At 44.2% G+C, this 72,089-nt stretch overlaps 1 protein-coding gene across 1 annotated transcript; it reads left to right on the forward strand.

Moving 5' to 3' along the window:
* Positions 1-5,423: 5,423 nt before the first annotated feature.
* On the forward strand, positions 5,424-55,873 carry LOC140186979 (protein tyrosine phosphatase domain-containing protein 1). Its single transcript, XM_072241844.1, has 10 exons — positions 5,424-5,602; positions 8,234-8,314; positions 8,679-8,797; positions 13,466-13,603; positions 19,874-20,487; positions 30,999-31,142; positions 36,904-37,005; positions 37,821-37,901; positions 38,849-38,959; positions 55,835-55,873. Exons 1-10 carry the CDS (start codon positions 5,424-5,426, stop codon positions 55,871-55,873), a joined length of 1,608 nt encoding a protein of 535 aa, XP_072097945.1.
* Positions 55,874-72,089: the final 16,216 nt, after the last annotated feature.

Below are 72,089 nucleotides of genomic sequence, written 5' to 3' on the forward strand. Positions count from 1 at the left end.
AGTGGATAGGGGAGAACCAGTGGATGTGGTATATTTGGATTTTCAAAAGGCTTTTGACAAGGTCCCAGACAGGAGATTAGTGTGCAAACTTAAAGCACACGGTTTTGGGGGTAAGGTATTGATGTGGATAGAGAATTGGTTGCCAGACAGGAAGCAAAGAGTGGGAATAAACGGGACCTTTTCAGAATGGCAGGCAGTGACTAGTGGGGTACCGCAAGGCTCAGTGCTGGGACCCCAGTTGTTTACAATATATATTAATGACTTAGATGAGGGAATTAAATGCAGCATCTCCAAGTTTGCGGATGACACGAAGCTGGGCGGCAGTGTTAGCTGTGAGGAGGATGCTAAGAGGATGCAGGGTGACTTGGATAGGTTAGGTGAGTGGGCAAATTCATGGCAGATGCAATTTAATGTGGATAAATGTGAGGTTATCCACTTTGGTGGCAAGAACAGGAGAACAGATTATTATCTGAATGGTGGCCGATTAGGAAAAGGGGAGGTGCAACGAGACCTGGGTGTCATTATACACCAGTCATTGAAAGTGGGCATGCAGGTACAGCAGGTGGTGAAAAAGGCGAATGGTATGCTGGCATTCATAACAAGAGGATTCGAGTACAGGAGCAGGGAGGTACTACTGCAGTTGTACAAGGCCTTAGTGAGACCACACCTGGGGTATTGTGTGCAGTTTTGGTCCCCTAATCTGAGGAAAGACATCCTTGCCATAGAGGGAGTACAAAGAAGGTTCACCAGATTGATTCCTGGGATGGCAGGACTTTCATATGATGAAAGAGTGGATGAACTAGGCTTATACTCGTTGGAATTTAGAAGATTGAGGGGGGATCTGATTGAAACGTATAAAATCCTAAAGGGACTGGACAGGCTAGATGCAGGAAGATTGTTCCCGATGTTGGGGAAGTCCAGAACGAGGGGTCACAGTTTGAGGATAAGGGGAAGCCTTTTAGGACTGAGATGAGGAAAGACTTCTTTACACAGAGAGTGGTGAATCTGTGGAATTCTCTGCCACAGGAAACAGTTGAGGCCAGTTCATTGGCTATATTTAAAAGGGAGTTAGATATGGCCCTTGTGTCTAAAGGGATCAGGGGGTATGGAGGGAAGGCTGGTACAGGGTTCTGAGTTGGATGATCAGCCATGATCATACTGAATGGCGGTGCAGGCTCAAAGGGCCGAATGACCTACTCCTGCACCTATTTTCTATATTGTTGGCTCCAGATACATTCACGTCTGTGTGAGAGCACTTGATATGTAGTCTCCAAGGACACAAGTACAGAGTGATGTGGAAACCTCTTGGCGACGTCCCAATAGCCACACAACTACTCTGCAATGAAATGGATGTGTTTTATCATCCTACCAAAGTGTGAGCCCAGATGTGTTTGGCATTGAACCAGCTTCTTTCAGCATCAATTCGAATTAGTATTTGGGCAAGATTTTTGTTAACTATCACTTGAATACTGAATTTCTTGGAGGATCACAATATGATCAAGCAACACACATCAAAGTTGCTGGTGAACACAGCAGGCCAGGCAGCATCTCTAGGAAGAGGTACAGTCGACGTTTCGGGCCAAGACCCTTCGTCAGGACTAACTGAAGGAAGAGTGAGTAAGAGATTTGAAAGTTGGAGGGGGAGGGGGAGATCCAAAATGATAGGAGAAGACAGGAGGGGGAGGGATGGAGGCAAGAGCTTGACAGGTGATTGGCAAAGGGGATATGAAAGGATCATGGGACGGGAGGCCTGGGGAGAAAGACAAGCGGGGGGGGGGGGTAACCCAGAGGATGGGCAAGGGGTATAGTCAGAGGGACAGGGAGAAAAAAGAGAGTGAGAGAAAGAATGTGTTAATGGATTTGGGGTTAAATTTGCCGTTGATTGATTCCTGGGATGGCAGGACTTTTACATGATGAAATTTTGGATCGACTAGGCTTATACTCTCTGGAATTTCGAAGATTGAGGGGGGATCTGATTGAAACGTATAAAATTCTAAAGGGATTGGACGGGCTAGATGCAGGAAGATTGTTCCTGATGTTGGGGAAGTCCAGAATGAGGGGTCACAGTTTGAGGATAAAGGAGAAGCCTTTTGGGACTGAGATGAGGAAAAACTTCTTCACACAGGGAGTGGTGAATCTGTGGAATTCTCTGCCACAGGAAACAGTTGAGGCCAGTTCATTGGCTATATTTAAGAGGGAGTTAGATATGGCCCTTGTGGCTAAAGGGATCGGGGGTATGGAGGGAAGGCTGGTATAGGGTTCTGAGTTGGATGATCAGCCATGATCGTACTGAATGGCGGTGCAGGCTTGAAGGGCCAAATGGCCTACTGCTGCACCTATTTTCTATGTTTCTGTGTTTCTATGATACAAAGATAGGTGGAGGAGTGGGTAGTGTTGAGGAAACAAACAGCCTGCAGAGAGAGTTTAGGTGAATGGACAAAGAAGTGGCAAATGGAATACAATGTTGGAAATTGTATGATCATGCACTTTGTTGGAAGAAATAAATGGGCAGACTATTATTTAGATGGGGAGAGAATTCAAAATGCAGAGATGCAAAGGGACTTGGGAGTCCTTGTGCAGGAAACCCTAAAGGTTGACCTCCAGGTTGAGTTGGTGGTGAACAAGGGGAATGCAATGTTGGCATCCATTTCTAGAGGTATAGAATATAAGAACAAGAAAATGAGAGGGGATCTCATAGAAACATTCAGAATGTTAAAAGGCCTGAACAGATTTGATATGGCAAAGTTATTTCCCATGGTAGGGGATTCTAAGACGAGGGCATGACTTCAGGATTGAAGGACATCCATTTAGAACTGAGATGCGGAGAAATGACTTTAGTCAGAGGGTGGTAAATCTGTGGAATTTGTTGCCATGAGCAGCTGTGGAGGCCAAGTCATTGGTTGCATTTAAGGCAGATAGAGATAGATTCTTGATTAGCCAGAGCATCAAAGGGTATGGGGAGAAGGCAAGGGAGTGGGGCTGACTGGAAGAATTGGATCAGCCCATGACTGAATGGCGAAGCACACTTGATGGGCCAAATGGCCTATTTCTGCTCCTATATCTTATAGTCTTATGGATTATTTCAACCAACTAATCCTGACTGATGGCTTTTTGCCACAATCAGTGCTCCGCCTGACTAATCAGCTTCTGCTATTATTTGACAGTAATCAAGCAGATATTTTGTACAGTAACAAAGCTAACAGTGTAAAATATGAATCTTGGCTCATTCTACTTTTGTGCTTCTCTCTGCCTTTCCTCCCCTATTTTTTCTACCCTTCCTTGAGGCTTATCATCTCCTCTCTTTTCCCATGGCTAATTTTAGATTGCAAACCTATGGAGTGTAGCTCATAGAATATTACAGCTCAGTTCAGACCCTTTGACCACAATATTGTGCCAACCTTATAAACCTACTCTAAGATCAATTTAACCTTTTCTTTCTTCATAGCCTTTAATTTTTCTTTCATCCATGGTAGATGCAATTTAATGTGGATAAATGTGAGGTTATCCACTTCGGTGGCAAAAACAGGAAAACAGATTATTATCTGAATGGTGGCTGATTAGGAAAAGGGGAGGTGCAACGAGACCTGGGTGTCATTATACACCAGTCATTGAAAGTGGGCATGCAGGTACAGCAGGTGGTGAAAAAGGCAAATGGTAAGCTGGCATTCATAGCAAGAGGATTCCACCACACCTGGAGTATTGTGTGAAGTATTGGTCCCCTAATCTGAGGAAAAACATTCTTGTCATAGAGGGAGTACAAAAAAGGTTCACCAGATTGATTCCTGGGATGGCAGGACTTTCATATGATGAAAGAATGGATTGACTAGGCTTATACTCTCTGGAATTTAGAAGATTCGGGGGGGGGGGATCTTATTGAAATGTATAAAATTCTAAAGGGATTGGACAGGCTAGATGCAGGAAGATTGTTCCCGATGTTGGGGAAGTCCAGAACCAGGGGTCACAGTTTAAGGATAAAAGGGAAGCCTTTTAGGACCAAGATGAGGAAAAACTTCTTTACACAGAGAGAGGTGAATCTGTGGAATTCTCTGCCACAGGAAACAGTTGAGGCCAGTTCATTGGCTATACTTAAGAGGGAGTTAGATATGGCTTGTGGCTAAAGGGATCAGGGGGTATGGAGGGAAGGCTGGTACAGGGTTCTGAGTTGGATGATCAGCCATGATCATACTGAATGGTGGTGCAGGCTCGAAGGGCCGAATGGCCTACTCCTGCACCTATTTTCTATGTTTCTGTGTTTCTATCTAAGAGTTTTTAAAATATCCCTAATACATCTGCCTCAATCACCACCGCCTGGCTGGAGTGATGGGTTCTGAGCACCTACCGCCATCTTTTTAATAACCTTACCTCCGGCATGATCCCATGCTTTCCTCTAATCACCTGAAAATTATGCTGCCTGGTATTAGCCATTTCGGCCCTGGGGAAAAGTGTTTTTGGCTGTCCACTCAATCTATGCCTCTTATCATCTTGTACACCTCAGTCAAGTCATGTTTATTGTAGTTTAACTATACATATGTATACTGTCAAATGAAGCCATGTTTCTCCAAACCAGGGTGTAAAGCACAGCAGCACCCAGAAACACAATAACTCAAGAAAGTAAGAATTAAATCTACAAATGGATTACACATAGATGAATAAAGTGCCTAAATTAAATATTGTGGAGTACAGTACAATATTTGGTGACACTTTGAATGTGATGCGACAGGGAATTCAGGAGCCGAAAGGCCTGAGGGTAGAAACTATTTCCCATCTTGACCTTCCTAGTTTTTATGCGTTGGAGTCTCCTGCCTGATGGTGGAAAGCTAAAGAGGATGCTGGATGGACGGGTGGGATCCACGATAATGTGAAGGGCCCTGCGTATGTAGTGCTCCTGATAAATGTCCCTGATGGATGGTAAGGAGGTTTCCATGATCCTCCCAGCTGTTCTCACGGTACTCTGTCAGAACTTCCATTCTGATGCTCTGCTGCTCCCGTACCAGGTGGAGATGCAGCTTGTCAGGATGCTTCCAAGGGTGGTCCTATAAAATTCAGTTAAAATGGGGAGGTGCAGGAAGCCTCACGCCTCAGTCTCCTCAGGAAGTGGAAGATGCTGTGGCTTCTCATTCAGGGAGGAGGTATTGAAAGACCAGGTGAGGTCATCTGTGATGTGAACTCCCAGCAACTTGCACAGAAGGAGGTTGCTCATCTCCACCTTCCTAAAGTCCACAATCATTTCCTTAGTCTCCTCCATGTTCATACTTGGGTTGTTGGAAGTAAATCTTGTCTACTTACACTTTTTGGGTTTCAAGCTGTTGCCAGACATCACTTGGTATCCCATCGTCCACCTGTGCATTTCTTATTCTGAACCTTTTCCTTCTTCTGCTCATTCTAGTTGGGAGTTGTTCAGAACTTGTCACTCTCAGCCGAGCATGACCCTGCAGATCCCCATGCCACGTCCCACTTACTCCACAGCTCGAGAGAACCTCATCAAGGCAGTACCACCCCACCTGATCTGCTCTCTGGTGTGCGGAGGAAAGCAGTGTCGCTACGAGGGACCCGATGATTGGACCCTGCAGCAGCAAGCGATCCGGGGCGTGTTCTCAGCATGGTAGGTTGACCCCTGCAAGTATTGGTTGGTTTGCAAGGCAGCTGAAAGTAGGAAGTGGCCAAAGGCATCCCTGTTTGGCATTAGCTTCCCAGAGAAAGATTCCAAGCATAAATATGTATTGAAAATGACCTCTTAGAATGTGAAGGTGATTGGTAAGTGCTGAAAATGATCAGTGTGTGGGAGCGGAGGAAGAAGAAACAAAGAAAGGTTGCACTTTGGGAGGACCAACCAGGGTAGGTCATACAAGGTGAATGATAGGGTTCTGAGGAGTGCAGTAAGACAAAAGGATCTGGAAATACACATCTATAATTCCCTGAAAGTGGTGTCATAGGTAGATAGGATCCGAAAGAAAGCTTTCGACACATTGGCCTTCATAGATCAATTTACTGACTACCGGAGTTGGGATGTTATGTTGAGATTGCTTAAAACATTGCTAGTCATAGTCATACTTTATTGATCCCGGGGGAAATTGGTTTTCATTACAGTTGCACCATAAATAATAAATAGTAATAAAACCATAAATAGTTAAATAGTAATATGTAAATTATGCCAGGAAATAAGTCCAGGACCAGCCTATTGGCTCAGGGTGTCTGACCCTCCAAGGGAGGAGTTGTAAAGTTTGATGGCCACAGGCAGGAATGACTTCCTATGTCTCTCTGTGTTGCATCTCAGTGGAATGAGTCTCTGGCTGAATGTACTCCTGTGCCCAACCAGTCCATTATGTAGTGGATGGGAGACATTGTCCAAGATGGCATGCAACTTGGACAGCATCCTCTTTTCAGACACCACCGTCAGAGAGTCCAGTTCCATCCCCACAACATCACTGGCCTTACGAATGAGTTTGTTGATTCTGTTGGTGTCTGCTACCCTCAGCCTGCTGCCCCAGCACACAACAGCAAACATGCTGAGGCCTAATTTGAAGTACTGCGTGCAATTTTGGTCGTCTACCTACAGGAAAGGTGCAAATAAGATTGGAAAAAGCACAGAGGAAAATGTACAAGGATATTGCCGGGACTTGAGGACCTGAGTTATAGGGAGAGGTTGAGTAAGTTTGGACTTTATGCCCTGGAATGTAGAAGATTTGGGGAAGGTTTTATAGAGATGTACAAAACTGTGAGGGGTAAATGCAAGCAGGCTTTTTCCACTGAGGTTGGGAGAGACCACAACTAGAGGTCATGGGTTAAGGGTGAAAGGTGAAATATTTAAGGGGAACATGAGGGGAAACCTCTTCGCTCAGAGGGTGGTGTGAGTGTGGGAAAAAGCTGTAAGTGCAAGTGGTGGATATGGAGTCAGTTTCCACATTGAAGAGAGATCTGCATGGGTATATGGGACAGTATAGAAGGCTATGGTCTGAGTGCAGGTTGTTGGGACTAGACAGTTTAATGGTTCAGCATGGGCAAGATGGGCTGAATGGCCCATTTCTGTACTGTTGTATGAGTCTATTACAGAGATGGGTTCCTTGCCAATATGCTCACAGAGTTATTGAATGATCTACGAGAAGAAGAAGACATTTTGCATGCTGTGGCCCTTCCAGCTCTTTGAAAAACCATCCAATTACACTTTCCTTGTAGCCCCACAAATAATTGAACTCGAGCATCCAATTCCATTCTGAAAGTTGCTCTGAATCTGCTTCAGTCAAAGAATACATTCCAGATTCCAACAAGCTGTTTCCTCAGATCACCTTTGGTTTTTGTGCCAATAAATTTAAGTCTATGTCCTCAGTTCTGACCCTCCTACCTGTGGAAGCAGGCTGTCCTTTATCAAAATCATTCATCTATTATACCTGCGTTAAGGAGAATATCCCTAGCTTATCCAGTATGGCAATGTAATTTGTCCCCATCAATTGAACCATTCCTGTGAATCTCCCCCGGACTCATTCAATTCCATATCAATGCCTTGTCATCATCATTCAATTCTATGGTCCCAACTTAACCACAGTTACTCAATGGGAGCCTAAACCATGTTTTATAAAGGTCTTTCAAGCTCTTACTTTTATAAGTTCTTAATTTGTTTGTGGAGTAAAGAGAACACCTGTACTTTTTCTAGTTTGTTTTGCAGTAATTGGTATGATAAAATGCAGGAACTCTCCAAGGTTGCTTCAGTAGCAGCTACCACATCCAACAGCACTACCACCCAGAAGGACAATAACAAATAGACCAGATTTAACTTGCACACATGGACATATTGTTCACTACGAAGAACTCAAATCCTGGAACACCCTGTTGAATAGGACAGTGGGAGTAGGTGGCTCATTTTCACTTTCTCAATGGCAATTAATGCTTTTTTCGTCAGTCACATTTTGAGAATGGATGATAATAAAAGAAATATTAGCTTTATTTGTCACCTGTACATCAAAGCATTGAAACGTACAGTGAAATCCCTCATTTGCATCAACAACACAGCCCAGGGATGAGCTAGGGGCTCAAGTGTTGCCATAATTTCAGCACCAATGTAGCATGCCCACAATTTACAAAACCAATCTGTATGTCTTTTGGAATGAGAGAGGAAACTAGAGTGTGTAGAGGAAACCCACGAGGTCACAGAAGAATGTATAAACTCCTTAAAGACAGCAGCGAGACCTGAACCCCGATTTTCCAACCTAACTTGATATGTGTCCCTCTCACTCTCCAGGGTTACTGACAACATCCTGGCCATGGCAAGACCATCCACACAACTTATTAAGAAGTTCAGCATCATCAAACAGTTCAAAGGGTAGGTGTTGATAGGTAGAGGGAGATGGCATCTTGTCACCAGAGTGCCTGTTAATTCTCCTCACCCTCTGACAGTTATTCCTTCCCCAGTTTCCTGCTCCTCTTCAGTTTACCCATCGAATTACCCTCCTCAAAATTCTGATAATACCTTCTCTTTAATTGACTCCCATTCTTGACATTCTTCATAACATAATATAGTGTTCCAGTCCTTGGGGCTGTGAATAACTCTTCTAGTTCTTGTTGTTGGTACTGAGATTACTGGATTACCTTCTTCCTAATTTAAAGGGTCTGGGGTGAATTGTGGCCCCTCTGTCACAGAGATCGAATTCAGATTAACTTCCATTTTTTTTCCTTTCTTCCCACAGGTTGAATATCAAATCTGTAATAAATCTGCAGGTACCTGGTGAGCATTGTCATTGTGGAGACCCCCTGGAGTTAAAGAGTGGGTTTTCATATATACCTGAAATCTTCATGGAGAATGATAGTAAGTTTTCAAGTTCAAAGTTCAAAGTAAATTTATTATCGAAGTACATATACAACCCTGAGATTAATTTTCTTGCGGGCATTCACAGTAAATACAAAGAGACATCATAGAATCAATGAAAGCGCATCACACAATAAAACGGGCAAACAACCGGTGTGCCAATACAAACATAATTAATAATAATAGATAAATAATAAATATTGAGAACATGAGATGAAGAGTCCTTGAATGTGAGTCCACAGTTTGTGGGAACAGTTCAGTGGTGGGGTGAGTGAAGTTGAGTGACATTATCCGCTCAGGTTCAAGAGCCTGATGGTTGAAGAGTAATAAATGTTTCCGAAGTTCAGGTTTGTTATCATCTGATTGTACATATCTACAACCAAATGAAGCAACGTTCCTCTGGACCATAGTGCACCCACACAACAAATATCACACACAGCACATAAACCAAAATATCACCGTAAATAACATAATAAAATATAATTCAAAATACATGTGTGCAGCGCAGGTCAACAGTGAACAGCTTGCTGTCTTGGTGATGAGACCTTGATGGTGACTTGATTAGTCAAACTTCTGCCTTAGGCTCAGGCCAGTATGAACCTTCAGCAGAAGTCAAACCTCTGCCTTGGGTTCAGACCAGTATGAAACTTCGGCTAATGTCAAACCTCTGCCTTAGGTTCAGGTTGGTGTGAACCCTCAGCAGATATCAAACCTCTGCCTTAGGTTCAGGTTGATGTGAACCCTCAGCAGATGTCAAACCTCTGCCTTAGGTTCAGGCCAGTATGGACCTTCAGCAGGTGTAACTGCAACAAATTGAATGGTCATCCAACTCGCACTTTGCAACCAATTGGTTACAATAATTTCCAAATGATAACAGTGACTGGCAGGCACCAGTAACTGGCTCTGAATCAGTGTCCTGAGGAGGTAGAAGCCACCATATACTGTTAATTATTATCAGTGCTAAATTATCAACATCCTGCAGTTTAGTTGTTGAACACTAACAGAGACGTCGTATATCGAAATGGAATCCATGATGCTGCCTGGCTGGCTGAGCTTTTAGCTGCATTTTCTGTTTTTATTTCAGATTAACAGTATCTACAACCGTTTGATTTTTATCTATTAAACTGGTTCAGTTTTGCATGAAGAGAGGATTATTATTAAATGGCCTGGAAATTTGCACAAAAGCACATACTGTGTACAGATATCAGTCTCTGACATTGTCCAGTTAGTGGGGTCGCTTCAAGCCCTGCTCTTCATATAGTCCATGAATTGACGGGGTTTCTGGAATGTGCCAAGTCTTGCACTGGCTGCCTGGAGGGAACCTATTGTGTTAAAGGGAAAATCAAACTGGCCTTGGGCTCTGTATTTACTGTACAAGAAACAACATTTAATACCTCGTTTACGTATGGACCTTGGACACCCCTTTGATGACAAATCTAAAGTGGCAACGTCACACTCCCAGTTCAAAGTCATATCGAGGTCCCAGTAAAACTGGGACGATGTTGTTGAATTTCCAGACCATTGTTACCAACCTATGCAGTAACTGTCCTGGGTGAAACACACACAAAATGCTGGAGGAACTCAGCAGGTCAGGCAGCATCTATGGGAATAGAGAGTCGATGCTTCAGGCTGAGGCCCTTCTTGGAACTGGAAAGGAAGGGGGAAAACACCAGAATAAAAGGTGAGGGAGGGGAGGGGAAGGATGACAAGCTAGAAGGTGACAGGTGAAGTCAGGTGGGTGTGAATGGTCAAGGCTTGGAGAGGAAGAAATCTGTTGGAGGGGAGAGTGGACCATAGGAGACAGAGGAGGAGGATGATCAAGGAGATGTAGTAGGCAATTGAGGAGAAGAGGGAAGAGGTAAAGAGGCCCAAGTGGGAAATAGAAGAAGAGGGAAGGGGAGGGAAAAAATTAAAAGGAAGGAGAAATCAATGTTCATGCTATCAGCTTGGAGGCTACTTAGATGGAATATGAGGCGTTGCTCCTCCACCCTGAGAGTGGCCTCATCGTGGCAAAACAGGAGACCATAGATCAACATGTCGGAATGGAAATGAGGATAGAAATTGCAATAGTTGGCCACCAGGAAACTACGGTTTGGCAGATGGAGTGGAGGTGTTCAAACAAGTGAACCCCCAGTTTATGTCAATGCACCAACGTAGGGCTGGTCACCCTGGGAGCTGGATGCCTGAAATTGGAAGTGTTTAACTTGCTGAGTGTAGCCTTTCCATGCTCATCTTCACATGTAAATAGGTTCCACGGCTACAGGGAATGGCTGACACTGTGCAGTCTCCCTGCCTGTTAATAAAAACCCCTGTTTCTATTTCCACTGGGCTCAGCAGAATGGCTCTGAGTTGGAGGGATTGAATACACAAAGCTGGCAATCACTTTGCCACATCTGGGATTTGGGGACTGAGGTGAGACTAGTGTCTGGGGACTCTTGCTGACACTAATTATGAGAACCGTAAAACTCCTGCTTTATAAATGATTATTTTGAGGCCTGTATAAAATAACATGACAAACCAGAAATTTAACAGAGGTGGCCTCCTGGATTAAATTACATTGAATTTGCTTCTTTATTGCTGCTCTACAGTTTTCATTCTGTCCAGTTCAGTCTGAGATGTGAGAGTTTACAGTCTGTCCAGTTCAATGTGAGATGTGAGTTTACAGTCTGTCCAGTCCAGTTTGAGATGGAGAGATTACAGTCTGTCCAGTCCAGTTTGAGATGGAGAGATTACAGTCTGTCCAGTCCAGTTTGAGTTGGATAGTTTTCAATCTGTCCAGTTCAGTATGAGATGTGAGAGTTTACAGTCTGTCCAGATCAGTATAAAATGGAGATTTTACCGTCCGTCCAGTTCAGATTGAGATGTGAGAATTTAGTCTGTAAATTTCAGTTTGAGGTGGAGAGATTACAGTCTGTCCAGTTCCATTTGAGATGTGAGAGTTTATAGTCTGTCCAGTTCAGTTTCAGATGGAGATTTTATCATCTGTCCAGTTCAGTATGAGATGTGAGTTTACAGTCTATCCAGTTCAGTGTGAGATGTGAGAATTTACAGTCTGTCTGGTTCAATTTGAGATATGAGAGTTTACAGTCTGTCTGGTTCAGTCTGAGATGTGAGAGTTCACAGTCTATTCAGTTCAGTGTGAGAGTTTTCAGTCTGTTCAGTTTGTGATGTGAGAGTTTACACTCTGTTCGGGACAGTTTGAGATGGAAAGTTTACAATCTGTCCAGTTCACTGTGAGAGCTTACAGCCTGTCCAGTTCAGTTTGAAATGGAAAGTTTACAATCTGTCCAGTTCAGTGTGAGAGTTTACAGTCTGTTCAGTTCAGTCTGAGATGTGAGAGTTTACGGTCTGTCCAGTTCTGTTTCAGATGGAGATTTTACCATCTGTCCAGTTCAGTTTGAGTTGGAGAGTTTTCATTATGTCCAGTTCAGTGTGAGATTTGAAAGTTTACAGTCTGTCCAGTTCAGTTTAAGATGGAGAGTTTACAGACATTCCAGTTGAGTTTGAGATGTGAGAGTTTATAGTCTGTCCAGTTTAGTTTGAGATGTGAGAGTTTATAGTCTGTCCAGTCAGTGTGAGATGGAGAGTTTACACTCTGTCCAGTTCAGTCTGAGATGTGAGAGTTTACAGTCTGCCCACTTCATTTTAAGATGGGGATTTTATCGTCTGTCCAGTTCTGTTTGAGGTGGAGAGTTGTCAATCTGTCCAGTTGCGTTTGAGATGAGAGAGTAGTAGAGAGGGAATGAAAGGTGAAAGTAATGGAGAGTGCATTATTTGGGATCTTATCAAATCTGTAAGAAATCCTTAAAATATTAGAAATTATATAAATGTGATGCACTGCAAATCATCACAAGCAGTGAAATGAGATGAACAGTGGTTGATTAGTGTATTTTGGAAAAAAATCTCCCTTCATTGTACTGTATCTGCCAACCATCATAATTCCATTTCTATTATTTCTTCAGCAATACACAAAGAGGAACTCTACAGGTCCTGCAGCATTTGTGGAAATAATGAACAGTCAATGTTTCACTCGAGACCCTTCTTCAGGACTGGAAAAGATTGGGGATAGGGAAATTCCAGTGTCTGCAGGTCCGGTTGTGTTTATATTAATTCTAGATTAATCAAATAAGTGATCAGTTCATTAACATTTAGTGATATTAGTTTTGGGTGTGAATATGTGTTTGTGAACATATTAACACCAAAATGTGACACGGTATAAGGCAACTGAAATACTTAGTTTGCCTGTCTGTGAAGTGTTGGCCGGGTGTCTGTCTATCAGATTGGCTCCTGAGTGATTTTGGCTGATGCTGGAGTGCGTTACTCTGAACACCTGTGCGGTCAGACCTGAAGGAGGATCTTGTCCCAAAATGTTGACTGTTTATTCCTCTGCAGAGATGCTGCCTGACCTGCTGTGTTCCTGCAGCATTTTCTGTGTGTTACCGCAGAATGCCAGGCTGCATTTCTTTATGGTGGCTGAGGGGCAGCGAACTGGGTTACTGCATTTTAAGCAGCTACTCTGTCACTATGCTTCTGACAAACCCCACATCATTAACTGACTGCAGCAAGAGTACCAATTACGGTATTAGGACCCAAGCGTGTTAATTTTGTCGTCAAAAGGAACATCCTTTCCCTGGCGTTTAATTTCTCTCCTCCTTTTCCCCTTCGCAGTTTACTTTTTTAACTTTGGAATGACAGATTTTGGAGTCTCTTCGCTGGTGCGTATACTGGATGCAGTGAAGGTGACATCCTTTGCCGTGCAGGAGGGAAAGGTGGCAGTGCATTGCCACGCAGGGCTCGGAAGGACAGGTCTGTCAAAGTTAACGTCTGGTTTATTGTCACCTGCACAGGTTCAGTGACAACTTACTTGCGGCCGCATCACAGACAGGGAGCATCACATTGGCAGCATTCACAAGAAAAACATCAATTAAATATAAATTTTACTAGAAGGAACACATTTACAATGAAGAGAAACAGTAGCCAGTTTAGTGCAAAATGTTGCTAAACTGAGGTACTGAGTAGGGATGTGCCAGTTAATTCAAAAACTTAAATCACTGTTTTGAACCTGGTGTGTGGGACTTCGGGCTTCCGTATCTCCTGCTCGATGGTAGCCGGAGAAGATGGCTTGGCCTTGATGGTGAAATTTTTCTGTCAGCAGAAAAATCATTCTATTAACTCAGCCATGGACTGCTGTGAAAAGAGATAGGTTGGGCATGGGGATAACAACCCTTCCCTATAAAAACCCAGAGCCACAAACACTCCAAAGATCTCATCCCTGGGAGGGGAAAGACAGACCCTGGACAGAGGTCTGTTGGTAGTCAATGCCCCAGTAGTGGCGATGAGCTGAAGTAATTAAGCAAGACCATGACAGACACAGAGCTGTTTAATCAGCTCCTTAAGCTTTTCATTTCAAAATTCTGTGTGTGTTGGACGTGGGACATGGGTGATGGCTAATTGGGCAAGTAGATTCCTACAGAGTAGGATTATAGTGAGATGTGCAGCAAGGGTGGCTGGAATGATTTGTGATACAACTGGGGAATTGATAATTGATTCAAAGGCTGAATGGCTGTCTCCTGTGTATCTGTGACCTGTATCAATCCTAGTTTGGTAGTTAACATTCTCATGTGAGAGTTAAAAGTACTTTCACTGAGACTGTTGAATCTAGGACACTGCTCCACTGCAGTACACGAGAGTGCAAAACTGTTGGAGGTGGAAGAGACTGAACTCAGGCCTATTGTCCCCAGTCACGAGGAAATCTGCAGATGCTGGAATTTCAAAAGTTGCTGGTGAATGCAGCAGGCCGCACATTTTAATTCCACGTCCCATTCCCATTCTGATAAGTCTATCCATTGCCTCCTCTATTGTCAAGATGAAGCCATACTCGGGTTGAAGGAACATCACCTTATATTCTGTCTGGGTAGCCTCCAACTTGATGGCATGAACGTTGACTTCTCTAACTTCCGCTAATGCCCCACCTCCCCCTCGTACCCCATCCGTTATTTATTTATTTAAATACACACATTCTTTTTCTCTCTCTCCTTTTTCTCCCTCTGTCCCTCTCACTATACCCCTTGCCCATCCTCTGGGCTCACCCCCTCACCTTTTTCTTTCTCCCCAGGCCTCCCGTCCCATGATCCTCTCATATCCCTTTTGCCAATCACCTGTCCAGCTCTTGGCTCCATCCCTCCCCCTCCTGTCTTCTCCTATCATTTTGGATCTCCCCCTCCCCCTCCCACTTTCAAATCTCTTACTCACTCTTCCTTCAGTTAGTCCTGACGAAGGGTCTCGGACTGAAACGTCAACTGCACCTCTTCCTAGAGATGCTGCTCGGCCTGCTGCATTCACCAGCAACTTTGATGTGTGTTGCTATTGCCCCCAGTGCTGGCTACCTGTTCAAGAATTATCCAGAAAGTCGCAGTCAATGTTTGTTCTTTAACATTACATGCGTGGCTGATATGGATATCATCTGCGCAACCGTGCTGTACTCAAACTGGCAAACCTCAAAAGAAGTTGCTGCTTTGGGACACTCAGGATGTAACAGTCAAGCAGAAATGTTCACAGCTAATCAAGCCGGCCAGTTCTGATTGGTGCTGTTAGCAGACGTTACAGCTTCATGTGCTTCGTAAGACAGAGACAGCAGGGTTACTCATGTCACTTCTGTGGTTACTGAAAATACAAATTCATCAAACATTTTGCTGCAGGTCAGCACTACAGTTTGTGTCGCAAGCTCCCTGCTCTATCCACTGCTGCCATGTGTTAACAAGCACATCTGCTTGTATCCGACTTCTCGATTCCACACACCGCCCCCATCCCACTCCCCACTCCCCACTCCAGCACCAGCTCAGAGATCAAAGGTCAAAGTAAAATTTACTATCACAGTACATTATCAGATGCTTTTTCTGCGGCCATACTTGGCAAATCTTTAGAACAGTAACTGCAAACAAGTTCTGTAAACTGTAAAGAAACCGTGCTAATGCAGATAATAAATAATGAGCATGAAATAACAAAAGACCCATGATGTGCTGGACTGAGTCAACTACATTTGTAGAATCTTCCATTCAAAGATGTTGGTGTTCCCATACCATGCCTTAATGCAGCCCGTCAGCACACTTTCCACCACACATCTATTGAAGCTTGTCAAGATTTTCGATGACATGCCAAATATTTGCAAATTCCTGAGGAAGTAGTGGTGTTGTCGTGCTTTCTGCACAATTATATTTATATGATGGGTCCAGTAGAGGTCCTCTGAGATAGTGACATCCAGGAATTCAAAGTTACTAACACTTTCTACCTCTAATCCTTCAATGATTACTGGCTCATGGACCTCTGATTTCCCTCTCCTGAAGTTATTGACAAGGAGAGAGAGGTTGTTGTTATTACACCACTCAGCCAAGTTTTCAATCTCCCTCCTGAGTGCTGGTTCATCACCCACTTTGATTCAGCCCACAACAGTGGTGTCATCAGCAAACTTGTATATGGTGTTGGAGCTGTAATTAGCCGCACAGTCATGGGTGTAAACGAGTAGAGCAGGGGGCTAAGTACCCATCCCTGCAGCGCTCCTGTGTGGATGGAGATTGTGGAGGAGATGTTTTCGCCAGTCTGAACTGACTGGGGTCTACAAGTAAGGAAATCCAGGATCCAATTGCACAAGGGGGTATTGAGACCCAGGTCTTGGAGTTTACTGATTAGTTTTGAGGGGATGATGGTATTAAATGGTGAGCTATGATTGATAAAGACCATCCCGATGTCTTCATCTTTGCTGTCCGGATATTCCAGGTTTGTGTGAAATGAGATTGCATCTGCTGTGGACCTGTTGCTTCGGTAGGTGAATTAGAGCAGATCTAAGTCACCGTTCAGGCAGATGCTTCAACACCAGCATCTCAAAACACTTCATCACCGTGGATGTAAGTGCCACCGGGTGATGGTCATTCAGACAGGAACCATCCTGTTCTTGGGCATCGGTGTGATTGAAGCCTGGTTGAAACAGGTGGGTACCACACACTGCTGGAGTGAGAGATTGAAGATAACCGTGAACACACTAGCCAGCTGGTCAGCACAGGTCTTCAGTATTCAGCCAGGTACTCTGTCTGGACCGGATGCTTTCCTTGGATTCACTCTCTTGAAGGCATCCCACATGTCATCTTCAGATAGTGAGACCAAAGGATCACCAAGAGATATGGGGGGTACGATGGTTCCTCCTTGTTCAAGTGGTCACAGCGAGCACTGAAGGCATCAAGCTCAGATGGAAATCATCAGTACCTGGGAGTACCCTGCCAGGACTTCGCAGTTACTAACTTCACAGCCTTGCAAATCTCTGTTTAAAATGAAAACAATTCTCTTGATTTTCATCCTGCAATTAATACCCTATTTTTCTTCATTCTTCATTTGAATAATTTTATCTCAATTGCTCCCCCCCCCCCCCCACGATGTGGCCACCTTAACAGAAACATCTCCAATCCTTTAAACCATTTCTTTTGCTCTTCCTGCCATGTTGTGAAATTTGTTAACCAGCATGTGTCATGAAATTTGTTAACCCATGCTGGTGATGATAAATCTGATTCTGAGGTTCTGTGTGTCAGCATGCTCCCCTTTGCCTTAACATCCCTCCTATGGTCCAGGCACCAAAACTACACTGTGATCCTTCCTACACTGATTCACCTGTGGTTTAATGTTAATCATCTCTCCTGTAGTCCAGAAACCAAAACCACACTGTGCTTTATCCTACTCTGATTCCCCTGAGGTTTCATATTGATTCAGCATTCAATCAGAATTCAGAGTAACATTACTGAGGTCAGCCAAACAGGTTTGTAAAACACGAGTTTGTGTTTATCTCTTTTGAAATATGAGCAACTGGATAATTATCAGATGACCTTACCTTCAGAGCAGTTTCCACCCAAAACCCTTCCCGTGCACAAAGAGAGCATTTAACCCAGCACTGGTGCAGAGTGCAGTCAAGTGGTTAAGGGAATGGACATGAAATCCATTGGGTTTTCCACAGGTCTGAATCCTGCAGGATACACGTTTCCATTAATTGGAGCTGGCACAGTAGCTTAGTGGTTAGTGTCAAATATCGCTGTGATGATTGTACGCTCTAGTATCAATTGTTTGGCGACAGTAAAGTGTAACGTTATTGCAGCACCAGCAAGCCAAGTTCAGTCTTGTCACTGTAGGGAGTTTGTACATTCTCCCTGTGATCTCCCACTGTAGGGAGTTTGTACGTTCTCCCTGTGATCTCCCACTGTAGGGAGTTTGTACGTTCTCCCTGTGATCTCCCACTGTAGGGAGTTCGTACGTTCTCCTTGTGATCTTCCCACTGTAGGGAGTTCGTACATTCTCTCTGTGATCTTCCCACTGTAGAGAGTTTGTACGTTCTCCCTGTGATCTCCCACTGTAGGGAGTTTGTACGTTCTCCCTGTGATCTCCCACTGTAAAGAGTTTGTACGTTCTCCCTGTGATCTCCCACTGTAAAGAGTTTGTACGTTCTCCCTGTGATCTTCCCACTGTAGGGAGTTTGTACGTTCTCCCTGTGATCTTCCCACTGTAGGGAGTTTGTACGTTCTCCCTGTGATCTTCCCACTGTAGGGAGTTTGTACGTTCTCCCTGTGATCTCCCACTGTAGGGAGTTTGTACGTTCTCCCTGTGATCTTCCCACTGTAGGGAGTTTGTACATTCTCCCTGTGATCTTCCCACTGTAGGGAGTTTGTACGTTCTCTCTGATCTTCCCACTGTAGGGAGATTGTACGTTCTCCCTGTGATCTTCCCACTGTAGGGAGTTTGGACGTTCTCCCTGTGATCTTCCCGCTGTAAGGAGTTTGTACGTTCTCCCTGTGATCTTCCCACTGTAGGGAGTTTGTACGTTCTCCCTGTGATCTCCGACTGTAGAGAGTTTGTACGTTCTCCCTGTGAGCTTCCCACTGTAGGGAGTTTGTACGTTCTCCCTGTGAGCTTCCCACTGTAGGGAGTTTGTATGTTCTCCCTGTGATCTTCCCACTGTAGGGAGTTTGTACGTTCTCCCTGTGATCTTCCCACTGTAGGGAGTTTGTACGTTCTCTCTGATCTTCCCACTGTAGGGAGATTGTACGTTCTCCCTGTGATCTTCCCACTGTAGGGAGTTTGTACGTTCTCTCTGATCTTCCCACTGTAGGGAGCTTGTACGTTCTCCCTGTGATTCCCCCCACACCCCAGACATACCAGTTGGTAGGTTAGTTGAACACACAGGTGCAATTGGACAGAGTAGGCCTATTGGCATGCTAGATCTCTAAATTAAGATAAAAATAAATTTGTGGAAGTAATTTACAGGAATGTTTTGTGGCATTTTACTAGTTGTGAAGAACATCTTTACCCCAGGTTCCACTCTTCATGCCTAATTATTATTTCACCACTGCAGGTTGCCAAGACATAGAAATAAAAGACATAGCTTTTGGAGGACGACTTCCCTAAAACTAACTGGTGGTGGTGCTCTCTTTTACTTACCCCATCTCAAACCTCAGACCAACCACCTTTATCAGTGGCTTGGTCTTGATATTCCTTGAATAGATCTCCTTTGAAATGGTGTGATCATTTTGTTCAGTAAAAGGCTCTAGACAAATGTTATTCAGTCAGCTGCATCATAGGCTCTGGCCTCCACAGCATCCAGGCCAGGACACCTTTAAAAGGTCACGTCTCAAGAAGGTGGCATGCATCATTAAGGACCTCTCCATCCAGGACGTTTCCTCGTCTCAATGCTACGATCAAGGAACAGGTACAGGAGCCTGAAGACATGCACTCAATGCTTCAGGAATAACTTCTTCCTCTCTGCCATCACGTGAACCCAGGGACACCATCTCACTATTTTTGCCTCTTTTTGCACTACGTACTTAGTTATATATTTCTTACTGTGATTTGTAGATGTTTTATTATTATGTCTTGCAGTGTATTGCTGCCATAAAGCAACAAATTTCATGCTATGTGCCAATGAAATTAAACCTGATTCTGACTGAAGTTCTAGCAGCACTAAACATGGGAAGTTGTGAAGCACTGTAATTGATACTTTCCCACAAACAAGCGAAGCTCACTGTGTGTTTCCTTCTTCTCTGGCAGGGGTGCTGATTGCCTGTTACCTGGTCTATGCCACCCGGGTGAGCCCCTGCGAAGCTGTCCAGTATGTCCGGATCAAGCGCCCCTTCTCTATCCAGACACGCACCCAGATTGACCTGGTCTTTGACTTTGCCCAGTTTGTGGACTCTCAGAGAACGGTGTTCACCGGCGTAAACCCGCACGCCCACCCCGTCACCCTACAGCAGCACCTTTATCGCCAGCAATATCTCCTGCATGGCTACGAAGCACGGCGTCTCAAGCACGTGCCCAAAATGGTTGACTATGCCTGCAAGAGGCTCCTGCAGCTGGCATTCGACAGAGCAGACTGTGTCGCAGTGCAGGTGGAGAAGCAAAGGGAGATGAGTGACCGTTTCATGACCCTGCGCATCAGGGAGACCATCGCTTCCTTCCTCCCCTTGTTAGAGTCTTGCCAGACAAACAAGGATCCCGTGGACCCAGACAATGTGCTGAGACCTCCCATGGACATGAACGGCTTCCTTAAACTGGGCATTTCCTCAGGGGGATGCACAGGGGTCTATTCGGGCAGATTTGCCAGGTTGTCACGATCCCTCAGTGACTCCAGTCTCTACAGATCCACACGCAAATATCAAGCACAGGTAATGGGGACGTGTCAGAGGTGGGTCAGTGTTAGGAGCCAGGACCTGTGCTGAGCAGCAAAGAAAATATCAGGGAGCAAGCGAGACAGTATTTTATAAGCTGGGACTTGCTTCCTGGGTTCAGACGTGTGCAAACATTTGATAGAGGGCTAAAATTTCATACGTGGCTACTACAAAGGGGCAGGTTGGGAAGAAAGTGTAGTGGAAATTGGAGGGAGGATTTTTACAAAGAGTGTGGTAGGTGTGTAGAATGCACAGCAGGGATGGTGGGAAAGGTAGATACATTACAGACATTTAAGGGGCTCTTAGATAAGCACATGGATGAAAGTAAACTGGAGGTCTACATGGGAGGGAAGACTCAGATTGATCTTGGAGTTGGTTAAGGGGTCAGCACAACATGATGGGCTGAAGGTCCTGTGTTATACTGTACCATGTTCCTAAGTTCGTTCATATTGGGAACAAGTCCAAGCTGGGATTGGATTGAAGGGATCACTGACTATAGTCCAGTTAGGGTACCCAAGGTAAAATAGGAGATTAATTGAGTGAGTATTGGATTGAAACTGTGTGTGTGTATATGAGCTTTGAATGAAAATATAATGCTTGTGTGATCAGGTTACATGTATGCAGGCAGTCTGTGCAAACAGATCAACAGGAAGATACAGTTCTGGATAAGGTCTGAAAGGACACTGAGGTTCTGGGCTAAAGTCACAAAATCGTTAAACTACTCAACAGATGGGACAATGCCTGTGGACAGAGGACCAGGGTTAACAGCTTTTTCAAGAGAACTTCTCTCACAACAGATGCTGTCTGACCTGCTGAGTATTTTCTGCTTTTATTTACATTTCCAGCATCTTTTGCATTTTGTTTTTCCTAAACATAGAGCACAGAGCAACACAGGAGAGTCCATTCAAACTGTAATGTTGTACCGATCTCGATGCCAGTTTACACTACTCCTGGTTATTGTCCATATCCCTCCGTATTCCAGTGTCTACCTGAAATCCTCATTAACCCACAAGCAACCCACTTTCACCATTGCCCTGGCTAACCGATGCCTGGCACCTACCACTCTCTACATAAATAAACTTGCTCCTCATGTCACCTTTAAATTTCCCCCTCTGACATTAAACGCATGTCCTCTGGTGTTTGCTGTTTCTTCGCTGTGTACTGAGCGTGACACCATTATAGTTCGCGGTGTCAGAGTTCAGTCCCGGCACCCTCTTTAAGGAGTCTGTACATCTTCCCAGTGGAATGTATGGGTTTTCCTTGGATCGTCCAGTTTCTTCCCACAGTCCAAAGACAGAGAGGGTGGGTGAATTGGTCATTGTAAATTGTCCTGTGATTAGGTCAGGGTTAAATTGTGGTGGCTGGGGGATGTGACTCAAAGGACTGGAAGAGCCAATTCTGACCATAAGACAAAGGAGCAGAAGTTGGCCATTTGGCCCATCGAGTCTGCTCCGCCATTTTATCATGAGCTGATCCACTGGCCATGTGGCCAAGTGGTTAAGGCATTGGACTAGCGACCTGAAGGTTGTGAGTTCGAGCCCCAGCCAAGGGAACATGTTGTGTCCTTGAGCAAGGCACGTAATCACACATTGCTCTGCGATGGCACTGGTGCCAAGCTGTATGGGTCATAATGCCCTTCCCTTGGACAACATTGGTGTCGTGGAGAGGGGAGACTTGCAGCATGGGCAACTGCCAGTCTTCCATACAACCTTGCCCAGGCCTGCGCCCTGGAGAGTGAAGACTTTCCAGGCGCAGATCCATGGTCTCGCAAGACTAACGGATCCCTTAAAGATCCATTCTCCGATTTAGTCCCACTCCCCCGCCTTCTCACCATAACCTTTGATGCCCTGGCTACTCAGATACCTATCAATCTCTGCCTTAAATACACCCAATGACTTGGCCTCTGCACCGTATCTGTAAATAAACTAATAGATTGATTTGACTCTCTATCCTACCCATGTCTCTTATAATTTTTAAGACCTGCATCAGGTCTCCCTTCAGTCTCCAACGATCTAGGGAGAAGAAACCGAATTTGTCCAACCTTTCCTTACAGCTGATATGCTGGAAACCAGGCGGTATCCTGGTAAACCTGTTTTGCACGATCTCCACATAATTGTCCAAGTGCAGTTTTACTGAAGACTTGTATACCTGCAGCATGACTGCCTTACTTCTATACTCAGTAATGAAAACAAGCATACCATTCACCTTTACCAACTCATCCACTTGTGCAGCCACTTTCAGTGAACTGTGGAGTTGGGTCTCTATAGGTCAATGTGACTCTACCATTAACTGTACGTATTAGTGAGTCTATCATTAACTGTATACTTTCCCCTTTCATCTGACGTTCCAAAGTGTAACACTTCCCACTTTCTCAGAATAATAGTTCACAAGGTGCAGATTAGATACGTGCCGCAGAGGAAGAAGTTCTCAAATGGCAGGGGTAGCCAACCATGGCTGACAAAGGAAGTTAAGGACTGCATAGAAGCCAAGGAGAGGGCTTACAAGGTAACAAAGAGAGTGGTGAGTTGGATGAATAGGAAGCTTTTAAAATCTACAAAAGGCATCTAAAAAAGCTATAGGAAAGGAAAAGGCAAAATATGAGGGCGGACTAGCCAATAATATAAAGCAGGATACCAGAAGTTTTTTCAGTTATATATAAAGAGTAAAAAGGAGGTGACAGTTGATTAGATTCAACTTTTGTCATTGTGCCCAGTACAGATACAAAGCTAATGAAATGCAATTAGCATCTGGCCAGAAATGCAAAGAATAGTGTTATTTAAAAGTGAATAAAAAGTAAGTGCTACAGCACACAAATATAAAAGTACTGAGACAGTACAATATGGGTGCAATACTGCTTAGCGCTGTGATGTGAGATTCAGCAGGGTCACAGCCTCAGGGAAGAAGCTCTTCCTGTGCCTGCTGGGGCAGAGGCTCCTGTAGCGCCTACCGGATGGGAGGAGAGTAAAACGTCCATGGTTAGGGTGAGATGCATCCTTGATAATGCTTTTCGCCCTGCCCAGGCAGCGTTTATGGTAGATGTTCTCAGTAGTGGGCAATTGGGTGCCGATAATCCGCTGGGAAGTTTTCACCATGCTGGAGTGCTTTGCGGTCCGATACGGGACAATTGCCAAACCACACTGAGGTGCAGTTGGTGAGTATGCTCTCAATGGTACAGTGGTAAAAGACCGTCAGTATCCTGGGACAGAGGTGAGCTTTCTTGATGCTCTGCAGGAAATAAAGGCACTGTTGCGCCTTTTTGATCAGGATGGAGGAGTTCTGGGACCAGGTGAGATCCTCGGAAATGTGGACACCAAGGAATTTGAAGCTTGATACATGCTCCACTACAGCTCCGTTGATGTAGATGGGGACGTGAGTGTGACTCCTGGCATGCCTGAAGTCCACAATGATCTCCTTGGTCTTCTGGGTGTTAAGGGCCAGGTTGTTGTCAGCACATCACGCAGCCAGGTGCTGGACCTCGTCCTTGTAGACCGTCTCATCATCCCCTCTGATCAGGCCAACCACTGTGGTGCCGTCTGCAAACTTGATTATGGAGTTAGAACCATGTACAGGAACGCAGTCATATTGGACCACTGGAAAATGATGCTGGTGAGGTAGTAATGGGGGACAAAGAAATTGCAGATGAATCTAATGGGTTGTTTTGCATCTGTCTTCACGGTGGAAGATGCTGGCAGTGTACCAGAGGTCTGTGAGTGTCAGGGAGCAGGAGTGAATGCCATTGCTATTAAAAAGGAAAAAGTTCTAGGAACACTCAAAGGTCTTAAGGTGGATAAGCCACCTGGGCCAGATGGACTACATCCCAGAGTCCTGAGAGAGGTTGCTGAAGAGATAACAAATGTATTCGTCATGATCTTTCAAGACTCACTTGATTCTGGCATGGTCCTGGAGGACTGGAAGATTGTAAAATGTCACTCCACCCTTTAAGGAAGGAGGAAAACAAAAGAAAGGAAATTATAGGCCAATTAGCCTAACTTCAGTGTTTGGGAAAGTTTTGGAGTCTATTATTAAGGATGAGGTTTCAGGTACTTGGAGACTAATGATAAAATAAGTCAAAGTCAGCATGGTTTCTGTGAAGGGAAATCTTGCCTGACAAATCTGTTGGAGTTCTTCAAGGATGTAATAAGAAAGGTGGACAAAGGAGAGGCAGTGGATGTGAATTACTTGGATTTTCAGAAGGTGCCACACATGAGGCTGCTTAACAAGATAAAATCCCATGGCATTACAGGAAAGATACTGGCATGGATAGCAGAGTGGCTGACAGGTAGGAGGCAGCAAGCAGGAATAAAAGGGGCCTTTCCTAGTTTGCTGCCAGTGATTAGTGCTGTTCCTCAGGGGTCAGTATTGGGACTGCTGCTTTTCACATTGTTTGTCACCAATCGCATTGGTGATCATTTTCCAATGTTCCTTAGATTCAGGATCAGTTCCTGAGGATTGGCAAATGGCTAATGTTATCCCACTTTTTAAGAAAGGAGGGAGGGAGAAATCAGAGAACTATCACCCTGTTAGCCTAACATCAGTAGTGGGGAAGATGCTAGAGTCCATTATTAAAGATGAAATAGCGGCATACCTTGATAGCAGTGATAGGATTGGGCCGAGCCAGCATGGATTTACCAAGGGCAAATCATGTTTGACTAATCTATTGGAGTTTTTTGGGGATGTAACCAGGAAGATAGACGCGGGAGATCCAGTGGATGTGGTGTACCTTGACTTTCAGAAGGCATTTGATAAGGTACCACATAGGAGATTGGTGGGTAAAATCAGAGCTCATGGCATTGGGGTGAGGATATTGACATGGATAGAAAACCGGTTGGCAGACAGAAAGCAAAGGGTGGCAGTGAATGGGTGTTTCTCGGAATGGCAGGTGGTGACTAGTGGGGTGCCACAGGGCTTGGTATTGGGACCACAGCTGTTTACGATTTACATCAATGATTTAGAGGAAGGCATTGTGAATAACATCAGCAAACTTGCTGATGATACTAAACTGGGTGGCAGTGTGACGTGATGAGGATGTTAGGAGAATTCAAGGTGACTTGGATAGGCTGGGTGAGTGGGCAGAAACTTGGCAGATGGCGTTTAATGTGAATAAGTGTGAGGTTATTCACTGACAGCAAGAACAGGAAGGCAGATTATTATCTGAATGGTGTGGAGTTAGGTAAGGGAGAAATACAAAGAGATCTAGGAGTACTTGTTCGTCAGTCTCTGAAGGTGAATGATCAAGTGCAGCAGGCAGTGAAGAAGGCTAATGGAATGTTGGCCTTTATTACAAAGGGAATTGAGTACAAGAGCAAGGAAATCCTTTTGCATTTGTACAGGGCCCTGGTGAGACCACAGCTGGAGTATTGTGTGCAGTTTTGGTCTCCAGGGTTAAGGAAGGACATCCTGGCTGTGGAGGAGGTGCAGCGTAGGTTCAATAGGTTAATTCCTGGGATGTCCGGACTGTCTTACGCAGAGAGGTCAGAGAGACTGGGCCTGTACACACTGGAATTAAGGAGATTGAAGGAGGATCTGATTGAGACATATAAGATTATTAAGGGATTGGACAAGATAGAGGCAGGAAATATGTTCCAGATGCTGGGAGAGTCCAGTACCAGAGGGCATGGTTTAAGAATAAGGGGTAGGTCATTTAGGACAGAGTTGAGGAGGAACTTCTTCTCCCAGAGAGTTGTGGAGGTGTGGAATGCGCTGCCTCAGAAGGCAGTGGAGGCCAGTTCTCTGGATGCTTTCAAGAAGGAGCTAGATAGGTATCTTATGTCTATTGTCAATGATTTGGATAATGGAATTGATGGCTTTGTGGCAAATTTGCCAATGATACAAAGATAGGTGAAGGGGTAGGTAGTGCTGAGGGAGCACTAATGCTTTCCTATCCAGCACATCAGTGAGCCCCTCATTCAAAGAACAGGGTTTCCCTTCATCAATGGTGGATGCTGTCCTCACCTACATCATCACCATTTCCTGGATATCTGTGCTCACCTTATCTTCACACTGCCGTAACAGTGATAGTTCCTTTTGTCCCCACCTACTACTCCACGAGACTCCACATCCAACATGTCATGCTGCACAATTTCTGCAATCTTCAACAGGATCTAACCACTAAGCATCGCTACCCACTTGCCCACACCCCCCCCACTCTCCACTGCGATCACTCTATCCACTATTCCCCTGTCCATTTGTCTCTCCGCACTAATCTTCTTCGTGGAACATATCCCTGTCAACGACAAAAATACTACGCCTACTCACACACCTTCTTTCTTACCTCCATTCAGGACCCCAAATAGTGATTCCATGCAAGGGACCATTTCACCTGTGAACCTGTTGGGTTCATCTATAGTATCCAGTGCTCCCAATGTGGCCTTCTCTACATTGATCAGACCTGACATAAATTGGGGGACTGCTTTGTCAAGCACCTCCATTCCATTGGAAGAATGGGCAAAAAAGTGGCAGATTGAACACGGTATTGGGAAATCTAGGGCGGAATATTATCGAAATGGGGAGAAGATTCAAACATAAGAGGTGCAGAGGGACTTGGGAGTCCTCGTGTAAGACTGCCTGATGGTTAATTTACAGGTTAAGCCAGTGGTAAAGAAGGCAAATGCAATGTTGGCATTTATTTCAAGGGGAATAGAATATGAAAACAAGGAGATAACGCTGAGCCTTTTAAAGAAACTAGTCAGGCTGCATTTGGAATTTTGTTAACAGTTTTGGGCCACATATCTCAGAAAGCATGTGTTGTCATTGGGGAGAGTCCAAAGGAGGTTCACGAGGATGATTCCGGGAATGAAGGGGTTAACATATGAGGAGCATTTGGCAGCTTTGAGCCTGTACTCACTAGGATTTAGAAGAATGCGGGGGAGACCTCATTGAAACCTACAGAAAATTGATAGGGCAGATGTGGAGAGGATGTTTCCTATGGTGGGGGTATCCAGAATTAAAAGGCACAGACTCAAAATTGAGGGGTGACCCTTTCGAACAGAGGTAGGGAGAATTTTTTTTAGCTAGAGAGTAGTGAATCTGTGGAATGCTCTGCCACAGACTGCGGTGGAGGCCAGGTCTGTGCGTATATTAAAGGCAGAAGTTGATAGTTTCCTGATCGGTCGGGGTATCAAAGGATATGGCAAGAAGACAGGTGTATGGAGTTGAGTGGAATCCGGGATCAGCCATGATGGAATGGTGGAGCAGACTTGATGGGCTGAATGGCCTAATTCTGCTCCTATCTCTTATGACCAGGTCTCTGACACGGAGTCTGAAACTGTCAGATGAGCAGAGAGGTGAAGTGGAATACAGCGTTGATAAGAACTCCATAGTTAGTGGAACAGAGACAAGATTTGTGGGCGCAATAGAGACATACAGATGATATGTTGCCTCTCTGGTACTAGGGTTAGGGGTAACATGAGGGGGAACTTCTTTACTCAGAGAGCGGTAGCTGTGTGGAACGAGCTTCCAGCAGGTTCGATATTGTCACTTAAAGTAAAATTGGATAGCTATATGGACAGGAAAGGAATGGAGGGTTATGGGCTGACTGCAGGTCGGTGGGACTAGGTGAGAGTAAGTGTTCGGCACGGACTAGAAGGGCCGAGATGGCCTGTTTCCGTGCTGTTATTGTTATACATTTCTGCTCGTGTCCAATGCATTCTCAAGGGCAAGTTGGTGCATATTGGCACTCGTGACATAGGTAGACAAGGTGAGGAGGTCCTGAAGAGAGATCTTGAGGAACTAGGTAGAAAGCCAAGAAACAGGACCTACAGAGTAGTAATCTCTGGTTTGCTGCCTGTACCATGTGCCAGTGAGGGTAAGAATAGGATGTTTTGGCAGGTGAATACATGGCTGAGAAAATGGTGCAGGGGCCAGAGGTTCAGATTTATGGATCTTGGGATCTCTTCTCAACTTGTACATAAGGGACGCATTGCACCTAAGCCCGAGGGAGTCCTATATCCTTGTGGGCAGGTTTGCTGGAGTGTTCGGGAGGGTTTAAACTAATTTGGCAAGGGGGATAGTGCTGAGGAGTTGGTTCACAAACAATCGTTAGGAGTCTCACTACAAAGGAGAGGCTGATGATGGGACAAAATTGCCGTCTACAAGATGAGTTGCAATGTAGAAGGTAGACAAAATTGAAACGGTGAATATGAGACAGAAGGTGTTATATTTGAATGTGCGCAGTATATGGAATAAGGTAGATGAACTTGTAGCACTGTTACAGATTGGCATGTATGATGTTGTAGATATCACTGAATAACAGCTGAAAGAAGATTCTCCTCTGCACCCTCTCTAGACCAGGGGTTCCCCTCACAACCACAATTCTCCTCTGCAACCATAATTCTATCTGCACTCTCTCTAGACTAGGCACTCTCCTCACAACCATAATTCTATTTGCACTCTCTCTAGACCAGGGACTCTCTTCACAACCATAATTCTCCTCTGCACTCTCTCTAGACGAGGGTTTCCCCTCACAACCATAATTTTCCTCTGCACTCTCTAGACCAGGGACTCTCTTCACAACTGTAATTCTCCTCTGCACTCTCTCTAGACCAGGAGTTCCCAGCCTTTTTAATGCGTGGACCAATACCATTAAGCAAAGAGCCCATGGACCCCAGGTTGGGAAACCCTGCTCTAGACCTATTATATTCTTCCTCTAGTGTGGTGACCAGCATCGTACAGTGATTTTCTGAGTAAGTTTGGTCATGGTTTGCAATGGTCAGCTCCAACAGATGGAAGAGTGGCGATCAGTTTGACACTGGTGCAGAGTGGTGGTGAGGTGAAAAGTGCAGGTTAGTTAATGCTCCCAGCATCACCCAGTCCATCATGTTGAAAGACTAATGTGGTATAAATTCTGCTTTAAGGATATCATTGGTCAATGGCCTTTGTCAGTGGGTCAAAGTCAAACCGAAGCTTTGGAACGTGCCTTTGGTGGGCCAATCAATCCACTGAAGTACTCCTTCAGCTGTGAGGGGAGGAGCAAATTTGCAGGTGACGGGAGCCAGGCACAAACTGACCAAACATCTCAACGCATCCTCCCTGAACGAGCCAACTCCCAACTGAGCACCAGCAGCCTCATGCCCACGCCTCAGAAGATATGGACTGGCAGCAAGGTATAATCACTCCCACCCTGCCGCCTTTTCTCCTGAATCCTGTAATCCACTTCAAATGTCTTTTTGAAAGATTGAATGCTTGCTAGTTGATTCAACATCTCCTAGCCGAGGTTAGTTACTCACTAAGCCCTCTCAGGTGAATGGGGAAAGGCTCCATGGACTTACTTTTTAAAAATGTTGTCTTCAACACTGTTGCCCCAACTAATATAATTACATATAAATTATCTGTTCTTTTCTCAAATTGCTATTGTTGGGGTGCTGCTGGTAAGAAAGTACATCATTGGCTTGAGCATATACTAGGATAACCAGGGTTTGTGACAGGCAAACAAAATGACTGCAAGTGGAAGCACAGTCACTCCCAATCCTGTCTTTGCATTATGGCTGTATAAGGTGTGTCCTTGTAGCAGGGGTCAGTGGATAATATCTCCCCTCCCCACCAGGAATTCCAGTTTGCCTTGAACCTTCGCCATTCGTTTTCAGCTAACATAGCACAGAGCAGAGATCAACCCATTCCCTAGACAATCAGTGGATGCATATATATTAAATCTAGTGTGGTTAAACTCTTCATTCATCTCCGATTAAATGTTAAAGTCAAGTTTATGGTCAATGTCCAAGTTCAGATGCAGTGAAACACTTACTTGCAGCAGGAACACAAGACAAATATCTGAAGGGAAGGAAAAGACTTCTCTTTAATAAAAATGTGGAATTCTCCTTGATCAACTGATGGTTTACTGTGAAACATTGCAAACAAAGCATCAATTTGCTCACAGCCTAATCTCATGAACATTAATAAAATAAATGATTTTAACTCTTTTAGGAATGTTGGATAAGTGTAAATTTTGGCAGGAAGTTGGGGAGAATATACTGCTCTTCTTCAAATTAATGCAAGGGATAGCTTATATTCACCTGAGAGGAGACAGGCCTGATCAGGAATGTAGACTAGATTGTGTATATGCAATTCTCCAATGGCATTTGAATCGGTCACCTAACTTCAAGATGAGAGACTTGCTCTGAGGCACATCTGCTCAGTCAATGAGTGACAATCCAGTGCTATACCATGTTTTCCTACCCATATGTGCAAATAAATTTCTGAACCTCTCGCTGGTATTTTCCAAAAGATGTGTCCAAAGAGCTCAACTACTTCCTGGCCATGGTCTTTTGGGCTATTTCCTTTCATTATGGCTCAAGGTTTGAATGGAGCACATAATTGTCTCAATCTATGCTCCAGCTGTCTGTGAGAAGTAGTGGCAGTGTGTCACATTGAGAGCTCACTGGGTAAAGGTGTAAGAGAGTACCAGTCCATGAGCTCTAGCTGAGTTTTTGCGACAGATGTGAGGCGCGGCCTACAAGTCTGTTCACAAACCACTCACAACACTTAATGCCTATTGTTCTATCTTTACTCTTTAGAGTAAAGTCCATGGGAGCCTCTCAGTGAAAGAACGTGTCAGGAAAACAGATGGCTATGGCTCTGTCCTGGAAGTGGTTGCCAGAGCAATGTCAGAGGGACCAGAACTAGACAATGACTTGTCGACTAAAGTCTGTCTCTGGCAGGTAATGAACACTGGATGATCTCTTCTCATCAACATATTGAGACATGGAAACAGGTCGTTCGCCCGTGCTGTCTTTGTGCTATGTACGCTAATCCTATTTATCCGCCTTGTACCTGCTTCATCCCCTGTGCTCCCCGCTCTTCCCATTTCAGATCGCCCTGCTTGCTCTGTGCTTCTCAGTGCTGCTGCCTCAGTGCCCCTGCATTTGGTGGTTGTTTTGCTGTGCCCTCACAGCCTGCTCATTCTTCCCCCCACCTTGTGCACCGAATCCCACACACACCATCCACTGGGACATTACTCTTCCAGGTTTGCTGGAAATCCCTCCAGTTCACTCGAGCAGCCACCTGTCGCAGTCCTGGAGGAACTCAGCAGGCCATGCAGCATCTATGGAAAAAGAAGGAATGGTTGATGTTTTGGGCCGAGGCCTTTTATCTGGACTGGAAAGGAAGGGGAGAAGTCAAATTAAGAAGATGAGGGGGAGGGGGAAGGAAGGTGAAAACAGGACAGGGGGCAGGGTGAAGTAAAGAGCTGGGAAGTTGATTGGTGAAAGAGATACAGGGCTGGAGACGGGGGAATCTGACAGGAGAGGATAGAGGACCGTGGAAGAAAGGGAAGGGGGAGAAGCTCCAGAGGGAGGTGATGGGCAGGTAAGGAGACAAGGTGAGGGAGGGAAAGAGGAATGGGGAATGGTGAATGAGAGGGAGGACACAATTACTGTAAGTTCAATAAATCGATGTTCATGCCATCAGGTTGGATGCTACCCATTTGGAATGTAAGGTGTTGCTCCTCCAATCTGAGTGTGACCTCATTTTTCTGTAGATGAGGCCATGGGATGGGAAGTAGAATTGAAATGGGTGGCTGCCGGGATATCTTTCAGGACCCCAAACAATTTTTCCAGGTGAAGCGACACTTCACGGGCTAGTCTATTGGGGTCATCTACTGTATCCGGTACTCCTGGTGTGGTCTCCTGTATATCGGTGAGACCCGATGCAGATTGGGAGGCCACTTCACCGAGAACCTTCGCTTTGTCTGCCACAAAAGATGGGATCACCCAGTGGCCACCCATTTTAATTCCACTTCCCATTCCCATTCTGATATTTTAATTCATGGCTAACAAGAGAAGTCAAAGCCAACATAAAAGCATATAATAGAGCAAAAATTAGTGGGAAGTTAGAGGACTTGGGAAGCTTTTAAGAGCCAACAGAAAGTAACTTTAAAAAAAACATTAAGAAGGTAAAGATGGAAAACAAAAGTAAGCTAGCCAATAATACTAAAGTGGATACCAAAAGTTTCTTCAGATACATAAAGTGTAAAAGAGAGGTGGAGTGGACGTCGGACCACTGGAAAATGATGCTGGAGAGGCAGTGATGGGGGATAATAAAATGGTGGACAAACTGAAGAAGTATTTTGCAGCAGTCTTCACTGTGGAAGATACTAGCAGTATGGTGGAAGTTCCAGGTGTCAGGGGGCATGCAGTGTGTGAAGTTACCATAACTAGAGAGAGGATTCTTGGGAAACTGAAAGGTCTGAAGGTAGATAAGTCACCTGGACCAGATGGTGTACACCTCAGAGTTCTGAAAGATGTGGCTGAAGTGACTGTGGAGGCCTTAGTAAATGATCTCTCAAGAATCACTGGATTCTGCAATGGTTCCAGAAGACTGGAAAATTGCAAAAATTAATCAACTCTTCAAGAAGGGAGAGAGGCAGAAGAAAGGAAATTATAGGCCAGTTAGTCTGACCTCGGTGGCTGGGAAAGTATTGGAGTTGATTATAAAGGATGAGGTCTCAGGGTACTTGGAGGCACATGATAAAATAGGCCAAAGTCAGCATGGTTTCCTCCAGGGAAAATCTTGCCTGACAAATCCATTGGAATTCTTTGAAGAAATAACAAGCAGGATAGACAAAGGAGAATCGTTTGATGGTGTGTACTTGGATTTTCAGAAGGACTTTGACAAGGTGCCACACATGAGGCTGCTTAACAAGCTATGAGCCCATAGTATTACAGAAAAGTTTCTAGCATGGATAAAGCAGTGGCTGATTGGCAGGAGGCAAAGAGGGGGAATAAAGGGAGCCTTTTCTGACTAACTGCCAGTCACTAGTGGTGTTCCACGGGGGTCTGTGTTGGGACCGATTCTTTTTATATTATACGTCAATGATTTGGATGATGGGATTGATGGCTTTGTAGCAAAGTTTGCAGATGATATGAAGGTAGGTAAAAGGGCAGGTAGTTTTGTGGAAGGAAAGAGGCTACAGAAGGACTTGCACAGATTAGAGAATGGACAGAGAATGTACTTTCATACACTTTGGTAGAAGAAATGGAAGGGTTGACTATTGGAGAGAAAATACAAAAAACTGAGGAGCAAAGGGATTTGGGAGTCCTTGTTCAGGGTTCCCTAAAGTTCAATTTGCAGGTTGAGTCTGTGGTGTGGAAGGCAAATGCAATGTTAGCATTTCTTCAAGAAGACTAGAATATAAAATCAAGGATGTAATGTTGAGACTCTATAAAGCACTGGTGAAGCCTCACTTAGAGTATTGTGAGCAATTCTGGGCCCCATATCTGAGAAAGAATGTGTTGAAACTGGAGAGGATTCAAAGGAGGTTCATTGAAATGGTTCCAGGATTGAATGGCTCGTTATATGAAGAGTATTCGATAGCTCTGGACCTGTATTCACTGGAATTCAGAAGAATGAGGGGTGACCTGATTGACACCTATCGAATGCTGGAAGGCCTTGATAGAGTGGATGAGGAGAGGATGCTGGCTGATGCAGTCAATGTTCGAAGGGTGTGTTGCATTCTGAGTTTTGTCACAAACAGATATATCAAAATAAAAGTTTGCTTGCTCTCATGCAGGTAAAGACTCCCGGGCACTATTTTGAATAGCAGAGGAGTTCTGCCATGTGTTAAGGCTATTAATTCTAAAATGGCTTATCTGGCCATTACCACATGGTGGACAAGGGAAAATCTACAGATGCTGGAAATCTGAGCAACACACACAAAATGCTGGAGGAATTCAGCAGGCCAAGCAGCATCGATGGAAAATTTTCCATTGGCACTGCCTGGCCTGCTGTGTTCCTCCAGCATTTTGTGTGTGTTGACCACATTTTGGAAGGTTCTGATGTGCAAACTGCCTGGCATATTTCCTACATTTCAACAATGACTATTTCAAAAGCATTTAATTCATTTTGGCTGCCTTGAAGGAGCTGTTAAAGGCATCATGTAAATGCATGTCTTTCCTTTCCTAGTAATGTTAAGATGCCCATGGTAAAATGGCAGGCTGATGAAGGATTTCTAGTCATAATGTAAAGAATCATCAGATGATGTACAGAATCAATCTCTGCTTGAAGTCATTGCTCCCTTCACATTTTCAGATCCGCTTGATCACAGCTTGCTGTATTCCTTTCAGGTCTGCTTGATCTATATACCCTCTATACCCTTTCAGATCCAGTTGATCTATATACCCTCTATATCCTGTAAGATCCAGTTGATCTATATACCTTCTATACCCTTTCAGATTCGGTTGAAATACAACCTGCTGTATTATTTTTAGCTCCTATTAGACTCTTTGCGACCTTTCTGGAATTGTTAAAGAATTGTAGAGTCATACAGCACAGAAAAGGCTCTTCGACCCGTCAAGTCTATGATGCCCTTCACCGTCTGCTCCCACGTCTCACCATTGTTCTGCTTAATCTTGCCGTGCTGGCTTCCTTCTCCCCATTTGGTGAACTTCTTTGAATCACTGTTCTCCATGCATCACCCTGTGATCATTTGCAGTTGCACATTAGTCACCTCTTAGCTCTATTCTGGCTCCTAGTTCACCCACACAGTCTGCGTTGGCTTCATACTGCCTCATGCTTCCACCTCCAATTTGCCACATTCCTTCCGTGTCTCTCTGAGCTCACCTTTTTAGTGGGCACTGATTTGAGTTCAGATTCAACATTCTTGCAGGTATTGTAGCTATAATAGTTTCTCTGGCCATTATAACATTATGGACATTTCCTGTGCCCAGACTGGCTGGCACTTTTCCTACAGTTCAAGCATGATTCTACTTCAAGTGCACTTCATTGGTTAAAAAATCTTTTTTTGGGCTGTCCTGAAAGAGCAGTGGGAATTGGGGTGTAAATAGTCCTGTATAATTATAAATCTTCCTATTGCTAGTACTGATGTGGTTTTTAATGCATGTGTTGCCATCTCTCTTGAGAAGATGTTCTATTCACCAGGGTAAACTGCACAGCCCTCCTGGGGCTTCACCCTGTCAGGTCTGCCTGCGGTCCAACTTGCTGAATCCCTTTCACATCCGCTTGAAATCCCTCTTTACTTTCACTCCACTTGATATTTTTAAAAGGAAAATAACGTCATTTGAGCATAATGCGTTCTAAATTTCGCAGCTCAGCAATATCAAGTAACTTTGGCTCCAAATCTCCCAGTCACTGGAGCTTTTCTGCCTGCCTGGGTCTGCTGTAGACCGATATTCAGTACACCTACAATATTGTTTATAGTGAGGGATGTGTAAAGCATTATGCACGAAAAAGGAAGCCTGGTTGCTCTTGTATTCATGGGTATTAAAGCTAAGGATGAAGACGAAGAGGGCCCAGAAATCTCAGCACTAAATACTAATTAATGCAATCCAACCAACAATGCAACAGATGTTGATGCCCTGTATATCTGTGGAACAATAGATAAGGACAGATTAGAGGTTGGACCAAAACGACAGCCGGTTGAACAGCCTAATGTTTGAAAGGAACGTGTTCCATACCTGTATCAGGAACCCTTCCTACTTTCCACTTGAAATCATTGCTTCTCCCGGGGCACAGCTCCCCCTGTTAGCCACACCAGAAATCACAATAAGCCAGCTGCAAATGTTCAATATCAGCCAACAGCAATGTGGGGATTTTAATTTGTCTCCTAAGGGCTCAATGAAGCAGAAGAAAATAATGTTGGGAATACATGGTGTAGATAGGTTGTGCTTAGCCAACATAGCTCCCAGATTTCATATCTTGTTCTAACCTGCAAACCACCCTAGTAACAAACAGCACTCTATAGCCTAGATTGTACTATAGGAAGCAAAGATCTGCAGCTAATCCTGCCTCTCACATCTTTCGATAATGCACGTTACCCTTTTGAAACATGCTCTCTGAAGTATTCTAAACTCTGCTAGAATGTTCTGGAATTAAGTAACACCACCTAGATATTTGTATTCACATTTCTGAGGGAATATGCATTCCCCCTCCCCTCCCCCTCTTACTGCACCTCTACCACACACTTTCCCCCTCTCCCCTCCACCCTCTCCCCTCCACCCTCTCCCCTCCACCCTCTCCCCTCCACCCTCTCCCCTCCACCCTCTCCCCTCCACCCTCTCCCCTCCACCCTCTTTCCACCCCCTCTTCACCCTCTTCCCCTTCCTACCCCTCTGCCCCCCCCTTCCCCCCCCACCACCTTTCATCCTCTTTTTTTCTGCCTCATTCTGTCAATGACAATAAAAATAGCTGAAACACAGAGCAGGCCAGGCTGTATCTGGAGAGTGTGAAACAGGTTTAATATTTCCAGTCATAATCCCTTTGTCAGGAGTGGGAAGCTCATTCTGCCAGTTTTCCTGTCCCTCTTTCTATTTGTACTCTCCTTTTCTCCCCCATCTCTCTTTGTTTCATTATCTCAGTGTCAGAGTTCTATCCTTTGCCTCTCTCTCCATCCCCCTCAGTCATCCTGTTCTACACCGGTGTCAGATTTATTGTAATGCCTCTCTGTTCCTTCTGCTTCTCGTCAAGGTGCAGCTAAATGAGAAGGAAGGGGCTTGGGGCCGACTGGGGTCAGAGGAAGACCCCCGGGTTCTCAGTGCACTGATGTGGTGCTGGCTGGAACACCTCAAGGTCAGTAATCTGTTGAAGTAAAAGACAGCCCAGGTTTGCTTTGGTTCTTACAGTCTGCCACACCAACAGCAACATTTGTGCATTTGCCCCAAATTTTACCCTTCATGGTTCAGAAGAAAATCCAAAAAATTACTGGTAACCTTTACCTACATTTTTATTTCCTGAGTTTTGAAAATCAGGGAGCAGCACAGTAGTGTAGTGATGAGTGCAACTCTTCCCAGGACCAGAAACCTGGGTTCAGTTACCACTGCTGCCATAAGGAATTTGTATGTTCCGCCTGTGACCACGTGGTTTCCTCCGGGTGCTCTGGTTTCCTCCCACAGTCCAAAGACAGACCGGTTGGACGGTTAATGGGTCATTGTAAATTGTCCCATGATTAGTTTGGCATTAAATCCAGGGTTGCTAAGCGGTGTGGTTCAAAGGGCCGGAAGGGGCTACTCTGCACAGAATCTCAATAAATTAATTAAACTCAAACTCTCAAAAGTGTACTAATGGGATTTGAGCTCCTGTTTACTGGTTTATGATTCTGTGCTTCCCACCCAGTAACACATCAAATAAATCCCCCTACTGCCCATGCTTGGTGGAATCTGCCTGTTTTGTTGGTCCATTCAAGTTGGGAGTCTGTGCAGGTCAATTCACACACATGGACAGGGTGAACCAGTAGAGAGCACAAGGACTGTATCCACACGAGGAGCCTGCTTCACTGGGAAAGAGGAAAGGAAATTGGGGAAAGGGATGGGAGACAGAGAGAGAGAATGAATGGGATTGGACTGGCCTCTTGATTTGCTGCTGACAAATCTTTATTCCCCTCACAGGAGCCAGTGCTGAGATCAGACGATGTGGTGACACTGTTGTCAAAACCAACAGACAAGCATAATCTGTGGGGTTTGGAAAAGGTGGGTGCTTAAAGTTGGGTTGATGCACCTCGTGACCCTGATTTTGTGCACTTGTCTGAGATTATTTAAACCTCAGGATTGATCTCACTGTTGGAGAGTGAGTGAGTGTGTGTGTGTGTGTGGTTTACCTGTGCACATGTGAATTGATTTCCTCCAATAGCAGAATCTATGAAGAAAATTATGGTTGTGAAGCATCTATGTTCCTATACTAGTAAGACAAAGACCTGCACTAAGATTAGACAAAGAGGTTAAAATTTTACTATGGCAACTAATCAATCTGAATTTAGCACATTGAATAAATCAGACAAACATTGGGTTACTTGTAAACTTCATCCAGTGTCTGGTATCCTTAGCAATGTCTTTTCCAACAGAGATAGTGAGACATCATAAATACCGTAATGTACGTGGCCCTGCAAGCCCTCAGCATAAGCCATGAAGCTTTATAATCTCAGATGCATTGTGGAAACATCCGGGATCCTAAAGACTATCACCCTCCCTCAGCTGATAAATGACTGTTCTGCAGAGGTTCAAGAAGGCTGCTCACCACCAATACTTCTCTCAGAGCAATCAGAGATGGTGAATGAATTTGGATATTCCTTTTCACGTGCTCAAGTTGTATGATTGAGTTAATGAAGCACTTAAAAATAAAGTCCAGTATACTTCTTGTTTGGTACCTTCTAGTTTTACTCTGCTTTATGGTCCAAGTGACGTTGGGTCTCTGCTTGGAGTCTTTGCCCCCAGTTGGACCTCCTCCCCATCGGCAGGTCAGGGGGAAGGTGAGGTTGCACCCATTGTGAGGCCGTGGGAAGGTGCTTGGATAACACGTTGGAATTGGCTGCCGTGCTTCTTTTTGGTCCATTTTTTGTGCCTAGATCTGGAAATATGGTGCTTATTGCTTCTGCGTCACAGACTGATCCATGCTTTTCCCCAACTCTTTTGTCTCTCAGTGCCAGGAAGAGACAATAAACTGCATCTTGGATTGCATCAGTAAGTTCACTGGATTGCCCTCTGCATTGGAAGATCCCATAGTCCGCAGGTTGATCCAAGCACTGACTCAGGTAGGAACTTTCAACCCCCATCCCAAGCCAGATAAGGAGCAAGAGCTCAGTGGGCTGAGGCTTCCTGTTTCAATTCTGCAGTCTTTCATTTCCATTTAGGTAACAGGAAATTACACAAGTTTCCATGCATTGAAAGCCTGCTTGCTCTTACAATGACCACTGTCAAAGGTCTGAAATTTAATTCACTGTTGGTGCAATCTTTTGCTCAGTGCACCACAGTTTCAAATGCAAATTCAAAAGCTTCAGCCCACAAATTAGGTCGACTCACTTCCGTGTTGTTCTGCGTGGCTGGGCAGTCTTTCAGAAGAGGATTTAACCTGCCCACTCATGTCTGTTTTAAATAGCCAGTAATTATATTTCACACAAGAGCTGCAGAATCTTACCTGATATTTTGCACACTGCAGTTCTGAGGAGACATTGGATTGCATAAGAGGAAGGGAGAGTTTAAAAGAAGCAAACAGGGCAGTCGGCAGTTAAAACCATCAGAAAAAGGAGCAGAATTAGACCAATGGCCCATCGAGTCTGCTCCGCCATTCAATCATGGCTGATCCGTTTTTCCCCTCTTCAGCCGCACTCCCCGTCCTTTTCCCTGTAACATTTGATACCGTGTCTAATCAAGAACCTATCAAGCTCTGCCAAAAATACCCTCAATGACCTGACCTCCACCGTTGCCTGTGGTAACAAATTCCACAACTTCACAATGCTCTAGCTAAAGAAGTTTCTCGCATCACTGTTTTAAATAGATGCCCCTCTCTCCTAAGGCGGTACTCTCTTGTCCTAGACTCCCCCACTATGGGAAACATCGTTTCCACATCTATTCTGTCTAGGCCCTAGGCCCTTCAACATTCGAAAGGTTTCAATGAGATCCCCCTCATCATTCTAAAATACAACGAGTACAGACTCAGAGCCATCTAACATTCCTCGTATAATAACCCTTTCGTTCCTGGAATCATCTTTGCTTACCTCCTCTGAACCGGCTCCAATGCCAGCACATCTTTTCTAAGATAGGGGCCCAAAACTGTTCACAATCCTCAAGATGAGGCCTCACCAGTCCCTTATAAAGCCTCAGCATCACATCCCAGCTCTTGTATTCTAGACCTCTTGAAATGAATGCTAACATTGCATTTGCCTTCCTCACCACTGACTCTACCTGCAAGTTAACCTTTAGGATGTTCTGCACAAGGACACCCAAGTCTTTTGCATCTCAGATTTTTGGATTTTCTCCCCACTTAGAAAACATCCTGCACGTTTATTACTTCTACCAAAGTGCATGACTATGCATTTTCCAACATTGTATTTCATTTGCCACTTTCTTGCCCATTCTCCTAATCTGTCCAAGTCCTTCTGCATCCTACCTGTTTCCTCAACGCTACCTGCCCCTCCACCAATCTTCGTATCATCCGCAAATCCAACAAAGCCATCAATTCCTCCATCATTGATATACAGCATTAAAGAAGTAGTCCCAACACCGACCCCTGCGGAATACCACCAGTCAATGGCAGTCAGCTAGCAGAGGATCCTTTAATTCCCACTTGCTGCCTCCTACCAATCAGCCAATGCTCTAACCATGTTAGTAACTTTCTTATAATACCATGGGCTCTTAACTTGGTAAGTAGCCTCATGTCTGGCACCTTGTCAAAGGCCTCCTGAAAGTCCAAATATACACCATCGACTGCATCCCCTTTATCTATCCTACTTGTAATCTCCTCAAAGAATTCCAAAAGTTTCGTCAGGGAAGATTTTCCCTCAAGGAAGCCATGTTGACTTTGTACTATCTTGTCCTGTGTCACCAAGTACTCCATAATCTCATCCTTAACAATTGGCTCCAACACTTCTGATCACTGACATCAGGCTAACTGGTCTATAATTTCCTTTCTGCTGGCTTCCTCCTTTCTTAAAGAATGGAGTGACATTTGCAATTTTCCAGTACTATGGCACCATGCCAGAGTCCAATGATTTTTGAAAGATCATTACTAATGCCTCCACAATCTCTAACACTACCTCTTTCAGAACCCTAGTGTGCAGTTCATCTGGTCTGGGTGACTTATGTACCCTTAGGTCTTTCAGCTTTTTAAGCACCTTCTCCCTTGTTTTAGTAACTGCACTCACTTCTCTTCCCTCATACTCTTCAACATATAGCATACTGCTAGTGTCTTCCGCTGTGAAGACTGATACAAAATACTCAGGTAGTTTATCTGCCATCTCCTTGTCCCCCGTTATTATTTCTCTGGCCTCATTTTCTAGCGGCCCTATATCCTCTCTCATCTCTCTTATTTTTTTTTTACATACTTGATGAAGCTTTTACTATCCACATTGATATTGTTTGCTAGCATCCTTTCATATTTCATCTCTTCTCTTCTAATGATTCCTTAGTTGCTCTTTATAGGGGTTTAAAAGCTTTGCAATTCTGTCTTCCCACTAAGTTTTGCTTTGATGTATGCCCTCTGTTAAGCTTTTACATTAGTGTTGCTTCCCTTGTCAGCCACGGTTGTACCACTTTGCCATCTGTGTATTTCTTCATTTTTTGAATACATCGATCCTGCACCTTCCTCATTTTTCCCAGAAACTCACACCATTACTGCTCTGTTGTCATCCCTGCCAGCATCTCCTTCCAACTTACTTTGCCCAACTCCTCTCTCATACCACTGTAATTTTCTTTACTCTACTGAAATACTGCTATGTCAAACTTTACTTTTTCCCTATCAAATTTCAAGTTGAACTCAATCATATTGTGATCACTGCCTCCTAGGGGTTCTTCTACCTTAAGCTCCATAATCACCCCTGGTTCATTAAATAACACCCAATCCATATAGCTGATCTCCTAGTAGGCTAAACGACAAACTGCTCTAAAAAGCCATATCCCAGGCATTCAACAAACTCACTCTCTTGATCAGTTTCCAACCTGATTTTCCCAATCAACCAGCATGTTGAAATCTCCCATGCCTATCATAACATTGCCCTTTTGACACGCTTTTCTATTTCCCATTGTAATGTATAGTCCACATCCCAGCTACTGTTTAGAGGCCTGTATATAACTGCCATAAACGTCATTTTACCCTGGCAGTTTCTTAACTCAACCCACAAGGATTCAACATCTTCCGATCCTATGTCACATCTTTCTACTGATTTGATGCCATTCTTTACCAGTAGAGCCACACCACCCCCTCTGCCTACCTTTCTATCCCTCCGATATAATGTGTAACCTTGGACATTCAGCTCCCAACTACAACCATCCTTCAGCCACAATTCGGTGATGGCTACAACATCATAGCCGACAATGTGTAAAAGTGTAACAAGATCATCCACCTTATATCTTATACTTTGTGCGCTTAGATATAACACCTTGAGTACTGTATTTGCTACCCTTTTTGATTCTGCATCCCTAAAGCACTGATACTCACCTTGCTGCCTGCAATCATGTTCTATCATCTGCCTGCCCTTCCTGACAGTCTGACTGCACACTATCTTTACTTTTTTGCTTCCTGTCCAATCCTGAGTTCCTTCACTCCGGTTCCCACCCCCTGCCAAATTAGTTTAAACCCTCCCCTAAAGCTCTAACAAACCTGCCTGCTCTCCACCCTCCAGGCTCCCCTCCCCGCTTCTCTATCTCCCCAGGCTTCCCGTCCATGATCCTCTCCCTTCTCTAGTCTGGTATCCCTTTTGCCAGTCAACTTTCCAGCTCTTAGATCCACCCCTCCCCTCCTGTCTTCTCCTATCATTTCGGACCTCCCCTTCCCAATTTCAAATCTCTTTCTATCTCTTCTTTCAGTTAGTCCTGTTGAAGGGTCCCAGCCTGAAACGTCGACTGTACCTCTTCCTATAGATGCTGCCTGCTCTGCTGCGTTCCACCAGCATTTTTTGTGTGTGTTGCTTGAATTTCTAGTATCTGCAGATTTCCTCGTGTCTGCCCATGAGAATGTTGGTCCCCTTCAGGTTCAGGTGCAACCCGTCACTTTTGAACAGAACATACCTCCCCCAGAAGAGATCCCAATGATCCAAGAACCTGAAGCTCTGCCCCCTGCACCAGCTTCTCAGCCACGCAATAATTTGCCGAATCATCCTGTTTCTATCCTCACCGGCACGTGGTACAGGCAGCAGTCCAGAAATTATTACCCGGGAGGTCCCGTTTCTTAGCTTTCTACCTAGCTCTCCAAATTCTCTTTTCAGGACCTCTTTGCTTTCCCTTCCTATGTCATGAGTAACAACATGTACCAAGACATCTGGCTGCTCTCCCTCCCTCTCCAAAATGTTGTGGACATGATCCAAGACATCCCTGACCTTGGCTCCTGGGAGGCAACATGCCATCCGGGTGTCCCGTTCATGTCCACAGAGCGTGACATAGGGTCAGAAAGTGTTGAATCATTGTGGATAGAGCTAAGGAACTGCCAAGGTGAAAAGACCCTGAAGGGAGTTGTGTACAGACTCCCAAACAATAGTAAGGTTATGGACTACAAATTACAATCGGAGATAGAAAATTCATGCCAAAAGGACAACGTTACAATAGTGATCAGGTACTTCAATATGCAGGTAGATTGGGAAAGTCAGGTTGGTGCTGGATTACAGGGCAGACAATTTCTAGAATGCTTATGAGATGGTTTTTTTAGAGCAGCTGTGGTTGAAGCCTCTGGAGGGTCAGCTGTTCTGGATTGGTGTTGTTTAATGAACCAGAATTAATTCGAGAGCTTAAGCTAAAACAACCCGCAGAGGAAAAAGATTATAGCATGATTAAATTCACCCTGAAATTTGAGAAGAAGAAGCTGATGTCAGATGTATCAGTATTACAGTGGAGTAAAGGGAATTACAGAGGCATGAGAGAGGAGATGACCAGAATTTATTGGAAAAGAACACTGGCAGGGACGACAGCAAAGCAGCAATGGCTGGAATTTCTGGAAGCAATTACAAAGGCACAGGATATGTACATCCCAAAGAGGAAGGTGTATTCTAAAGGAAAGATGGCACAATTTGTGGCTAACAAGAGAAGTCAAGGCCTCCATAAAAGCCAAGGCGAGGGGAGATAATAGAGCAAAAATTAGTGGGAAATTAGAAGATTGGGAAGCTTTTAAATACCAAAAGAGCACAACTAACTTAGTCAATAAGATGGTAAAGATGGAATATGAAAGTAAGCTAGCCAATAATATTAAAGAGGACACCAAAGGTTTCTTCAGATATATGAAGTGTAAAAGAGAGGCGAGAGTGGATATCAGACAGCTGATAAATGATGCTGGAAAGCTAGTAATGGGGGACAATAACATGGCAGACAAACTGAATATGTATTTTGCATCAATCTTCACTGTGGAAGACACTAACAGTATGGTGGAATTTCCTGGTATCAGGAGGCATTAAGTGTGTGAAGTTACCATAACTAGAGAGAAGGCTCTTGGGAAACTGAAAAGTCTGAAGGTAGATAAGGCACCTGGACCAGATGGACTACACCCCAGGGTTCTAAAAGAGGGGGCTGAAGAGATCGTGGAGGCATTAGTAATGATCTTTCAAGAATCACTAGATTCTGGAATGGTTCCAGAAGACTGGAAAATTGCAAATGTCACTCCACTCTTCAAGTATTTGGAGAGGCAGAAGAAAGGAAACTATAGGCCAGTTAGTCAGACCTCAGTAGTTGGGAAGATGTTGGATTGTTCAGGACAAGATCTCAAGGTGCTTGGAGGCACATGATAAAATAGGCTGCAGTCAGCATACTTTCCTCAAGGAAAATCTTGCCTGACAAATCTGTTGGAATTCTATGAAGAAATAACAAGCAGGATGGACAAAGGGGGATAGGTTGATGTTGTGTACTTTAATTTTCAGAAGGCTTTTGACAAGGTGCCATACTTGAGGCTGCTTAACGAGCTACGAGCCCATGATATTACAGGAAAGACTCTTGCACGGATAAAGCAGTGGCTGATTGGCAGGGGGCAAAGAGTGGGAATAAAGGGAGCCTTTTCTGGCTGTTTTCTGATGCCTAGTAGTGTCCCACAGGGGGTCAGTGTTGTGACAGATTCCTCTACATTAAATGTTAATGATTTGGATGATGGAATTGATGCCTTTGTTGCAAAGCTAACAGACGATATGGAGATCGGTGGAGGTGCGGGTAGTTTTGACCATGTAGAGAGGCTGCAGAAGGACTTAGGAGAATGGGGAAAGAAATGGCAGATGGAATACAGTGTTGGGACGTGTATGGTCATGCACTTTGGTAGAAGAAATGAGAAGTTTGACTATTTTCTAAATGAAGAGAAAATACAAAAAACTGAGGCTCAAAGGGCCTTGGGAGTCCTTATGTAGGACTCCCTATAGATTAGTTTTCAGGTTGAGTCTGCGGTGAGGAAGGCCAATGCAATGTTAGCATTCATTTCAAGAGGTCTAAGATATAAAAGCAAGCCTGTAATGTTGAGATTTTATGAAGAACTGGTGAGGCCTCACTTGGAGTAGTGTGAGCAGGTTTGGGCCCTTTATCTTAGAAAGTATGTGATGAGATGGGAGAGAGTTCAAAGGAGTTTCACGAAAGTGATTCTAGGATTGAATGGCTTGTCATAGAAGAGCTTTTGATGGCTCTGGCCTGTATTCACTAGAATTCAGAAGAAGAGGGTGACCTCATTGAAACCTATCAAATGGTGAAAGGCCTTGATGGTGTGGATGCTGAGGGGGTGTTTCCTATGGTGGGAGAGTACAAGATCAGAGGACACAGCCTCAGAATAGAGGGGTGTCCTTTTAGAATGGAGATTAGGAATTTCTTTAGCCAGAGAGTTTAAATTGTGGAATTGACGGGTGCTGGGTATGATTCCAACGTTAAAGAGAAATTTGGGTAGGTACATGGATTGGAGGGGTATGGAGGGCTATGGTCCAGGTGCGGGTTGATGGGATGAGGCAGATTAATGGTTTGGCATGGATTAGATGGGCTGAAGAGCCTGTTTCTGTGTTGTAGTGTTCTGTGAGTGTATAATCTCCAGATAAACATTTTGCCCTCTCCCTAAAGGACCAATCTGGTGAGTTATTTTGTCATTGTATGTGGGATGGTTGTGGGGATGAAAGCAATTTCTTTGTCTTCCTATAATCAGAGGTGCTATTAACCAAGTTATGTCCTATAACCAAGAAGAGAACTAGGGTTGCACCAGTGAATTAGAAGCATATTTGGTTTATCTCTTGCCTTTCTATGCATTTGGTTAGTGTAACGCTTTACAGCGCCAGTGATCCAAGTTCGGTTCTTACCACCATCTGTAAGGAGTCCGTATGTTTTCCCCATGACCATGTGGGTTTCCTCTTGGTGCTCTATTTCCTCACCGTTCCAAATCCATTTGAATTCGTACCTGCTGTCCTTCACAAGTGGTCCTTGATCTTTCACCTGAGATACTTAATTTTTGCTCTTTGGCCTTTCACTTGGTGCATCATAGTGAGAAAATATGCTCCAGTATGAGGTGTCCATCAATGTGAACCACAGTTTATTAAATAAAATGGCAAACTTTCTTAACTTTGCTTCATTGTTTCAGAGCGGAGAAGAGAACACGGCGGAATTTACGGCGTTGTCACAAAAGCTGAAAATGATCATCAGGGAAAAACATTCACATTATCTCTTCAACAAAGGTGTAGTGAGAACAACAACTTTGGTGAAGATATCTTCACATGCAAAGAGAAAATGAAAACAAAATCTGAGTCTGAAATTCTACAAACCTTTCCAATTGATGCCATTTAGAACAGGAATATTGGGTGCTTCGTTAGACTACAAGGTGGAGGAAAAGGCACGGTGGGTGGTTCTGAGTAACGGTAATGCAGCGAAATGGGACAGGTACCACCTTCAAGTAGAAGCCATTCACAAAAGGAAACACATAAGGAATGACATTGGCATTTTTGTTTTAAATTTCTTTAAGCTAACATCCTTGTCAATGTGTGGAGCCTTTGGATTAGTGGGAGCAGCAGGACCTCCGTATCAGAATGTATAGGGTTTAAGGCCTTTCCAAGTAGCTCAAGTGAGTTGGGATTACCTCTCCAGCTCTGAATTCTGGGATTGCAAGCTGAGAGTCAGGTGATTGATGATGCCATATCTCACCCCAATATCTTGCAGTACGTCCACTCCTCACCACCTTGGTCTGGTGACTGAATAAGGATAGTTACAGCCAGAGATGAAGCAGGATAGCATAGACTGAGGTTGCTTTGAAAAAGGAGTACCATTACATGGGAATGCATTACGTCTGTCACTTTGTGCTTTACACTGTATTTCAGTTGTGCTGTACTCATCCTGGGAATAGTTCTTGGAGTGGTGTTGAGGGGATTTACACCATTTGAATCGTACTGTACTCCTGGGATTAGTTGTGTTGGGCACGTGGCCAAGTAGTTAAGGCGTTCGTCTAGTGATCTGAAGGACACTAGTTCGAGCTTCAGCTGTGGCAGCATGTTTGTGTCCTTGAGCAAGGCGCTTAACCACACATTGCTCTAGTGTCTGTGCGAGGAGTGGCGCCCCACACAGACTTCCAATCTGCGTCTTGTAAGGCATGAAAATGTCCGACACAGGCCTCTCATCGTCTGAGTCGATGTTCCCTCCCTCCCGTACTCCTGGGGATAGTTGTTGGGGGAAGTACACTATTTGAATCATACTGCACTCCTGGGGATAGTTGTTGGGGTGGTGTTGAGGGAATTTACAATCATATTGTACTCCTGGGATTAGTTGTTGGGGTGGTGTTGAGGGAATTTACACTATTTGAATCATACTGTACTCCTGGGATTAGTTGTTGGGGTGGTGTTAAGGGAATTTACAATCATGTTGTACTCCTGGGATTATTTGTTGGGGTGGTGTTGAGGGAATTTACAATCATATGGTACTCCTGGGAATAGTTGTTGGGGTGGTGTTGAGGGAATTTACACTATTTCAATTGTGCTGTACTCATCCTGGCAATAGTTGTTGGGATAGTGTTGAAGCAGTTGTTCTGTGTTTAACCTTTGCTCCAGCTGGAGATATTGCAGAGAAACAGGCCCTCCAGCTATCAAGTATGCACCAGCCACTGAATCCTACATTAATCCCAGTTTTTATTCTCCTCATACTGCAAGGAGCTCATCAGTGAGAATTTATTTTTTATATTTATTTGGAGATATTGTGTGGAATAGGGACTTCAGGCCCTTTGAGCCACACTACCCAGCAACTCCTGGCAACCCAAAACTAATCACAGGACAATTTCCAATGTCCAATTAGCCTACTGGGTTCCTCTTTGGTCTGTGGGAGGAAACCGGAGTACCCAGGGAAACGCACACATTCTGTGGGGAGGACGTGCAATGACTCCTTACAGAGGACGTCGGGACTGAATTCCGAACCAGGACTCTCTGAGCCGAAATAGCGTCACTCGAGCCAGCTGCTACGCTACCATGGCACACAAAGGTAGCATTGTAGACTCCTGTTCATTTTCCTGCAGTTCGCGAAGTCATCATATGTGTAACAGAAACAAGCTTACACTGGTTATTTTGTGCATTTTTGAAAGAAAGAATTCAATATCATTTTACATATTTTACATTATTCCTTTGCATTCGTTTTCTAAATTATGCTAAAGCTGCACTGACAACCAAATCCCTCACAGCCTCGTATTTGCAAAGTCAATCATTATATTGAATAAACAATGAAGCTGTAAAATTACACTGTGAGCAATCCTGGCCTTCCTGAATAAATTAAAACTCTGTTTAAGAATTCAGGACTTCATCACCGCCTGTGTGACATTAATCATATCAGTTAATCCCATAAGATGTCTGCCCTTCTTGTGGTTAAGACCAGTATCCATTTCTACAATGACATAACCCAACTTTTAACAGAAGTATCTATTCACCATCTGCATCAGAAACTTGTCGCGGTGGCCGAGAAGTTATCTCAATGCTATTACAGCTCAGGGCTTCGGAGTCTGCGGTTCAGTTCCCTGCGTCCTCTGTCAGGAGTTCGTACATTCTCCCTGTGGAAGAGGTGAGTTCCCTCCCACAGTCCAAAGATGTACCGTCGAGGTGAATCTTGTGAATTGTCCAGTGATGAGGCTGGAGTTAACAACTGAGCTGCTGGGCGGTGCAGCTCGAAGGACTGGAAGGGCCAGTGCCACACTGTATTGCTAAATAAAATAAATAAATAAAAATATCTCTTCACTCCTTCCAGTGATTGGCTGAGTTACCGCTCTGTGGAATCAGACTGCTAAGAATTGTTCGGATTATGTTCAGATTTATGTTCAATCAATAAACCTCATCTTTGTGTACAATAATTAAAAAAAACAAAATACTCTTCTGCTCTGCTGCTCTGCAAACAATCTGACTTGGATAGGAAAGGAGTTGAGGAACCATAGACCTGATGCAGGCAAATGGCATTAGCATCAATCAGCTTTGGGGTCAGCATGACTGAGATGGGCCAAATGGGGGAGTTTGTGCTCTCCAGCTTAATGAGCAATTCCATTGTAATTTACATCCTCAGCATTTTTGTAAAGGGAAGTTCACTTTTGTTCTGAAACACAATTGAAGTCTTTTCCGATGAAAGGACAAGGGGAGAATGATGAGGGCTGAAAGAGGGAATGGATAGAACATTCTAAATGCACAATTTACAACAAAATAGAGCACGATGCCCAGTTTAAAAATGTACAGTTGTTAATAGAGGGGAGGTGATGAAGACAACACTGATGAATTGTGAAAGCTGCTGCTTTATTGTTGGTGTAAATATTGCAAGTGCCACAAAATATTGTTCATCGTCACTTGGCTTTGTTCCAACAGTCATGTGGGTCATTTTTAAGTGTTGCATTAAACATTGATTGGTGAAACCTTTCAGTTCCACTATTCAGTTTCACCGAAAGCATGGTGTGGTGTGGGATTACATTGAGTAGAAAGTTCAGCAATTGTTCTGGTGGTGAGATGATCATCTTGATTTATTCCTTTTGTTAAAATGACAAAACCTTTGAATGCTGGGTCCGATTCTACAAAAATAGTGACCTCCTACTTCCATACTATTGGCACATTTCATCGAACGTCATGCACTGGACATTAAATGAAAGTGTTTGATTTAACAAACTAAATAGGACAAGAACAGAATATTTCTGTAATTCTTACTAAATTTCTAAAGTCCAGATCACCTAGTGAGCCTTGCTTTTATGGGAAGCTCACTTTTTAAAAAGTTACTTTTTAATCTCATCGGACAGTAAGAAATAATCAAGAATTGCAAATAATTCACACATGAACCTTGTTATTGTGTGTTTTTTAAAAATCAAAACTGCTTTGTATTGTCTAATCCCTTTGCTTATGTAAAGTATTTAAGTAGAAATAAATTTAATTGGATTCATCTTGTTTAATGTAGTTTAATTGTTGTATGTTCCATTTCTAATCAGTAGGTATGATAGAAGATTGCTTTTATTTATTCTGAGTTGATACTAAATGAACTGATTTTAGCTGTTATGGGTGTAGGCTAATAAATCTGACTTTAATCCTTTGCAATTGATTTTAAATTATATTATTCCACGATGTTAGAATTAATTGTTAGAAAGTAGGAAAGGAAGGGTTTATGATTATGGATAAGTTTAAGATTATGCTAAGGCGGGGGTTCCTAACCTTGGGTCCACAGACCCCTTGCTTCATGGTATTGGTCCACGGCATAAAGAAGGGTGGGAACCCCCACTCTAATGTTTGATTGAGTAACAGAGAAATTCACTCTTGTGAGAAAACCAAAATAAGCAGTCATAAAAGTAGGATATTTGTGAGTGGTTAAAACGGAGACACATGAACACTGTAAATCGGAAGTATAAGTCTTTATTCACACAGTCAACCTCCGGGGGGAGAGGGTGTCTAGGAGAATCTCACTCTCCTAACATGATGTTTTATACGTTTTCAACAATAAACAAATAACTACAGCTTCAGTTACAATAATCACCTGTAGTCAGATAAATTTGGAGAATTACATGGTTACAATGGCAGAACATCTTTCAATATTCAATACTTGTCTGTTCCAATAGCCTCTGAGTACAAAGTGCTGGCACCCAAACTACACTGAGTGGCCACATAATGAGGTAGTTCCTGTACCTAATAAAGAAGCCACTGAATGTATGTTTGTGACCTGCTGCTGTTGTAGCCCCCGCTTTTAATCTGGTGTATTTGCCCTTCCTTTCCCGCCCTAAAGAAGGGTCTCGGTCTGAATCAGAATCAGAATCAGGTTTATTATCACCTGCATGTGTCATGAAATTTGTTAACTTAGCAGCAGCAGTTCACTGCCTGACCTGCTGAGTTCCTCCAGCATTTTGTGTGAGTTAGGATGGATCCCTGTTTATTTTGTGTGTTATTTTAGTTTTCCAGCTTTTATTTATTTTGTTTATTTAGGGGATACAGTGTGGATTAGGCCCTCCTGCCCCCTAGAGCCACGCCACCCAGCAAGCCCCCACAATCCAGATTTAACCCTAACCTTATTATGGGTCAATTTACAATGACCAATTCACCTGCCTGGTATGTCTCTGGACAGAGGAAGGAAACCAGAGCACTGGGAAAAACCAGTGTATTCCACATGGAGGGCACACAGATTCCTTACAGAGGATGCTGGGATCGAACTCTGAACTCTGACGACCGAGCTGTAATAGCGTCACACTAACCACTTCCATATTCCATACTGTGGTACCTGCAGAATCTATTCTACAGGGTCTGTCTAACTAATGTGGTGGTCACTTCCACATATAGTTAATGAGAAGTTTACTGAGCTGCCAGAAGCATGATAATGACAAATGTAAGGATTTGGTGGATTTGAAGAAGATGTGCATGAACTGAAATCCAAGTAAGAACGTGCAACCATTTAAATTTGATTCAGGTCTAAGGAAACCTAACAAAACAGCAAGAGGTCAAATTAAGAAAGTTAGGGTGACTAATAAAAGATGAAAGTAGATCTGTTATCAAAGTACATGTATGTCACCATATACAACCCTAAGATTCATTTCCTTGTGGGCATACTCAATAAATCTATCGAACAATAACCATTACAATCAACGAAAGACAGCCCAACCAGATAACAAACTGTGCAAATACAATAAGAAAGCAATAATAATAATTAAAAAAGCAATAAATATCAAGAACATGATATGACAAGTAATGGAAAAACCCTCCCTCTCTTGACTTCTAAGAGACAGGTGGATCAGTGATGACCAGATTCAGAGGCAGCTGTTACCAGAGGTGAACCTGCTCATTGTGAATTCACTGAGAATCGTCCAAGTAGTGGAAATAGGAAGTAAAATCACGCAGGACTTGCAGGTAAGACTGGTTGTTTCATGGAACAGTCTGGATGGTGGACAAATGACACTGTACAATTCCAAAGCAAACTGACATTATTTTAAAATAGGTAGCTAAAGGCAGTTATTGTCCCAGAGGGAAAAGTGCAGTACTCTGGAAAAGTGCAGTACTCTGCACAAGTGCACAAGTCTTAGGCACTTATACATATAGTAGCTAGGCTGTCAAATACTTTTGCACAGTACTGTCTTTGTCAATGTGGAACGAGGAGCGAGTTGTAAATCTGGTGGGGGCAAAGCATGTTGGGAGGGGTGTGGGACTGGTGACAGGAGGAGTAGTGGGGGCCGGTGGGAGATTGAGGGGGGGGTTTCTGACAGAGGGGGAGTAGTGGGGGCCGGTGGGGGAGTGAGGGTAGGGATTCTGACAGGAGTAGTAGTGGAGGCCGGCGGGGGAATGAGGGGGTGTTGCTGACAGGAAGAGTAGTGGGGGCCGGTGGGGGAGTGAGGGGGAGTTTCTGACAGAGGAGGAGTAGAGGGGGCCAGTGGGGGAGTGAGGGGGGGGGTTTCTGACAGAGTAGTGGGGGCTGGTGGGGGAGTGAGGGTAGGGATTCTGACAGGAGTAGTAGTGGAGGCTGGCGGGGGAGTGAGGGGGTGTTGCTGACAGGAGGAGTAGTGGGGGCCGGTGGGGGAGTGAGGGGGGGTTTCTGACAGAGGAGGAGTAGTGAGGGCCGCTGGGGAGTGAGGGGGAGTTCCTGACAGAGGAGGAGTAGTGGGGGCCGGTGGGGGAGTGAGGGGGGTTTCTGACAGTGGAGGAGTAGTGGGGGCCGGTGGGGGAGTGAGGGGGGTTTCTGACAGGGGTAGTAGTGGGGGCCGGTGGGGGAGTGAGGGGGGGTTTCTGACAGAGGGGTAGTAGTGGGGGCCGGTGGGGGAGTGAGGGGGGGTTTCTGACAGAGGGGGAGTAGTGGGGGTCGGTGGGGGAGTGAGGGTTGGGTTTCTGACAGGGAAGAAGTAGTAATTGAGTGGGCATTTGCTAGACAGTGGAGAGGAGTGAGAAGAAACAGAGAGAAGAAAAGAGTAATAGATGAAGAGGGAAAAGGTGGCGAGAGAAGAGACCTGGGAGAAAGAGGTAACAGATGAAAGAGCATTTGAGAAGGGAGAGTTCAGAGAAAGAGGGAGTAATGGGTTGGGTTGAGTGAACAAGAAAAATGGTTAAGAGGGAGATACAAAAGAGAGATGGAGAACGAGGGAGGGAGTTAGGGGAAGTGAACTAAGGGAGGATAAGAGGAAGTGAAAACTGACGGAGAATTGTACAGGAAGGGGAGAAAGAGCCTTCAAGGAAGATGTTGCCAAGAGTGCTTGCGTCCATCTGGGTGTGCAGAGTTTGAGTGCATCGTTATGATGCTCGTTGCATCTGTCCGTACCTGTGAATATACATGTGACAAGTACATTAAGCCGACTTTAGCCTTCAGTTGCATTGGATCTCTTTAGAAGCTGACCAAGACCACACGGTCGAGACAGTGGTAGCTGGTGTGTTAACGGTGACACCACAGATAAAGAAGATTCACACAGGCATCTTTCACTCTACAAGACAACAGCAACAGAGGCAAGTCATTCTCAACCCCAGAGGAACTTTCTGTTTGACGCTTGTTAAAAAGCATACATGCACCCAGTGAGTAAGCTATGGTGATGAAGATCATTCACTGCCGGCATGGTGAATGGGATCCCGCAGGATTCCAGCATGTGTTTTTATTTTAGTTATGATATATGTGTGTATCATATAACTTCCCAGTGCATCACTGGCACCAATCTACCCCATCATCAATTATATTTTATATAAATATATCAATTGTATTTATATCAATTGAGCGGGAAGCGCAGAATCAAATATCGCTGTGATGATTGTACGTTCTATTATCAATTGTTTGGCGACAATAAAGTATAAAGTATATATACAGGCAGGTACTGGGAAAGGGCCAGTAACATCACGAAAGATCTCACACATCCTTCTCATGGGCTGTTTGCCCCCCTCCCATCAGGGAGGAGGTTACGTAGCATCCACGCCAGGACCACCAGACTCAAAGACATTTACTTTCCCCAAACAGTACGACTGATCAACACCTCCACTCACTGCCTCCAACACTAGGTTATTATTTCCTGTCAGTCACCTCATGTACAGCCAAGAGCCACTTTATGGACATACAATCAATCTGTGTATGTAAACATAGAAACATAGAAAACCTACAGCACAATACAGGCCCTTCGGCCCACAAAGTTGTGCCGAACATGTCCCTACCTTAGAAATTACTAGGCTTGCCCATAGCCCTCTATTTTTCTAACCTCCATGTATCTATCCAAAAGTCTCTTCAAAGACCCTAATGTATCCGCCTCCACCACTGTTGCCGGCAGCCCGTCCCACACACTCACCACTCTCTGCATAAAATACCTACCCCTGACACCTCCTCTGTACCTACTCCCAAACACCTTAAACCTGTGCCCTCTTGTGGTAACCATTTCAGCCCTGGGAAAAAGCCCCTGACTATGTAAACTATCATATATTCATATTTATTGTGTTTATTATTATTATTAATGGGTTCTTTATCTTTTGTGTTTTTTTGTTCTGCATCAGATCCTGAGTAACAATTGTTTTGTCCTCCTTACGCTATGTACAGGAAATGAGATTAAGCAATTGTGAATATGCCAGAGAGTCACATCCTGTAACATAGAATGATATTTAATCAAGAACCAGGTAATGACCATTACAGTCTCAATGTAAAGATAGCCTCTTTCCCCTCCCCCACCTTTTTATTCTAGCATCTTTCCCCTTCTGCTTCAGTCCTGAAGAAGGACCTCGGCCCGAAATGTCAACAGTTTACTCTTTTCCATAGATGCTGCCTGGCCTGCTGAGTTTCCCCAGCGTTCTGTTTGTGTTACAATCTCATTGTGATGGCTTGTGGTTAGATGATATCACAAAGGCTGCTGGTGTTAATTGCCCTGTTTCTAGATTCCACCCAGGAGCCAAGAATGAACCTCCCCTGAGTGCTAGGATTAGTGGCAATCTCATTTCTTATAAATGGTCACTGTCAGCCACAGCTAAAAAGTCATTGTATGAAAGGGACGTTTAAAGCAACTGTTGGGGGCTGTTCACCATCCTTTCACTTTCAAACTGTCTGAGGAAGGATGATAGATTTTCATTCTCAGATGGTGTTCATGTTTAGATGCTTCCACCACACTGAAAGGATGTGTTTGGGAACAATGGAGGGTGGTTTAATACAGAATGGCAGAATGGGTTGGATACCAAATAAAACTTCCTCAACACTGTCCTATCAAGCACACTGAGGGTAAATACAGCATAGCAACATGGTGCAGATTTAAGTTCTGAACACACTGTGCCAACGAACACTCCCAGGGCTAATACAGTGTGAGATGGAGGCAAAGTAAAGCTCCCACACTGGCCTGCCAGTGAGTGCCAGTGTGGGGACTCTACATGATAGATACAGAGTAATCTTCCATTTACATTGATCTGTCCATTCTGGGAGATTTAAGAAACAACAAGAGCAAGGGACAAATTGAAAAATAGCTAAGCTGGTTTCTCGAAATTTCATGAAATTGCAAAACCCCTTAAGAGCTAATTTATTGTCCTCCAGTCCTGAATTTTACCTAAGTTCTTTTTTTCCCTGTTTCTAAGAGTGACATTACTGTCCCAAACTTGGTACAGCAGCAATAGAATCGATGCTGAAAGCTGAAAACTGAAAACTGAAAGCTCTTTGTTTCAGGAGGGGCCAGAGAAATTCTGAGGCATCAGCTTGAAGACAATTATCATCCTTGCAGTTGGTATTTGAAGACAGATCCAGAGCTGGGACTTGATGTCCGTTATGACCACTGTTGATTGACAGATGAAATGACAGAGATAGCTGGAATTAACCTAAAGGGGAAGACAACAGCAAGCAGTGAGCTTCAGGAAGACTTGAGGGAAAGTGGGCAGAAACACAGAATCGACATTGGGAATAGGGCACTGAGTGAGGACCCTATGGATAGTGACACAGGATGTACAGGACTGGCTGAAGATGCTGAGTACTCTCCCAAAGGTACAGAACATGCACTGATTGTGAATTCTATCAAGAAAGCACTCAAAGCGATTTTTCTTCTGATAGAGAACATGTGGGCAATAAATCTGATCAGCACATTACTCTGTGCTGGACTATCCTGTTTCTGGCCAGTCAGCAGGTTTCTAAACGATAAGTTGTTGATCCATGAAGAATTACATTATAAATAAACCAAACTCATACAATAAATACTACAATACAAACTTAATCCTTTCTGGTTGTTACTTTAGGTTGAATACTTGTCAATATTTATCAATGTTCAACAATGGGAAGTTTTGATGTAGGGATGGAAGGGCTGTGGTTATATATGAAATTTCAGCTGGAAGGTAATTGTGTTTTGTATAGTCCTGATGTTAGTGGCAGTAGGGTGTGAGCTAGAGGGTGGGGATGGAGCCAAGGTGGCAAATGTAGGGGTACAATTATGTCCAATGGTTCCATATGATATCAGATAACGTATACAATATACAGCCTGTATTTCTTACTTTCTGCAGACATCCTTCAAGCAGAAAAACCCCAAAGAATGAATGACAGAAAAAAATGTAAGAACCCCAAGCCCCCTGCAATCCTCCCACACACAAGCAGTAGCAAACGCCATCAACCCTCCCCCTCCCCGCACATATTCTAACATAAAGCCTCAGCATTCCCACCACCCAACATGAAAGCAACAGCAAAGCCCCAAAGAGAAACCACAGAAACACAGAAAACCTACAGCACAACACAGGCCCTTCGGTCGACAAAGCTGTGCCGGACATGTCGTTACCTTAGAAATTACCTAGGGTTACCCATAGCTCTCTATTTTTCTAAGCTCCATGTACCTCTCCAGGAGACTCTTAAAAGACCCTATTGTATCCACATCCACCACCATCGCTGGCAGCCCATTCCACACACTCACCACTCTCTGCGTAAAAAACCTACTGCAGTGCAGGCCAAGCCCGTGGGTATATTTAAGGCAGAAGTTAATGGTTTCCTGATCGGTCAGGGCATCAAAGGTTATGGTGAGAAGGCAGGAGTATGGGGTTGAGAGGTACCCGGGATCAGCCATGGTGGGATTACAGAACAGACCCAATGTGCTGAATGGCCTAATTCTGCTCCTATGCCTTTTAGTCCAAGGCACGGACCACCCGCAACGTGATGGGCTGGTGGAACGCTTTAACTGTACCCTGTCTACACAGCTTGCCATCCTCGTCAGCTGGCACCAGTGATCAACACCTACCCATGGTATTGTGGCCTTACTGGACAGCACCAGGTGTATGCCGGCTGTGCTCATGTTTGGGCAGGAGCTGCCCACACCTGTGGATCTGATGTCTGGTCCTCCTTGCCGCCAGCGATTCCCAGGGAGCTGGAGTTGGAGTACCTGCAGCACCTCAGGGGCGTCTGTGGGCTGTTCATGACAAGGCTCGCCAAAAACAGGCTTGTGATGCCCACAGCCAGGGACAAGACTTCACTCTTGGGAGCCAAGTATGGGTTCACTGCTCCTCCCATAAGAAGGGACTATCTCCCAAGTTTGGAAGCCACTGGAATGGGCTGGGGGAGGTGCTCAACCACATGTGCTATATTGTGTGTGGTTGCCCGAGCTACAGAAGGCACTTGTGCTGCACTGGGACGGGCTGGCACCATATCGGCCCGTGATCACCGCCAACCCAGCAGGCCGAACAGAGGAAGTGACATTCCGGGTGCCCTGTCTCTTGCCTCACCAGACCCTGCCTCCCCGGTAGGGCTCCAGACACCCACCAGTGCCCCAGGCAGTAGTGTCAACCACCACCAGGACTTTTGGACATTGTTGTGGACTCTGGTGTTGCCAGGGTGGCTGACTCCTCAGATGGGGGCAGTGTGGTGCTCTGGGGAGGCGTAGTCGACAGCCTGTCCCAGCATTTTTAATGACCAGAGCTATTTATTGCTCTTGTGTTAAAATGCTTTCATGGGATTATAGTGGGATGCTCCAGTTCATTTATTGTTATATCTTAGCTTGGGTTATACAGTTATTTGCTTGTGTATTTGTCTGTCATCCTAATCACCTCCCCCGTCTGTATGAGACTGAGGGGTACTCTCCCCAGGTCATAGTGCCAGGTCTGCCTTTGTGCTTGTCACAATAAACACACCAGTTGAGATAAACGAGCTTTTCTAGTCAGTCATCTTGGACTAAATTCTTGCCACAATATTCTATTTCTACATCAGGTTTATTAGTGCTGGTCCAGAGGTTAATTATTGGCCAGGTCTCCACTGCACACCTGTTTATTCTGTTCAAAAGTATGCAGTGATATGTTTTATTTATTTATTTATTGAGATACAGCATGCAGTAGGCCCTCCTGGCCCTTCGAGTTGCCCCGCCTCAGCAACCCCCAATTCAACCCTAGCCTAATCATGGGACAACTTACAATGACCAATTAATCTACCAACCAAAATATCTTTGGACTGTGGGAGAAAACCCATACATTCCATGGGGAGGACGTACAGATTCCTTACGAAGAGATTGGAATTGAACTCTGAACTCCGACACCCCGAGCTATAATTGTCATGCTATTGGCTTTGTAGTTTTCAACATCCAGCATGTTTTATATCTTAACAGTGATGGGTTATGTTTAGAACTAGGAAGATTATAAATTTGTCCACGAGTCTCTAATATTTACTGTGGATTCAGGGGAATTCAGCAGGAACTCCATCGCATCTTTAGGGCCAAACGTCTGCTCACCCAGAAGCATAATTGGACTCCCAAATGTACATCAACTGGAATCTGGAAGATCACAGAATAATTTACATCAGAAGTTCCTAGGTTTGTATCATTGTAGACACTTTGGGTTCTGCCTTTGAAATGAGTGGCCAATTACCTGGTTCTTTACAGACATGTGGTCTTTTGAAGACAGGTAGGAAATAAAATACCTCCATAGCTGCACATCCATCTGAGTAATCTGAACACTGCTCTGGCTTCAGAAGTGGCGCACTGATGTGAAAAGCTCAGTTTTCATGCAGTAAGTGCTTTAGACATTTTCAGGACACCTCAAAGCTCTCCTGTTCACACATAACAGCTAATTTGCACATCACATGTTTCTGAATACAGTAGATAGTTGAATATTTGAATGATCAGCTTTGGCTACATCCTTTGAAGGACAAATATCAGTTTCCACCTCAGGAAGAAGGTAACCTGCTTCTTTTGGAACAGTGTCGTTGAATCTTTTACATCTATCTGACAGACGAATATGGCTTCTGTTTAACATCCTTGAAAACTGGCACATTAATTATGCAACTATTCCTTATATTTTTTTTACTGCAATTTCAGGCTCAAACTCCCTGATGAGGATTTTAAACTTTTGAGTTCAGTCCCAACTCACTGTAACACTGGAAATGACAACCATTTCACTACTTTTTCTCCCACCACTCCTCTAATTTGATCTCCAGTTCTGTTTACTAAGGAGAGTGATATTCTTGCCTTGAAAAGGGGCACTTTCATGGTTGTTTTGCATATTCCACCTGGCCATCGAAACAAAAATCCATTTGTAAATGTGGACATCATCTCAAGGGGCTGGAATTTACTGATCTATCCCTATTTGTTTGAGAAGATGACAGTTGATATTCGTGAATGGTTGCAGTCTGTTTAGTAAAAGTCCCCTGACCCTTTTGGGTAGGAAGTTCTAATATTTGACACAGAGACAGCCAAATAAGGACTCACCAACAGATAAACCCTTAGGAGAACATCAGACTTAACTGGAGTGATTATACTACATACCTAACACAGACAATGAAGGAAAATGGTGAGAATTCTTCAAGTTGTTGTGGTATATCACCTTGGAGGTGATGATACTTCCATTTCCATGAACTTACTGATGTAGGAGGTGATAGTGGTGCTGCAATAAATGCTTAGTACTTGAGTCACAGTTAAGATAGCTTCAGTTCATCAATCCAGGCTTGTGTTGAAGCCATGATGCCAATTATTCCAAGAGTTTAAAGCAATGGAATAATTTCTAAATCCTTGATCATTCTGGGTCTATGACATCATTCATGGAGTACTGACAACCTTGATGTCATTTTGTGTAACAATGGTGGCTCTGACATCATCTAGTGTAACAATAAGCATGGGGAGAAAGCCATCCCCCCGGTGAATAACACATGCCCATGAGTCACATGATAAGCCCAGTTGGGTGGGCTTTCAGTTCCAGTAAGCATGCAATTATTGAAAACAGCCTTCATTCATCTTTTCCTTCTGACTTTGTGTTGTGGCACTTGTGCTGCTGAACATGGAAACTCTGGTAAGGAGATAATGAACGAAGTGAAGTATTGGGATCCAGCCAGGAGAGTGAGTGGGAATAACCAGTGACATTGCAGCAGAACTTTTCTTTCCTCATTGCTTTCTGAACTGGTGCAGATTGAATAGGTATCCCAGCTGGTGCTAGACACACGGTAGTGTAGGGGTGATGCTGCAGCTGTATTCTGTGAATGCTTTGGTACTGACCAAGATTTATGGTGAGCACATCTGCACAAAATATCTGAGGCTCAAGAAAGCTGCTCAGACCTGATGAGATGATGTCCAAGTCAGGCACTGTAATGTTCCTGGGAAGGAAAATGGTATTTGGACAATTTGCTGAAGAAGTAAGAACATCTAGGAAAGGCTGAAATGCATATTTTATAATCTCTGTATTAGTATCTAACATATAAGGAAATTAGCAAAGGGTAAGTAAGACTAGAAAAATTGAATGTGTTTATTGAACTACATTGAATGTTTCTAGACTGTTTCAAGGGCTCTGCAGTATGATGTTCAATATTATGTGTATTATTCACACATTTTTTTGCTGTTTGCACGATCTGTTCCTTTTTTTGCATGTTGGTATCCATGGTGTTTCTTTGGTGACTGTCTGTGGGAAGATGAATCTCAGGGTTGTATACTAAGTACATACTTTGATAATAAATGCACTTTGAGTCTGAATAGACACATAGACTTGAATGACCTACACCTATTTTTATTTCCTTTCGTATTACGTACTTCAGATAAGATTAATCTGTCACATGTACATCAAAATATAAAAGCAAGGATGTAATATTGAGACTTTATAAAGCACTGTGAGGCCTCACGTGGACTACTGTGAGCAGTTCTGGACCACTTAACTTAAAATAGATATGATGAAACTGGAGAGAGTTCAAAGGAGGTTCACAAAAACTATTCCGAATTGAATGGCTTGTCATATGAAGAGCGTTTGATGGGTGCTCAGCATCCAAACACATTCCAAAGACGTATGGTTAAGCTGAGTAGGTTGTGAGCAAGCAACGTCGGCTCTGCAAGCGTGGCAACACCTGCCAGCCGCCCACAGCACAAACCTGGCTGATTTAATTTGCTGCAAATGGCACACTTCACTGTATGTTTCGATGTACATGTAAATATCTTTAAGCTAATCTTAAAGATATTTACAACAATTAATAATAGACAGAGTAATTTCACTTGTTTTTTTGAAGTTTTGGTACCACATGTTGAGAGACAGGTGTCTATATTTACACAAGTATTCACAAGGGCATTAAGATCACATGGGCGATAATGTATTGCACAGAAACATCTTCAGGTTTGCTGATTTGGACCTGAGTTTGTGCGAAAGATAAGACCTAGCCCACAGTGATCAGCTGGGAAATGTACACCTGGTCAGCCGTCTGACCTGATTAACTGTCAGGGGCACAGGGAGCATTGGTGAGTGGGGAACAGACCAGCTGTAATGGTGAGGGCCATGTATTTTGACTTCTCCAGTGCGTTCAACACCATCCGCCCTGCTCTGCTGGGGGAGAAGCTGACAGCGATGCAGGTGGATGCTTCTCTGGTATCATGGATTCTTGATTACCTGACTGGCAGACCACAGTACGTGTGCTTGCAACACTGTGTGTCCGACAGAGTGATCAGCAGCACTGGGGCTCCACAGGGGACTGTCTTGTCTCCCTTTCTGTTCACCAATTACACCTTGGACTTCAACTACTGCACAGAGTCTTGTCATCTTCAGAAGTTTTCGGATGACTCTGCCATAGTTGGATGCATCAGCAAGGGAGATAAGGCTGAGTACAGGGCTACGGTAGGAAACTTTGTCGCATGGTGTGAGCAGAATTATCTGCAGCTTAATGTGAAAAAGACTAAGGAGCTAGTGGTAGACCTGAGGAGAGCTAAGGTACTGGCGACCCCTGTTTCCATCCAGGGGGTCAGTGTGGACATGGTGGAGGATTACAAATACCTGGGGATACGAATTGACAATAAACTGGACCGGTCAAAGAACACTGAGGCTGTCTACAAGAAGGGTCAGAGCCGTCTCTATTTCCTGAGGAGACTGAGGTCCTTTAACATCTGCCAGACGATGCTGAGGATGTTCTATGAGTCTGTGGTGGCCAGTGCTATCATGTTTGCTGTTGTGTGCTGGGGCAGCAGGCTGAGGGTAGCAGACACCAACAGAATCAACAAACACATTCGTAAGGCCAGTGATGTTGTGGGGATGGAACTGGACTCTCTCACGGTGGTGTCTGAAAAGAGGATGCTGTCTAAGTTGCAGGCCATCTTGGGGAATGTCTCCCATCCACTACATAATGTACTGGGCCTAACTGTAATGGTGAGTGGGGAACAGTCCAGTTGTAATGGTGAGTGGGGAAGAGCCCAGTGTAATGGTGAGTGGGGAACAGTCCAGTTGTAATGGTGAGTGGGGAACAGTCCAGTTGTAATGGTGAGTGGGGAAGAGCCCAGTGTAATGGTGAGTGGGGAACAGTCCAGTTGTAATGGTGAGTGGGGAAGAGCCCAGTGTAATGGTGAGTGGGGAACAGTCCAGTTGTAATGGTGAGTGGGGAAGACCCCAGTTGTAATGGTGGGGAACAGTCCAGCTGCAATGGTGAGTGGAAAACAGTCCATTTGTAATGGTGGGGAAGAGCCCAGCTGTATGGTGAGTGGGGAACAGCCCAGCTGTAATGGTGAGTGGTCTTGGCCTGAAACATCGACTGTATTCTTTGCCATAGATGCTGCCTGGCCTGCTGAGTTCCTCCAGCATTTTGTGTGTATTGCCAGCCTTTCTAATCAGTTTATTGAGCCTGTTGGCATCACCCGTGTTGATGCCATTGCCGCAGCACACCAGCACATAGAAGATTGTACTGGTGACAACAGACTGGTAGAACATGTGAAGGAGAGGCCTGCATACTCCACAGGACCTCTGTCTCCTCAGGAAGCAGAGGTGACTTTGCCCCCTCTTGTACACAGCTTCTGTGTTAGTGCTCCGCTCCAGTGTTTCATCCAGGTGCACCTCCAGATACTTGTAGGTCCACTCCACATCCACGTCCTCACCATCAGTTGTAACAGGGAGCAGTGCAGGCTTAGTCTTCCTAAAGTCCATCACCATCTCCTTTGTCTTACTGATGTTGAGCTGCAGATGATTCAGCTTGCACCATTTGACAAAGTCCTCCACCAGGGCCCTGTATTCATCCTCCCGTCCTCCCTTTATACACCCAACTATCGCTGAGACTTCAGGAGAGGGAAACCAGAGGCCTGTGAGCCGGTACTCATCGGAGGATCAGAAATTGACAAGGATCAGTAAATGTAAATTCCTGAGCATCACTAGCTGAGGACCTGCCCTGAACTCAATCATATCAATGTGATCGCAAAGAAAGCACAACAGTGCCTCTACTTCCTCAGGAATCTGCGGAGATTCGACTCGTCATCGAAAGCGCTGGCAAACTTCTATAGATGTGTGGTGGAAAATGTGCTGACTGGCTGGTATGGGAACACCAATGTTTTTGGGTGTAAAAGGTGGTGGATTCAGCTCAGTACATCACGAGTAAGTCCCTCCCAATCATTGAGCACAGCTACATGAAATGTTGCCATAGAAAAGCAGCGTCAGTCATCAGAGATCCTCACCACCCAGGCCAGGCTCTTTTTTTGGCTGCTGCTTTTCAATATTAGTTACTACCCCTCAACCATCAGGCTCTTGAGCAAAAGGGGATAACTACACTCATTTTATTTCTGGTGTTCCTACAACTGATGGTCTCACTTAAAGGACGCTTTACCTTGTTATTTCATGCTCTGGTTATTTATTGCTGCATTTATTTATATCTGCATTTACACAGTTCGTTGTTCATTGACCCTATTTACAGTTACTCTTCTATAGATTTGCTGAGTATGCCCGCAGGAAAAAAAATCTTGGTGTTGTATGTGGTAACATGTAAGTACTCTGATAATAAATTTTACTTTGATTTTTGAGAAAGGGCTTGAACCCTTTACCTTGCGACCCTGAGGCTAGAGTGTTATATGTTAAGCAACAACTGACCTGATGAAAAGGTTTGTGTTAGACGATCTCTACTGCATGAGGGGCAGTGTACGGAAGGTACAGCTAATCTTTGTAATGGTGGCTGTAGTTTTGTGTCCTCTCCTTTTGTAGAATGCAGCTACCGCCCAGCAGTGAATGAGGAAGAGGAAGACCTGGGTTCAGAAATTCTGGGGAACCACGACGCAGATCCAGGCGCATGGCCTTGGTTAGTCAGTATACAGATCGCTTCGAAGGACGGGACTTACGTGCATACCTGTAGTGGATCCGTCATCGATAACTACTGGGTTCTGACCGCAGCTCACTGCTTTAAAGCCAAGGTGGCCAAGTAAGGACCTCATCAAATTAACTTGTTGCTTACAGACACAGTGAATTGTTACCAGGGAGATCATTCTCAACCATATATAAACTGAATATTCAGTTCAAACTTTGCTTTAGTAATGGCAATTATTGCCTATTCTGCAAGCAATATTAGAATTGGTACATGTCAGAGCTTACGTAAGCCCTGGGATCCCCAGCTGTATCAGTACCAATCCCAAAGCTGTACTTTTAGACTGGTGGTACCTTCTCTGGAAGCCACAAGCATACTGTCCCTCACCTGGGAGCTACACTTGCATGAGCATTGTAGTTGTAGCTTACAGGAAGTGCAACACCTGAACCAATGGCTTCCAGAACCATTCTTGAGAGCTGCACCAATAGATAGTGGTAACTGACTCCTCTCTGGAGTGTTGTACATGAGCAGGAGCAGTAACTAGATCCTACCTTGGGAGGTGCATTGTACCAAGTGTGGTTATTACACTTCTTTGCCAGACGAGGCACCAAATAGGACCAATCTCTGCAGCAATACTTTTCATAAAGACATAGAGTATTACAGCACAGAAACCAGCCCATCTGGTCCATACCAAACCATTATCCTGCCTAGTCCTGCATTATTCTGCATTGACCTACACCTGTGTAACGTTCAGTTATATTGGCTCGTGTATGTCTAGGGGAAATCCAGCCCAGCACCTGCCTCAACACTCCCCACAGGGTCGGTTGCCGCCCAAATCAGTCACAATTCAATCATCAGCCAGCACACCCAGTAAATTTTAACAAATACACTTTATAAATATTACTAATTCTATGACATTAATATACATTTTATACCGAGAGGAAAGTAATGAAAAAAAAAGGCGCCAACACTTATCAAAGTCCAAGTTCTTTGCGCGCTACGTTGGAGCTCAATTCGACTTCAGATGACCACCCGAATTCCGTCGACTCACGGCTCGGGACCACCCTGAGTGATCGACCGGAGCCTCTCCACACGTCCGCGGTCTTCCTCGTCTCTCCTCCGACTCCCCGCCAAAACTCAGTCCACAGTCATATCATACAGCATGGTATCCGAAAACAAAACGATACATAACCACCCATTGACTAATAGAACCCTGTTATCTCATTTTAAAGTAAAACAAACTGTTAGCGCAAACTCTCTTCAGCGTTAAAGCACAACAAAGCCGCATTCCCCAGATTAACATAACAAAGTCGCCATTTTAAATGTAACAAAAGAAAGACCCCGTACACCTGGACCATTGTCCTCCATATGCCTCCCATCCACGTATGTATCAAAACTTCTCTTAAACTTTGAAATTGAACCCACACCCATCACTTCTGCTGGCAGCTTGTTCCACATTCTCACTGCCCTCTGACTGAAGAAGTTCCCCTTACACATTTCACCTTTCACCCTTAACTCACGACCTCTAGTCTCAATGGAAAAAGCCTGCTTCTATTTACCCTATCCATAACCCCCATAATTTTATGTGCCTCTATCAAATCTGCCCTCATTCTCCTCAGCTCTAGGGAATAAAGTTCTGAACTATTCAACTTTTCCCAATTGATTCAGGTCCTCAAGTCCCAGCAACATCCTTGTAAATTTTCTCTGCACTCTTTCAATCTTATTGATCTTTCCTACAGGTACAGTGGGTGACCAGAGCGGCAGACAGGACTCCAATTTAGGCCTCATGAATGTCTTATACAATGTTAAAATAATATCCCAATTCCTGTGTACTCAGCAGTTTCGTTTATGAAGACCGCGTGCCAGAGGCTCTCTTTATGAGCCTACCTATCTCCCTGGTTTCTCTGCTACTTTTCCACTTTCCTGGTTATTCTGTCTCTTGTTGCAGAATGGAGCTTCCATAGGCCTAGCTATCCTCTCGGTACCATGACTGTGAGACACGCTAGTTCTGTGACTGACGTACGCATCTGTAGTGGATTTGTCATTGGTGACTACAGGGTCCTGTAGTTCAGGCAGTGCGCGTAAGCGTTCATGGTGGTCATGTTCATCACCAGTAATTCTTGTTCTCAGCCAGATGGGAAAGCTTGCAATCATTTGAATGCAGTGACATAATACAGTCCATAATTTTCTCACTTATTTGGATTTGTTCATTGTTATAAAAAACTTGCATTAATATAGTACGCCCCAGGACACTCAAGAACACATTACAATTGTAAAGCCATTAGGTATAGGAGCAGAATTAGGGTATTCGACCCATTGGGTCTGCTCTGCCATTCCATCATGGCTGATTTATGATCCCATTCATTCTCCTGCCTTCTCCCCGTATCAAAGACATACTCCTGAAATGTTATCACATGGAGAGGTTTCAAAGCCTACCAGCAAGCTCAAATACAGCAAATAAGGAGCTGAAGGAAAATACCCTTTTTTTTTTACTGAGACCCTGCCAGAACACCGGGGATGGATAGCACTGAAGATATTGTGATGACAAGAGATAACTAAATAATATGAAGTAAATTCATTCCTGTGGGCACGTGGCCAAGTGGTTAACGTATTTGACTAGCGACCTGAAGGTCGTGAGTTCGAGCCCCAGCCGAGGCAACATGTGTCCTTGAGCAAGGCACTTAACCACACAGTGCTCTGCGATGACACCGGTGCCAAGCTGTATGGGTCCTAATGCCCTTCCCTTGGACAACATTGTTGTCGTGGAGAGGGGAGACTTGCAGCATGGGCAACTGCCGGTCTTCCATACAACCTTGCCCAGGCCTGCGCCCTGGAGAGTGAAGACTTTCCAGGTGTAGATCCATGGTCTTGCAAGACTAATGGATGCCTTTTAAAAAAAAATTCATTCCATTTAAATGAGCCTGAGCCGATCAAGTGGATGCTGGAGCTGAATTTTCTATTAGATTCCAGGTAAGTCTCTGCTTCTCTGGTTGGAGAGGTGGCAGAAACTGCACTCAGTGGCCACTTTATTAGGTACACCTGTACACCTCATTAATACAAACATCTGATCAACCAAACATGTGGCAGCAACTTAATGTGTAAAAGCACGCAGACCTGGTCTAGAGATTCGGTTGTTGTTCAATCAAATATCAGAATGGGGAAGAAATGTGATCTTAAAGTGACTTTGACCGTGGAATGATTGCTGGTGCCAGACAAGGTGGTTTGAGTATCTCAGAAACTGCTGATCTGGGATTTTCACACACAACGGTCTCTAATGTTTACAGAAAATGGTACAAAAAAACAAAAAAAACTCAGTGAGTGTCAGTTCTGTGGGTGAAAACGGCTTGTTAATGAGAGAGGTCAGAGGAGAATGGCCAGACTGGTTCAAGCTGACAGGAAGGCGACAGTAACTCAAATAACCACATGTTACAACAGCAGTGTGCAGAGAACATCTCTGAATGCATAACACATCGAACCTTGAAAACCATGAACATACACTCAGTGGCCATGTTATTAAGTACAGGAGATGCCCAATAAAATGGCCACTAAGTGCATATTGCCTACATTTTTGCATCACTGTTCTTGAAAGGTCCAACATGCTCACTAGTCCTGCCACTTCTCCCTTCCAGGACACAATGAACACACAACGTAGGATTTCCAGCAGTGTCCAATTTTCAGCAGAGTAATCAGCTATCCAAGTGGACTGACCAAAAGATGCCATGAAATGATGAGAAAGGTTACATGTGGTTAAAGGGAAATGTTATGATAAGGAAGGAGAAGATACATTGTCTGAAATGGAGCCCAACCTTGTTGGGATTTTGTTGGCCTTTGGGATCATCGAACAAAGAAGAGTACAGCACAGGAACAGACCACTCAAAGGCCAATCTGTACCACTCTCTGCAGTGCCCAATGATCAAGGTTGGTGCAGTTCCCATACCGGCTGTATCACGGCCTGGTACAGGCACTGCACCAACCTCGATTGCTGGGCACTGCAGAGAGTGGTACGGACAGCCCAGCGCATCTGTGGATGTGAACTTCCCTCCATTGAGGACATTTACTGCAACAGGTGCATTAAGAAGCCCTGGAAGGTCATCCGGGACACCAGTCACCCCAACCATAAACTGTTTCAGCTGCTTCCATCTGGCAAACACTACAACAGCATTAAAGCCAGGACCAACAGGCTATGGGACAGCTTCTTTCTACAAGCTATTAGACTTATAAATCCATATGTCAGTACATTGTGACGGAGTTATAACGCAAAGATTTTTACTCCCTCACATTGTGTGACGAATGTAAGATTTAAATAAATTCAATTCAGCCTACAGTATTGTGCTGAACCAGCTAAAAAGCAAATCAAAAACAGTCAAACGCTTACCCCTCCTACCTACACCATGTCCATATCCCTCCATCTTCCTTATGTCTGCAGTGCCTATAAAAAGTATTCACCCCACTTGGAAGTTTTCATGTTTTATTGTTTCACAACATTGAATCACAATGGATTTAATTTGGCTTTTTTGACACTGGTCAACAGAAAAAGACTTGTGTCAAAATGAAAACAGATCTCTACAAAGTGATCTAAATTAGTTACAAATATAAGGCAAAAAAAATTGATTGCATTAAGTATTCACCCCTTTTAATATGTCACACCAAATTATCACTGGTGCAGCCAATTGTTTTAGAAGTCACATACAGTTAAATAGAAATCTGTGTGCAGTCAAGGTGTTTCAATTGATTGTTGTCAAAATACACCTGTATCTGGAAGGTCCAACTGCTGGTGTGTCAGTTTCCTGGCAAAAACTACATCATGAAGACAAAAGAACATTCCAAGCAACTTCATGAAAAGGTTATTGAAAAGCACAAGTCAGAAGATGGATACAAGAAAATTTCCAAGTCACTAAATACCCCTGGAGTACAGTTAAGTTAATTGTCAAGAAATGGAAAGAATATGGTACAGCTGTAAATCTGCTTTGAGCAGGCCATCCTCAGAAACTGAGTGACCGCTAAAGAAGGGACTAGTGAGGGAGGCCACTAAGCGACCTATGACAACTCTGGAGGAGTTACAAGCTTCAGCGGCTGAGATGGGAGAGACTGCACATACAACTGTTGCCCAGGTGCTTCACCAGTCCCAGCTTTATGGGAGAATAGCAGAGAAAGCCACTGTTGGAAAAAAAAATCACATGAAATCTCAGCTAAAGTTTGCCAGAAAGCACGTGGGAGATTCTGAAGTCAGCTGGAAGAAGATTCTATGGTCTGATGAAACCAAAATTGACCTTACTGGCCATCAGACTAAACGCTGTGTTTAGTATAAGCCAAGCACCACACATCATCAAAAACACACCATCCTTACTGTGAAGCATGGTGGTGGCTGCATCATGCTGTGGGGATGCTTCACTGCAGCAGGCCCTGGAAGGCTTGTGAAGGTAGAGGGTGAAATGAATGCAACAAAATACAGGGAAATCCTGGAGGAAAACCTGATTCAGTCTGCAAGAGAGCTGCGACTTGGGAGAAGATTTGTTCTCCAGCAAGACAATGACCCCAAGCAAAAAGCCAAAGCTACACAGGAATGGCTTAAAAACAACCAAGTGGCCAAGTCAGAGTCCAGACCTCAATCCAATTGAGAATTTGTGGTTGGACTTGAAAAGGGCTGTTCACTCATGATCTCCACACAATCTGACAGAGCTTGAGCAGTTTTGTAAAGAAGAATGGAGAAAAATTGCAGTGTCCAGATGTGCAAAGACCTATCCACACAGACTCAAGGCTGTAATTGCTGTCAAACATGCATCTACTAAATACTGACTTGAAGGAGGTGAATACCTATGCAATCAATTATTTTGTGTTTTATATTTGTAATTAATTTAGTTATTTTGCAGAGATCTGTTTTCACTTTGACATGAAATAGAGTCTTTTCCTGCCCATATCTGCAACTGATCTATATTGTGCTGTATTCTTTGCCACTCTTCTACACTATCCACAACTCCACCAATCTTGGTAACATCTGCAGAGTTACTAACCCACCCAACTACATTTTCATCCAGGTCATTTAAATATATCACAAACAGCAGAGCTCCCAGTGCAGATCCTGGTGGAACACCACAAATTACAGACATCTAGCTCGAATAAGTCCCTTTAACCATTACTCTGTAACCCTAATGCGTGTCTTCTAAATGCAAACAGTTAATTCGCTGCAGACCCCATACATCTTAATCTTCTGTATCAGCCTCCCATGAGGAGCTTTGTCAAATGCATTACTAAAATCCATCTAGACAACATCCATTGCCCTACCCTCATCAATCTCTTTCATCACCTTGCCAGCAAACTCAGTCAAATTGGTAGGGCACAATCTACCATGCACAAAGCCATGCTGTCTCTCCCTCATTAGACCTTGGGTTTCCAAATGCTCATATATCCTATCCCTAACAAATTTCTTCAGCAATTTCCCTACAACTGATGTGAGACTCACCAGTCTGTAGTTCCCAGTATTCTCCCTTGTTCCCTTCTTTAATAGAGGTACAACATTAGCCACTCTTCAGTCCTCTTGGACCATGTCTCTGGCTGAAGAGGACACAAAGAGACAGATCTCATCTCTTGTCATCTTCAATAACCAGGTAAATCCTGTCAGGCCCCAGGGACTTATCCTCAATAGGAGACCCAACACTTCCTCCTCCTTGACCTGTAAATGCCCTAATGTATTTATACAGTCAGCACTGATCTCTCAGTTCTCCATATCCTTTTCCTTGGTAAATCTGAAGCAAAATATGAATTAAGTACTTCACTCACATTCTCTGCACCAAGCAAATGTTCCCCACTTTGCTGTTCAGCGGTCCCATCTCTCTTTAGTTACCCTCTTGCTCTTGATGAACGCCAACCATGAATGGGCTTCATTTAACAAGTGGACAGGTTCGATATCCAACACCCACATCAGTTAACTTCAACAAATTACGGCATGTTCAAATAATGTTCTCATTTAATCCTCTGCATGGCTCATTAGGTGGTTAAATTTTTGTGCTTCTGTAACTACAGTGGACTGGCCATTCATTCTTCTTAAGCCTGTTACCCCCATTTGGATACATATGCCACCCATAGCAGCCCGCCAGAGCCCCCTGCCTTAGGCCAGAATTTCAAGTCCAGGTGTAGTCCATCTGTACGTCTTCTAGGTGGGGGTCCTTCCTCTCTCGGGGATGAGGTCTTTGGAGCTTCTGTTGGCATTTCTGTAGCACTGGGTTTTTATAATTGCACTGGCCATGTAACTTCCCATTATGAACCTGCTTCCCAACTTCCCCCAAGGTCATGAGAAGGAAACATAGTTAATCCTCCCTATCCCTGCAAGGTCAAGAATTCTCTACTCAAAAAGTGAAAATCAAATAAAGT

The sequence above is a fragment of the Mobula birostris genome, chromosome 23 (genome assembly GCF_030028105.1).
Source record: "Mobula birostris isolate sMobBir1 chromosome 23, sMobBir1.hap1, whole genome shotgun sequence".
NCBI lineage: Eukaryota > Metazoa > Chordata > Chondrichthyes > Myliobatiformes > Myliobatidae > Mobula > Mobula birostris.

What these genes read in the sequence shown, in the direction of transcription:
- LOC140186979 (XM_072241844.1), top strand. Translation starts at nt 5,424, where the DNA reads ATGACCCTGCAGATCCCCATGCCACGTCCCACTTACTCCACAGCTCGA. An exon ending in ATCATCAAACAGTTCAAAGG is followed by an intron (nt 8,315 to 8,678) that starts GTAGGTGTTGAT and finishes TTCTTCCCACAG; the next exon opens with GTTGAATATCAAATCTGTAA. An exon ending in ATCTGTGGGGTTTGGAAAAG is followed by an intron (nt 37,902 to 38,848) that starts GTGGGTGCTTAA and finishes TTTGTCTCTCAG; the next exon opens with TGCCAGGAAGAGACAATAAA.